At 33.8% G+C, this 65,672-nt stretch overlaps 2 protein-coding genes across 3 annotated transcripts; one reads left to right on the forward strand and one right to left on the reverse strand.

Annotated features, from left to right (window-relative positions):
* Window positions 1–9,260: 9,260 nt before the first annotated feature.
* Window positions 9,261–43,124, reverse strand: LOC110026900 (multiple RNA-binding domain-containing protein 1). 2 transcript variants are annotated; one of them, XM_020728102.1, is made up of 15 exons: window positions 42,643–43,124; window positions 42,467–42,574; window positions 42,251–42,365; window positions 40,449–41,236; window positions 40,202–40,333; window positions 39,869–39,961; window positions 39,630–39,753; window positions 35,433–35,756; window positions 34,796–34,860; window positions 33,771–33,939; window positions 27,315–27,419; window positions 27,115–27,216; window positions 26,594–26,767; window positions 9,673–9,804; window positions 9,261–9,573 (listed from the first exon to the last, which is right to left on the reverse strand). In XM_020728102.1, coding segments are annotated over exons 1-15 (2,598 nt in total). In that variant the 5' UTR covers window positions 42,645–43,124; the 3' UTR covers window positions 9,261–9,408. The 2 variants fall into 2 exon arrangements, with proteins under 2 accessions (XP_020583761.1, XP_020583762.1); XM_020728103.1 differs by lacking the exon at window positions 9,261–9,573 and adding an exon at window positions 19,926–20,016 and having other exon boundaries at window positions 9,727–9,804.
* A 13,376-nt stretch (window positions 43,125–56,500) lies between these two features.
* On the forward strand, window positions 56,501–57,185 carry LOC110026916 (dirigent protein 22-like). Its single transcript, XM_020728126.1, has one exon. The coding sequence runs from the start codon at window positions 56,588–56,590 to the stop codon at window positions 57,128–57,130; it is 543 nt and encodes a 180-aa protein (XP_020583785.1). The 5' UTR covers window positions 56,501–56,587; the 3' UTR covers window positions 57,131–57,185.
* The last annotated feature ends 8,487 nt before the right edge of the window (window positions 57,186–65,672 follow it).

Consider the following 65,672-nt stretch of genomic DNA (forward strand, 5'->3'; position numbering starts at 1 on the left):
TATATATATATATATGTGTTATATGTTAAAATTGATGTATTGAATTTCGAGCCAAAACGAGTCGAACACGAACGAACAAATCTTTGCTAGTGTTTAACTCGTTTATATATCAAGCACAAAAAAGTGTTCGTGTTCGGCTCGTTAACTTAGCGAGCGAAACAAATATGAACTTCTTAACGAGCCGAACACGAGCTATTCGTGAACAACGAGCCGTTTTGACAGTCCTATGTATGGGGGACGTACTGCTCCATTAGGTGCTTCCCTGTTCTACAAAGTAAGTTGGGATTACGTAAAGCAAATTGTGACTCTGTAAGAGATTTTGTTGATCCTGTCGATGGTGGTCAACAACGATCGACAAACGGTGGTCAGCAGTTGTAGGAGCAAGAGGTGTTGACAAGACCCTCGATGTAGAACATAAGAGTTTAAGTCCTCCTATAAGCTTTGATCTTTCTTTGGTTCAAGGTCTAAGTCCCCTTTCATGAAATGGGTGGGGCCCTATTTATAGCATCTGAAAGAGGCCTCCGAATTCAGAGCACTCCATCAGATGACCCTTGATTAGACAATATTCTATAGACATTTGAGTGTCTTAATAATGTTGGAATTGTGCATTTTAAGGCTGGTTGGTTTCATCATTTGTCATAGGCCCAAACAATGCTATCATACTACTAGTTTGACCTATATTTACAATTCACTTTAGAAATGGCCAAATCAAATTCCAGTGAAAGAGAGTTTTAAAGAATACCTTTCAATGACAAGCTATGACATCAATCTAAGTTATGAAAGCATGTCATTATAACATTTAAGTAAGAAAAACTCAAACAAATGCTAATTATTACATGTCTTACTCAAGAAATAATTAAACTTCATCTCAATTGAGAGGAACATATAAAGTTGCTTCTCAAAGTTCCTTATGATTGAGGTGGCATGAAACATGTCTCTTTGATGATTCACCTAATAACGAAATAAAGATAACACATGCTGCAAATTCACCTTCTTTACAATTTAATATATTAAATGTTGCTTCTCAAAATAATCCAAAAAAATAAAAATATTTTTCTTTTACGACAAGTAAGCCTTGAATATTGAGCTCTCAGATGTTGCTTTATTTTTTTATTTTTTTCAAAAATCTACAAAATCATTTGTTACTTAATGTTGTTTTAATAACTTTTTTTTATAAATTAAATAATTAGATATTGGGAAAGTATACTACTAAAATGAATACATGCACATGTATTGTATTATCCCCCTTTTATAGCCTTATAAGATAAATGTATGGATAGTGCTCCATAAAATAAAAAAAACTAGAGAGAAAATATTTGCTCAAGTTTGAATAATATCATTAGAGTACTCACCTCAAGATTTCTTAAAGCATCTACTTTCAAATATGTTGTTCATGGATTTGGTAAAACACTAAAAATTGTTGGTAGAAAACACTACAAAAGAATGTGATATTCATGATCTTTCATGCCATATATCTTTTATGCTCCCAAGTTAACACAATAGCTAAAGTTAGACACAGACCTACTAGAAAAATTTAGAGATAATTATCATTCACATATTAGTCTTCTGAGATCAAAGGTTAGACATTACTTGGCTTTAAGCTTTTGTCAGTTTACCTATAAGCATCTCTTGAATTTCCAACTCTCCCCTCTTGCCATGCTCCTTTAAACTCAATCTAGCTTTAACATTAACTTTATCTTGTCATTAAAATCCATCACAGTTTTCTTGATATTATCAAAAAAAAATTCAATGTGCTTGAAATTGATATTTTGTCAAACCAATTTGATCCACTAGTATGACAGACCCCAAAAAATACTTTACTTTGTCTAATTATGTATACCACTAAATCAAGAATATGATGTGAAGATAGTTTTGAAGAATTAATGATCTTTGGAATTACATTAAATTTTGGGCGTGTTCATGCCTAGGCTGGGCGTGACCACTGCAAGGAACTTTTGGGAGTGGTCATGACCAAACCAGGTGTGACCATGGCAGGCCAAAAAATTGTGCAGGTTGCTCTTTGACCAATCAGGCTGCACCGAACCAAGGGATGATGTCCACACAAGCCCTTTGCGACCAACAATGAGATCAACAAAAGGCCCTAAAACCTATGTCGTGAAATAGTTCCTCATTTCTTTTCTTCTTCCTTTGGCTTATTTGTTCTGGTGCATCTGCCAGTGATTTGCCCTACCCTGATTCTCCGACATTCCTAGGCATGTTCCACCGACGAATTTGAAGACGAATTTGAAGCTCCGGTGACCTCCTCTTTTTTCTGAACCTAAGGTACTATTTTTTTTTCTCGTGCACCTCTACTTCACGTGACAAATTCATTTTTTTTTCATTACAAAGTATGTAAAAACAGATATTTTTGTGTTAGGTTTAAAATGCATATGACCTATTTTATTTTGTATATGATACTTGAAGTTTAGGTGTTAAATATGTAATGCAAACTATTTGTGTTGTTCTATGGTGAAAATAATGTTTAGGTGTGGTAGATAAATACATAAAAGGGTTGGTGTTACGCTTATATTTAAAAATAGAAGTATAAAATTAAGTTATATTTTGTTGAGATGCAAATGCTAGGTGATGAGTGGCTTATCACTTAGGTGGCTGGGTAGTGTTGCTCCCATTTTTGACAAGATTAGGGACGGTCATCCTATATGATTTAGTCACATTAAACGTCAATCATGTGATGATCATGTTATGAATTAAAGTTTTTAAAATTTTGGTTCTACTGTTCAATGTAAATTTTTTTATCTGGCTAGGTAGGGATGTTATTAGTCGAATTCAAGTTGGATATTCAAACTCAAGAAAAGCAACGAACCTATTGTGTGATTGAAATGCCCCATCTAAACTCAAAGGAGCATTTGATAAGATGTAAGTAAGTTTTTTAAGCTTATGTGGATGAGTCATTCACACTTAAAGACAAAATGTTGAATGAATATATGGTTGGTGTAGCTCTAGTGGCAGACAATAATAGAGGTAGTCACCTTAATTAGTTTTGTCACCTTAAACGTTGACCATATGAGCACCCTTTTAGGACTATAGATGATTTACATTTGAATTATATTAAGAAAGCTAAGGATAAGCCTAAGAAGACTTGGTCATAATTTATTAGAATTACATAAAAATATGACACTCGATGGGAAAAAATGGAGAAAAAAGATTAATTCATATACTCGACCCCAATGGGTGTGAAAGAGATTTTGTTGTGTGTACTACATGAAAATTGTTTGGTTTGTATCCATAATCTAAAATTTAGTTGCAAGAATACATATTATTTTATTTTTTTGTTAAATCTGAAGTTTAGGTATTACATATATTGTATATAGGGTTTTTACTTAAATATTATACTCACCATGCCTTAAAATTGATGGTTCTTGGACTTTGACTGAGCATGAAGTATGACCTCAAATTATATTATACATATTAGAAGGTTTGGGGTATAGACTTTGAATTGGGAAGGCTTGGGAAGCTTAACTAAATGAGAGAAGAAGGGGGGATTTTCTTGCAGGTTTAGGTTTAAAATTTAGCTTTGTTCAAGGTTTATTCATGTTTGTTTAGGCTTATGTTTAAGTTTATTTTAAGTTTAATTTTAGCAATGGTTTTGTATTAAGTTGAGTTTCAGTTAGTGTTTACTTAAAACTATAATTAAATTTATTTTAAGATTAGTCAAGTATGAATTCAGATTTAGTCAAGGTTTGGTTTTTTTTTTAATTTTAATTCTTGATTGGTTAACTTTTAATTAATGTTTTAGTTGAATTTTTTTTTCGTAAATGTCTAGTTTTAGCTTTAATCTTTATGCTAAATTTGGATTTTATCTTTGGTTTTAGTTATGTTTGAGTTTACTTTTAGTTAATTTTAAATGAACATATAATTTAGTATAAATTTGGTCTTAAGATTAAGTGTTACGATAAGATTAAATTTTAATTGAGTTTGAATTTTACCTTAGTTTTATGTAAGTTTTTGTTTAAGTATTAGTTTTAGCTTAAGTTTGATTTATTCTTATTTTTCTTTAATTTAAGTTTTAGTCAAGTTTAAGCTTAAGTTTTAGTTTTTGTTTAAATAATAGAATGTGTTTAATTTAGGTTTATGCTTAATATTTTGTTCAATTTTTGGTTTATACTTATTTTGCGTCTATATTAAGTTTAGTTATGTTTCTACTTAGGCTTAATTATTAATTTCAAGTTTTTTTATGCTTATTTTATGTTAATGGTTTGGATTAGGTTTATTTTTTTTTAAGTTTAATTCGATTTTAATTTTGGAAATAAGCTAAGGGACTTTTGAGGTTCTTTACTAGGTCAAGTTAAGTAAACTAACCCAAGTTGAATCAAGTATGATTCTTAATGACCTTTTCACTTGTTGAGTTCATTACGAACCAAATCTTTGAGCAAAGAATATTAGGTTTGGTTACTTGTTTTCGTAGGGCCACTATGGGTTGACTAGATCAAGTGGGTTAACCAAAATAGTTTGGCTTAAAGTATGAGTCAAGGAGGATTGAAATCTTCCTAAGATGACCCTTATGGCTTTACGGTGAACTTTGGGATCTTAGTCTTAGGAACACTAAGGGTATTTTAGGTTATAGAAGGGTATTTGACTCTTGTCTCTTAATGACCTAAGAAATTTCAACTTAACTTCAATTGCATTAGTTATGGACCAATTGTAGTTCATAATGAACCAAGAAGGGAAGGGATTGGTTTGGTACTGAGTTTGGGTTTAGCCATTAATTAGTACTTCAAGGAAGTCAACTAAGAAAATTCTTAAGATTATATTATGGAGTGAAAGATGTGTCAACTTCATTAAAAAGGAAGTCAATTATGTGTTAAAGAAAAACATTTATTTTACTTAGGATTGCATATAAACTTAGCTTGCATAAATATAATGACTTCGAGTACAAAATTAAATAATTTAATTGAGTTAAAATAAAATAATAAAATTATTAAAATATAAATTTTGCAATAGTTAGATGCATTTGCACTCAAGCCGCTCTATCTTCAAAATCGAGTAGTAAGTCCCAAATCATCATTTAAAATTATAATATTCTCTCATAATGTGCATATGATTATCATAATGATTTTAAAGTGTATGAGATGTCAGATGGCAACCCTCTTCTGGTATGTTATAAGTATGAAAGAATCGAGTTGAATTTCATTTCTTAGTGGGAGTGAAGTTAATAAGTCATATTTTGTTAGACTAGGTTTGAGCTGCTTACTCTTATTAATAGAACCGACATGGTTTGAGATAATCTTATGTGCTTTGCAATAAAAAATTCCCTTTTTATGCATGTACATGACTCGTTTCATCGAGAGTTGTCTTAAAGGGTAGCCCCTCTTAGGAATGTAAGTATATTTAAGGGTTTACTTCTTTAGGGATGCCTGACCCTAAATAATACAAACACTCTCTTAAATATTAGAACAGAGAAAAAACATTTTGGTAATGCAAATCCCCAGAGTAGTGAAAGAAATATTTAGTGATTACATCCGTTGATGGATAATGTTTTCATCTCTCAACATCATATACTAATCATGATGTCACATTTAATCATAAGTGATAAATTTCAAAACTTCTATGCATAGTTCGCACATTCATCTTCCTGATAGTGTCTCTCCACAAACATAGATATGTTCATCTAAATTTGCATTTACTACTTTCTTTCACAAGTTTTTGCCTAACCAAAAACGGTTTTGTATTTTCTTTCATAGTGTTCTTCATAAGGAGCTATACTAATACTTACATGAAAATTATTATTATTATCAAATTCCATCAATAAAATATGAGATTTTTATCCTCAACTAAAATTAATGAAACATAATTTGAGTAAGTCTTCTAACCATTGAATTATTCTATCTGGCCATCAATTTGAAAGTGAAATATAGCACTGGAGGTCAATTTAGAGCTCAAAGCTTTTTGAACATTTCTACATTATTTGGAAATATCTATCATCTCAATTTGAAACTATAGAATTTAATATTCTATGTAAACACAGAGTTTTATCCATAAAAATTTGCTAGATATTTTTAGAGAATCAACATATTTTTTAAGTATAAAAATATACAACCTTTATAAAAATATAATGATAATCTATGGAGCATCATGACCCCATCCTGATGTTGGTAGCCCAACAATAAAATCCATAGCAATCATTTTCTACTTTCATTCTAGTATTATGATAAATAGGATACTTAGTAAAAATTTTTACTACACCTTCAGTTCTAGCCACTAAATTATTTCTGCAAGCTCTTGGCACATCTTATTACTTTTTGAATGAAGTTAGCAACCTGAGATATATACTTCACCTTGAATTTATTTTCTTAAGTTTCAATTTTGAGGTACAAATTCTATGTATCTTAATAATTACTCGCATTGATTGTATACTATTATATATGACATGCTTTACCAAACTTAAGATTTTTTTTTTTAATTTTTAGATTATTCATATCTTTAATCAACTCTTATTGAGAAATCAACTAGTTTACACTGCCAAAGATCTTTGTGAAAGAATTTACAATAGCATTTGCTTTGTGGTATTATATATCCAAATATTTTTAATGAATACTAGCCTTATTTTTTAAAAAAATTGTATTCTTTTGTGTAAAAATATATTTAAAATTTCAGTGAGAAGTAGATGATTCATATTAACTCCGTATAAATAATATATTCATATGTTTAATGTAAATACAATCACTGTTAAGTGCATATCATATGTAGGATTGTTTTTTTCTTTATTTTGTTGAAGTATAAGTAACTATTCTCTCGTGTGACATTAAAGCACACTTTTATCCTCTTCATGATGCATTACTATAAATTTGAAGTCATTAGGTGTTTGAGAGAACAATTATCAAGCAAATTTTTAATTCTTCAAAATGGTCGTTCTATTTAAATTTTTAGCTCTTGGCAGAAAGGCAATCGCAGCCCAGCATTTAAAGTGAACCCACTAGAAAATTAGATCCCTATCATAAGTATCAGTCGCTCAATCGCTACTTTTGACTGCCCTCAGTACAACCATTTTCCCATATATGTAGGATCCTTGAAGATCTTCACCCAGCTAGATCAATGTTTTCTCAAAGCTATTGGGAGTACTAGAAAGTTGAGAAGGAAAGAACCAACCGAAGAGTAGCCCTATTTATAGAGTGTGAGTGGAAGTCGAACCGTAGTAAGAAAATGACATCACTTGCCACCCCAAAATTGCAAAAAAGGAGTTAAATCAAACACACAAATCAAGATAGAAATAATTTTAACATTTGTAATCGCCATTCAGCAACTACTCAAGAAAGTACTTCATAACATTACTGGCAGCTGCTTCTGCCTGCCAATCCCCACTGAAGCTGTCGCTTGTACAAAAGTTCTCCCTTGGTCACAACATATTTATTCCATCTATTTCAACTTGAGCTCGAATGGTCGAAGACACCTCCTAGATAGCTAGAAGTTTCTCCTAGAGAGCTGTAATTTCTGCACATAGGGTGCCCTCTCGGGCACGAGTGGCGGTCATATTCCATCTATCTCAGGCAGTCGATACCCTTTCGAGCTGGAAGATTATGGCCCTGCAACTGCTTCCACTTGGACCTCTTTTGGAATACTTAGGTGACTGCCTCCATACTCGGCCTGAATCGAGGTGCCCTCAACAAACCATTGGTTCACTGTGGTCTTGGCAATCAAATCTACACCAACCATCGCCAAAGGAGAGTGGACGATCACAAACGTGATCAAATCATCTGCATTAAAAAATAATATAAAGCTAGGTTCATGAAAAGATAATTCATCCTAAAAGGTCCTCCGTTACCAAGATTTGTTCTCACTCTAAAGTAGTAAAAAAGAACCCTTCCTCGCCAATCGGTTGACTTTTGATTGGCGAAGGAAGGTCAGCGACACTCTACGCATCGGGAAGCATTAATGCATTAGTGGCCTCTCACACTGTTCCCCCAATAGTTCTTTGCCCTCCTCCAATCCTGGAGTCCGAACAAGAGCCAACGAATTGATTGATTATTCTTGCAGACAGACACTCACCTCCACCCGAGGAGTCTCTTTCGAGCAACTTTCCCCCTCATGGGCACTCTCTCATGCGCGGGGTGCAAGTTTGAGGATCGCACCTGATCCTCTGAATCAAGTTTTTTGTTGTTTCCTAGGCACGATCTTCTGCCTTTATTCCCCCTCCGATCGTGAGCCAGTCTCCCGCTTCAAACCTTTGAAAGCCATGTCAATCGGCTACACAAACCTAGAGGAGTCTGCCAAACAGGCAGTGCCGATCCAAGAAATTCTGGCCGCAACTGCTTAGTAATGGAAACAGCCGAGCTGAAGACTTATTTATTTATTTATTTACAAATTTCCTTAATTATTTATAACTAAATTACTATGCTACGCTCTACTGAAACAAGTGCAAACAGGTAATTATACTTCTTGTACCCCTGACCTATAAATATAAGTGTCATTTCTATAATAGAAGGCTAATCAATCAATAATAAAAACTCTAAAAGCTGCATCATAATCTCTCTCTCTCTCTCTCTCTTCATCTTTGCTCTCTGCCCATGCTTTTCCTTTATTCCTCAAGGTCGATTCACAAGACAATTTTACGTTCAAATTCAACATAATCATTACACATTTACGATACCCGCACGTTGCATAGATCTCAAAACAAATTTCTCATTCTGCCCTAAGATTCAATTTTATATTTTTTTTATCAAGAATCATCTCAAATTGTCCCTCCTAATTGATTATTAAACATTAAAAAAAAAAAACCGTTTCATAAGCCACCAACTTCCGCATCGGTTTAAAAGAGAACGCATGATATGTCCAAATTTTATCCGCTTAAATTTAATACAAGAAATTTTCAAGGAGACATTTTTTTATCACCCATACCATTCATACATAAAGCCATGTACCATCCTTTTAAATATACTTGTGATTTCCTTGCAGCTACCATAGCTTCATTACTCATATAAAGTAAGTGCCATATTACCTCTTCATTTATTTATCTATGTAATAACAAGGATCAAAACTATAATCAGAACATAATTATTCGAAGGTCGAAACTGACATTTCGTCTTCTAGCAAATATTCAAAACAAAAACTCTAATAAAATTTTATTGGGCCAACTCATACTTCCAAACCATGCTTTTACTTCCCTTCTATCTCCCTCAGAAAGCCAACGTTGCTTGAAAAACTCACCATCAAATGATTAATGATCAATTACTTCAATAGCATCACATAAAAAGAGGGGAAAATTTTTTTCACAGGCATATATATTGCAATTTATCAATGCTTATAAACAAAAAATAATATATTTTAAGAAGGCTGGATGTATTCAATGGGCTTTGTTACAATAGTTCACAAAACTACTCTAGGCAAAATTACAAAGCCTTTAAAAATAGCTCTATGCCTAACATAATTAAACACAAAACTGCAACACTTGGATCAATTTAACAATTTAGAAAATTTCACATTTCCTTCATCCAGAATGCTCAAGTTTTTCCTCTTCTTAGACAACTTTTCAAATCTGTTATGTTCATCCACAAACTGTGCGGCCGTTCTTGCTCTCAATTCTTCCAAGCTCTCTCCCTCCTTGGCTCGCTCCAGGACCTGTAGTCATGTTTTAATAAGATTTTGTTTTTTTTTGTATGCACATAAAAGTTGTTTATCAAACAAAGAAAAGTAGGAGGAGAATGAGAAAAATCTTGCCAGATGACGCCCATAAAGGTGTGTGCTTGAAAGAGACTGCAGAGCATTCTGTGCCTCTTGCTTCGTAAAGAACTCCACAAATGCAAATCCTCGATGGCTTCCGAGTTTCATGGGCAGCCTTAGGCTTTTAATCTGGATCCAATGGAAGAAGAAAAGGCTTTTTGATATTGAGAGTACACGTCATTGTTTTTAAATAAAGAAAATAAGGGCATTTACATACATAGCACAAAACTCTTATGTATTTATGTATCTCATACCTAAATCTTCCAAATTTACACACATTGTAATGGAATTTTTAATATCGCATCAAAAATAGCACTGTTACCACTTTTTAATGGTCAATTATATATTTTCAAGCATAGATTTAAAATTAAAAGTGCTGTATGTATGAAAATATGGAAGTTTTGATGTGGGATGTGTAAATACATGAGAATTATGTGCTAAGTGTGTAAATTTCCCAAAAGGTTAATTTTTATTGACATGAAAACAATATGTGAGACCATTTTAAATTAGAGTTATCACTACAGAGTTGCCTTCAATGGAAAATTGTGCCAAACAAAGTATGCATTTTGGATGTCATGAGCTATGCATTTACTTAAATTGTGCCAAACAATGTATGCATTTTGGATGTCAAGAGCTATCCATGAACCAGCCAAATAGTCTAGATTTCCGACTTTCCTACATAGCCCAATAAATATTTTATAAATCAGACCAGGGTGAAGTTGGTCCGAAGGAGAAAACTAGTTATTTGCATCTAGTATTAAGTGATCTCAGTTGTTAAAATTTCAAAATTTTCGCTCGCTTTACCATAAGAGATCAAACTACCCTTCCATAATTGCATTCCATACCCATACAAAGTTTGAGAATTTTGTAAACAGTGCCGGAGGAAAACATTAGATTAGGATTTACTAATGCAACTGAAATGATGCATCAGATTCATGCACAACAAATTGAGTATTTATAGTTCACAAATCACCAATTAACTCATCTTTCTTTAAATCTAAAAAATATATATTTGAATTCCAGCACAATTGGTTTCCAAAATATCCAAATAATTTAAAAAGTTCAACAACGATTTGGAAACACAAAATCAAAGTGCAATTGAATATAATTTCTACAAATTAGATTTCCTACATATCAATTTTTAACCAAAACATAAAGCACTTAAAAAATCAATATCAATTTATGTGGATGAAAAAAAATTAGACAGAACTGTTAAACATAATAAAAATCATGTCTCACAAGATGCAACGACAAGATTTGCCTGAGAATTTGATAGTCAAACTTATACCATACTCAATAAAATCACATATCCAATGTATGTTCGCAAGATTGAAATAAAATAGAAAATTTATGCAAGCTAAAGTTGAAATTTTTGCATGCCAAGAAATAATTATTCATGAACTCACCATCTGTTAAGCTAGTTTGGAAGATTTCTCAATCCATTTTTTTATATTTGCTCATTTTACTTTGTAAGCATATTCTTCGGATTGACACTCCTATCTATAATAGCCAAGGTTCCTTTGCTTCCATCCTTCATGGCTATTCCACCTTCTCATTCATTGTCATCTACATCATGACTTAATTCATTTTCTTCAGTATTCTCATAGACATTGTATGGATTACCTTTTAGTCCCTTCAGAACACTAGTTTAGCTCTTCCTGATTGTCCAGCTTGGAGATTTCACCATGTAGGCTCGACTCTTGATATGTAACTTGGTTTTAATAGATATCATACACTTTTACCTCTCCTTAGTGAGGGACGTTCTCTCATAGCTCTAGTTAACACTACATAGTTTTGGATTGTAAGCACCCTTTTCAACCCCCGAAATAGATAGCTATGTGGTCTTATATCTCTTGTCGTCTCTACCTATTATCCCATGAAGGCCTTCTTCGCAGTCATACAGTGAATGAAATTTTCTTATTGCATCCCACTACTTAATGATGTTTGTGATAGGCATGTTCAATTTTAGCCTGACTTTAGTCCCTACTTTGAGTAGTTCCTTCCATAGAAACCTAGATGGCTTATTCCTATTAAGCTCTAGTGGCCAATTGTAAATTATCTCCTAATTATAGCAATGCTACTACTTTAGGAGATTTTTCTTTAATAAGTTGCTTACACTTCATCATGATTGGTACCTATGTTGCCTTCAGATTATCCTTGTGAACAAGAGACTAAGGCTAGTCCATAGCTCTCCACTAGAGCTAGCCTACGAATATGACAATGTGCCCTCTACCATTGTTTGGAGCACCGCACTAGCGTGGGATGGATCCTCAAGGTCTGCCTTGAGGCCTTTATTTTCATAGAGCCTATATTCATATCCATATGAATGCTATAGGTTTTCTTCATTCTCAAAATAAATTGAATCTCTTCTGAGGTTGCTTGATCAGTCAAGCGCATTACCTCTAAACTAATCTCAATAATAACTAATTGAGCAAAATATCTGCTCCGCATATGGTAATGTTATAGAATATTTGAACCGTGAGTAGTTTCATTAGTTTCCTTTTGGCTTCTTTTATTCTGATACGCTTTTGAGTTTACTCATTAGTAGATATTTCTATTGTCCGTAATCCTATTTATATGACATTCTCATCACATCTGCCCTTTATAAGGTGGCATTTGTTAAAATGATCAAATATATTTTGATTAAACATTACAAGGTGCATGAAATCATTCTACCCAACCAGGCTCATCCTTCTTGAGTTGGTTCTAAGATTTCAAAACCCAAAATCCCTTTCTACCTTAGGTCAGCATCTATCATATATTACCATTCTCATCATAAAAGGAAATCGTTTGTTAGGCTTATTTCATCAAATTTATTTACTTTCTAATCAAAAATTTTATATCTTACTCTCTCTCATTTAATGATAGGGTCCATCAACCCATTGGCCTTATTCCACTCTAGTTGGGTTCCCTTTCATGTTTAATCTAGGTAGGATACCAAAACTCAAATCTAGTTAACTTCCTATCATCATTTTTATGACTTTGTTCTTCACTACAATAAGAGGACGAGATCCATTGACCGCATAACACTCTTGTAGGCCCTCTTTCATTTCAAGCATTTGAACCAAATTTAGTTATTCAAACAAGGGGCAGGATTCGTTGATTTCTCTTCCTATCCAATTGTGCTCCATCATCATATTTGAGCCAAATATGATATAATCAAACTCAAAATAAACAAATGAATCCATTGTGCTCTTTTGGGCTTGACACTTATCATATAGTGGTCTTTATTAAAAGCAATTCATAGATACAATAAATATTCCCACTATTATGCAGTTTCACCTTATAAACATTGGATCGATCATCTGATGATGACTTTCAATTAAAGATCATTTCTATCTGAACAATTTAATTTTAAATAAATATGAGTGAGATCTGAGATAAACAAAATCTAAAAAAAATCTTTTGATCTCAATATCAACATCACAATGCATTATTCTCCATCATTATAGAGATAATAGTGTCCATTGACCTTTCCACCCAATTTGAATTAAAGATCGTTTTAGATTCAACACACCAATTTAATTGTCCATAAATATGAGATATCTGAGATGCACAAAATCTAAAAAAAATCTTTTGATCTCAATATCAACATCACAATGCATTGTTCTTCATTATTATAGAGATAATAGGGTGTCCATTAACATTTTCACCCCAGTTAGTTTCTTTTACCCTTGGCCAGGTCCAGTATAACAAAATTCCAAATCTATATATAATATGTGCTACATTATAGTTTGATCGTTAGTGTTATCCATTAGGCTCCTTACTAGAAGTATCTCTTGAATACGGTGATGTGCCCTCTGTAGTTTAATCATCTCAATAATAATGGATGGATTCTTTGAGGTTAACACTACGATCAGATTAACAAAAAAAATAAAAATCATTTCCTTTGAATTCAAATTCCCACTCCCTGATGGTGGGTTGGGCAACTCTTACTTGAGTTTAGTCCAACCTATGTCACTACATTTTACGAAAAAAAAGGATGTGCATACAAAATACAAAAGAGATATATAAAAGAAAGTGAACATGAGAGTAGAGAAGTACCCCTTCTCATGTTACATTAAAGGAAGAAGTAAAGTCTGTTTGGTATCTTTGTGGTTATTCATCATGTAAATTTTCTTCTCATATGGAAACACTCATTACCCACAATATAATCCATACTGTGAAGATATCCTAGCTACTTAAGAGGGTTGTGACGGCTTTGCTTTTGAGCTTGGAAGATATTTGACAATTGGAAATATACTTTACGCTAAAAAAAAAAAAAAAGCTATCTAATGAAAGTAAATGATTTAAAAAAATCATGCAAATGGTTGCAAGAAAAAAGAAGAAAAGTCTACATAATTCATACATGACATATGAGGATTCAAGCTTTAACCACTAGAAGCTTCCTATCATTATCATGTGTATCATCTTCTCTGATAGTCACTCGTCTTAGTTTGGCTCATTTAGATATAACATGTTCCCCGACAAGGGTCGTTACTTTCTCACCTACCATCCCATTCGGTGGGTCCATGTCATATGTTAAAGTGATGATTTCTCAGATTAATAATAGAGACCCTACTTTTCTATATAGAAAGATTGACCACTGAGCCTTGTCCCTTGTTAATATTAATTCATTTTATCCTAAATATTGTTCACCACAAGCAAACTCATCGAGCAGAGTGAACGGTTTAATTTTTTTCCTTGATATCAAATTGGATAAACTCATCACAAACTCATTCAAATCTTTGTTCATGTTTATAATAATTTCGCTAATTGATAAATTCCACTCGAGCCATTTAAGAGTTTCATCTACTTTATACAATTCATGGCTACAATGATTTATCCTCTATCAGGCAATAAAATTGTCTTATGAGCTTAGATCAAGTTCTTAATGACTTTTGGCTTAAATGCACTCATACTGGATCGGCTCCTAGTCTTACATTAGTGATAATTGACGAGAATTATTCTCATCACACTTGTGTTGCTTTATTGGTAGACATCTCATTTCCCCATAGTAGAGCTTATCTTTGAGAGCATATATATTTCTACGTTACACTACTACATTTTGCATGCCCCTATTCCTAATTGCATACTAGATCTTCTAGCTTGTGCCAGTTCAAGGCTTGATAGAGGCTTCCTATCAGTTCATGGTGACGACTTTAGAAACATGAACTCCCATATGACACATTGGATTCACAATGAGAATTTGATTGTCTTAATTCCCATTTAGAGACATGATCCACCAAATGATACATTAGATTCGCAATGAGCATTTGATCGTCTTAAATCTCATTTATCATTACTAAGTGTTTGCTTCCTTTAATCATTAATTAGTAAAGAAATTCCTGGCTCTTAGCAAATTGTCATTTCACAATAGGGCTTACTACCCTAGAGAACTTCGAGTGTATATGATGAAATCACATTCTTTAGAAGATGTTTGACTATTGAGCCTTAGTCTTTGAAGTTGTTTCACATGGTGATCGTCTCATGACACTCAATTTTTCCATTGGATGAACTAATCCTCTCCCCTCTTCATCTTCAGAGGACGTCATATAAGTTCATTCAAACCCACCTTATATGTTTAGTGCAGTTTAACACATTCATTAGTTATTGCATCATTCGTCTCAACCCATCTCATGACTAGTTTTTACATTTTAAATAACCCATGAACACGTGAATTTGACCTCGACCATGCGGAATTAATTTTGCAAGCATGAGATCTTCTGAATGACTTAAAAATGAGCCTATATTTAACTGTTCTTGTGTCCTATCACATAGTATCACAGTTGATTATTTTCTTCCCACACTCTTGCTTGCTCCCTGGAATTTTGTCACCACCTAAGTGCCTGGCCCATGTAGTCCTCTCCTGTCTCACATGGGTTATTTGCTTTCAACAAAGCTCCTATCTCCCCTAAGAGAGATTCATTATTCCTTCGAATAGTTTTTGGCCCATTGTGAAGGCAACATTCATTCCTAAGTTGCATTACAATTTAGAAGTCACCAACCTTTTAGTGGGATGCAGTCTCTCAATGAAAATATGACATTTCCTGCTTCAATGAAGTCATGGCCATCTAATCATGATCTCACGTCATACAGCCTCTATTTATTCTGACAATGAACCATCTTTGGATAGATCCATTCATCACCCAAAGCAAATCTATCATCTTCTCCACACAATTATGAAAGACTGAAATATTTTCAGTCATTTTTCACTTGATTTTTCTTGTCTTGTATGGAACCAAATATGTATACTTACGTGTTAATACCTCAACAACTTCTATTTGCTTGATTAGTTTAGCTTTGTATTCATAAAATCCAAAACACAATGTATACATTCACATAATCATTAGCAATATGTTTTAAGTCATTTGCCAGCTTCTTACTAGAAGAAATCTATAGTATATGGTGAATCGTCCTCTACCATAAGATATATTACTTCATTAATATTGAATGGAAGTTTGGAAATGACTTTTGAGCAAAGAAGTTCACATCTTTAGCTATGGCCGCTACCTCACTAGCTAACTCGTTATTGCAAGTAGATTCCTCACTAGACATCCCAAGATAATTTTGTGCGTGCATGAGTTTTACACTTCATATCCTCAATGAAGCCCAATAAGCCCATGATTCCCTAAAATCATTTTGACTCGATTCCTTATGAGACACATTAAATTTACAAAGTCTTATTTGACTATTTAATTGGCTTCATGATCACATTATTTTTTATGGCTTCCCCACAGAAGCAACACATGGATACAGCAATTTAAGAAGCACTTTAGCTCGCCAAGATGAGATTGACCCATAGAGATGATGATGATTTAAGAAGCCCATCACCCTTAGATCATGAGCAGAATTTTTCCCGGATTCTTTTCTTGCTATCAGTTGATTCATCTTCAAGCAAAAATTTATGTTGTTTGAAGGTCTTCCTTTAACTAGATCGTCCTCTATTGACTATTCATATAACCGATAAATATTTACTTGATACATATGATTCCTCCTTCAAATTTATATTTGTCACTCTTTTCAACTCTCTTAATCCTTTGATAGTTCGAAAAGATCCCCTTTTATCCACATTTTGTTTTTTATCTCGTCATTGCAAATATGATTGGGAAAATATTAAAACAACCCTTTCCATTTTTTTCAATTTAGGTGAAGAGTGAACATTTTTTGTATTGTTGTTTCGGTTTGGTCGAACAAACATTGGTACTTTACACATTTTTGTTCAGCTCGTTGTAATGAACATGATCAAACGATTGAATCGTCCTTTTTTTATTATTTTGATATAATCCGATGGATATTGGACACATTTTGCCTTGCTAGTTCAATTTGGTTAGGCGGTTATTAATATACTACATACTTTTTTATTATTTCACCATTGCAAATATGATCAAGCAAGTGTTAAACCGTCCCTTTCCACTACCAAGGGGCTGTTAAAAAGTAATTAAATGCAATATGAAAGCAAAACAGAAGCAATGTATTGTATTTAAAATACTTCAAAGTTTTTTGATTTATTGTAAAATAAACGTACTTCATTTTTTTTTTTTTTTTGAAGTAGAATGAAAATAAAATATTTCAAAGAAGGTGAGAAATTGTATAAATTATTGGTCGCAAGAAGCGACGGCGGATGAAAATGGGATGGTCAGTAGCTGATGGTTTAGGGTGGAAGTAGGAGGGTGAGCAGCAGGGGCGGCATGTGGGCACTAGCGACTGTGAAGGCCCCGAGCAATTGGTTGTTTGGCAGCCGGCATCGACTGTTGGAGGTGGGTGGCGGTATCAACAACGTTCAGAACCACTTTACATATGATTGTGTATTTAGTGTTTGGCCAAATTCACTAAATTTCAATAACAAGGAAAATGAACTAAAAAATAATGTTAAAATTCAATCCTATTTTACAATGTATATGTAATTATTCTGACCAAACACCTAAATTCCTAAAACCACTGTAAAAGGAATACAACACACTCATTTTGCAAAAGACAAACCAAACCCTTAGGTGGAAATTGAACTCACTTTGTTATGTTGTTTCAATTTGGTATGTAGGCATTTGCACACTAAATATTTTGATCCTTCATCTCGTTGCAAATATAATCAAGTGAATGTTTAACCAGTTTTTTCTATTGTTTCAATCTAGTTAGGTAGAGATTTGACACCCTTTGTCTTCCTGATTCAATTTGGTGAGATAGGCATTGGTAAATTATTACACATTTTTATTTTTCATCTCATTACTGTAAATATTGTTAAGCGAACGTTGAACTATCCACTTCCACTGTTTGGACATATTTTGTCTTCTTATTTTAATTTTTCTAAGAAGACGTTGATACACTACATACTTTTATTCTTCAACTCGTTAACGCTATTTTGGTCAGACGAACATTGAACAACTCTTTTCCGCTATTTCAATCTGATCAAGTGAAAATTGGACACATTGTCTTACTGTTTCAATTTGGTTAGATATGCATTGTTATACTCCACAATTTGGTTCTTCATCAAGTTGGAATATGGTAAGACGAATATTGACAAGTCTTTTTTCACTACTTCAATAAGGACAATTAGAAATTAGACACTCTATCTTGCTAATTTGATTTGATCGGGCAAACATCGCTACATTACACACTTTTCTCTTCATCCTGTTGTTGCAAATATAATCATGTCAATGATCAACCATCTACTTTCACTATTTGATGCGGTCAAGTGAAGATCAAATATTCTTTTCTTACTATTTTGATTTGGGTGGGCAGACATTGGTGCACTACATACTTTTATTCTTCACTGCAATGGTCCAAATATGGTCAAGCGAATGTTAAAACATCCATCCATCCATCCTTGGCTCTGTCAATCTCCCTCCTTTAGCTCTTGTTATATCCCCACACACAGACTCCTATTTTGTTGTGTGTGTGATGTGTAAAAGCAGAAGCCGAATGAAGAGAATTGGATTTTGTTTGGTAAAAGTAGAAGTCGAACGGATATCTTTATACTATATCATATTAAAAATGGTAACTTCACTATTTCTTCAGTATCTTGATGCACGCCAAACAAAATCCAATTCGAACAAAAAACGGACTTATTCAACCTACTTCAACAATGTGAATGCACTCACAAAATTTGTTTCATGAGACCGTCTTGATCAAAAAATGTGTGGGTAAAAATATTTCAAGCAAATGAAATATCATATGCATAAAATCACATAAAAACTCTAATAAATCACCATTGCAATTGCTAAATGGGTCCCTAAACATAATCACAAACACGAGCAACTCATGGTGACCATGACTGACGAGATTTATCATCAAGTGATCACGTAAAAAACGCACAAATTGGTTGCAATTGATGGCCATGAGGCCAACGACAATCACGATCAATGGAAGACTATCCTACAAAGCATGTGCATAAATTTGAGCATCGCAACCGGCAAAAATTACGTCAACATGCACATCATAAGCTCATTTCAAGCTTAAATTAATTGTGACGATAAGAAATAAATCACATTTCATGTTTAAATCCAAAGTCATTATCCTGTCAATAGGGAACCGCCAATTTTAAAACCCCAATAATGAACACGAGGGGTTTGCAAATTTTTCCAATATGCATTATCGGATGAGGCATTGGCCTAACTAAGAATTGGAGTATGAATCTTGATCCATGACATCTTTCTGTCAGAATTTTTGAGCTAGCATGTACTCTTTCGGGGAACAAAAAATGTAATTGAGTCCAAACAATTCATGAGCAAGCTTGGGCTTAACTCATTCTTGGGGATCCCTCCTTCACTTCCTGCTCTAGCCTGAAGGTAAGGGTATGGGAGTTATTCATTGCCCACGCAACTGGTCCATGATTGCCCTTACCTAATGAGGATTGAGCAACAATGTCGATTTTATGAAACACGAGCACCTCTAAATGGTGTCAGTGTCCACGCCAACATAGCTTCGGCACACCCCGACAAGTGTCTAACAAACAACAAATTTTGTTAAATTTTTTTACCATAAAATTTGGCTTTGACATGGCAAGGTCACTGGGTCACATTGGAAATGTGTTGAGCCAAAAAGTTACTAAAAAAACTAAGCGAAAATAAAAGAGTGGTTATCATAACCAAATTTATTTTTTAATCGCCTTGCTCCAAGACAACAAATATAACAAAAATGTTGCATCATTTGAACATACACGTAGTCGTGATCAAGAAAGCTAGATTATTTTGAAGAGACGAAGCTCATTCATAGTTCACTTGAAGCAACGATCATTTACATTTTAGAATCTGAAAAAGCCTGCAAGACATTACCTCTCAGCAGTCAACACATCCAAGGCTGCGGTTGGTCAAGTAAACCAAATATATTCATTTTAGCCTTTTTTGGGTTTGTCCTACAAGTAAGCTGAAGACAAGCATATTGTTATTTGGATATCTTTTTTGCTCATTGGTAATCATCAAAACATACTTTTAATATTAATCGAACATAATTAAAAAGATAAAAAAATTCAAATACAAGTATCTATATATCAGAGAATTTTTTCAACCAAAAAATTATTGTTTACTTATAAAATAATGATTTTGTTTAATAAAACATAACTTCTACATATACTTTGATCTATATCATAAAATGGAAAAAAATAGCCTATAAATTAATAAGATTGATTAATGGTTTAATCAGCTTATAAAATTAATTTTTAATTTCTTTTATAATAGTTGATATCAATACATACATAATCTTAAATGAGAAAATAAGTCATCCCTCTAAAATCATTCAAAAAGGCTCTCTTTTTCCATTGATTAGAATCATTTCCAAATATTGTTAGATACTAATCAATCGTATTATATTTGATGCCCGTTTAGTAAAATTTTAAGAAGAATATCTCATTAAATCATTTGTTGAATTTTCCTTTAAAATGGATTGACTTCTTCGATTGCGATCAATTTGCATAAAATGCTAAATTCAAATAGATTAGATTATTTTCTAGCAAATGTTAGAAGCTTAGTATACTTTGTGATAGGATCATATAGAGGATAATTAATTTTTTTATTATTTTATCTAGCAAGATAATGACTTCCAAGATTTAGGTTGGTCCACAAGAAATGAGACAACTTCTATAAGTATAATCTATCAAATTGGATAGTATGAGCAATTAGGGCATAAAGAGATGCAAAATTTTCATGTCGATTGTGCCAAGGAAAGTTCAAGGGAACATCTACAACTATAGTTCACTCTCTCCGACATCTTGAAGCTTATATTTGATCATGTCCCAACATAATGTCCACAAAAATTCAGGTCAAAAACTAGATTATGAACCTAAGAAAAAAAAATAAAAATAAAAAATGAAAAATATCGCATATAAGAAGGTTACACTTCTTTCCTCCAGGCTAAGTGGCTCAAGCCTATATTATAGCTAAAAATATAGTGGATATTAATTGCCATGATCCAAAAAAAAAACACTTATTTCTATCATCGTAATAGTAAAATAGAAATTGAGAAAAATTTAAAGAAAACAAAATGTGAAAAAGCAGTAGACTGAAGACATTTCAATAAAAGTGTAGAAATGTTTAGAAGATATGCAAAATTTTTTTGTTTCATATATTTTTTAATATTATTTTAAAAACTCAAAAGATGTTTGATGATGGAGAAAGAATATATTGGTTCCTAGTTTTAAGAATAAAGGAGATGCCTAAGAGTATGCAAATTCTAGATGAATTAAGTAAATGTGCCACAGAGTAATTGAGCATAGGTTACGATGTGATACAAAAATTTTTCAAAATCAGTTTGGATTCATGTCAGAAAAGTCCATTATGAAAGATATATATTTATTGAGAGATTTTATGGAGATATATAGAGGGAGTAAGGAGGATATACATATGATTTTTGTTGATTTAGAAAAAAACTTAAGATAAGCTTTCAAGAAAAGTACTTTGAAGATTTCTAAAAAAGAAAGATATTAATATCGCTTATATTCAAGTCATTAAATATATATATACAAGTTGTTACGTTTATTCAAACATCAAGAATATTGACCAAGTATTTTCCTATTTCCATTGGATTATATTAAGGATAAGTTTTAAGCCCGTATCTGTTTACTTTAGTTATGGATGTTCTTAGTGGACATTTACATGAGGATGTACCCCATCCTTTTTATGGATAAGACTAGAGAGGGAGTACGGAAAAAACTTAAATTATTGAGGTCATCTTTAGAGTTTAAAGGCTTCCATTTCAGAAGATCTAAAACTAAATACAAAGAATGGAATTTTAGTATGATTCAAGTCATTAAAATACATGAACTTTTTAGATGTCTCGAGTATATTGTTTAAAATGATGGCGATATAGATGGGGATGTTATTAGTGGGATTCAAGTTGGACGGTTGAAGTGGAGGAATGGATTGGGCCTACTATATGACAAAAAAGAACCACTTAGACTAAAAAGGCAAAATTTTATAAAATGGAGGTGAGACTTGCAATGCCTTATGGCGTAGAATGTTGGCCTATAAAAAAGAAGCCTAAAATTAAGGTTAAATGTTGCTGAAATGAGAATGCTAAGGCGGATGAATGGCTTTACACTTATAGACAACGCAAAACGAATATATTTGTCCAAGGAATGTAATAGGTCCAATGGTAAACAACATTAGAGAGTCACCATGGATGGCTGGTCACATTAAGCATCCACCATCCAAATGACTAGGAGAGTAGATGTTTTAGATTTAAATTATGTAACCGAAGTTGGAAGAAGACCTAAAAGGACTTAGACATGGTGTATAAAAAATGATATTAACATATTAGAATTAAATGAAAATATGGCACACAATAAGACACAATAGAGAAAAAAAATTTATGTAGTCGACCCCAAATAGTAGGATAAAGGCTTATTGTAGTTGTGCCACAATCCAAAAAAAAAAATTTAGTGATGTTGTTCTAAGGCTTCTAAAAATTGTTGATAGAGTACAAGAAATGGCTAGGTAAGTTGTAAGAGGCATAAGGAAAGCAGGAGAAATAATAGCGGCTGAATTCCGGCTGAATTCCGGTATAGTCGGTGGTGGGACAGCGAACTAGAAATGGAAACCTGTTGTTTTCCACTGCCTAACATCAGCTTTCTGCTGTTAAATAACAGTAACAACAAGCAAACGACAAAAGCAAGAGGTATGGGCGGCAAGGAGGATTCAAGAAAAGGATACAACACTCCGAATAGTATAAAAAGATAACAAAGTCTCCAAAAACACACACACAAAAGTTAGCACCACTCAAAATAGTAAAAATACAACATATAAATAGTTCCCTGCTAACAAAAAACCCTAATGAGAATTAAATAGAAAAAAATCAGAGGAGAAAAGGGTCTACTAAAATTGAAAGTGTGATTGCATGTGGGCAGGAATGTCACCCTACAATCGCGGGATGTTGCGATTCTATGTCGTGAAATCCCACTCGGGACTATAGCAAATCCAGCGAAACCAAATCCCACGTCAATTAGGCTCTATTTCTATTGAAAGAATAGTCAATTTGCAAGCTAGAGATCATTTGCAAGAAACATTCACATGATTTATTCAACTCTACTATTTTATAATCTTCTCATTTGCAACCAACAACACAAGTAATGGTTATATTCATTATAATCTTCTATGAAAAACTTCGCTACGAAAAGAATGAGCAAAAATCAAAATAATGTTAGAGCTTATAAAGGTGACTTAGAATGAAAAGAAATGATTATTGGACAAATACACAAGGAGGGCCTACCATTAATTTTATGCACATGAAAAAATTTAGATCCTTATAAATGTCATCAATTATGAAAGAGCATATAAGATTAAGTTTTATTGCTAATCAAATCAAATAAGCAATTATTAGGCGTTCACACAAATAAATGGTTCAAGCAATTGTTAATAATATGTTTGTATATATAGCTGCAAGAAAATTGATTGAGGGTTTGTTTGAGGCAGCTGCAGATTATTGATAATCTGCTGATAAACAACTGATTCAGATAAGTTGCAGCTGCTGATCAAGAGCTGATCCAGATAAGTTGACTGTCTGTTTGATTTGTGTTTGAAAAATAATTGATTTGCAGTTGTTTCTAGACTGCTCATGTGCAATAATGTTATTTACAACAGAAATATCACACCTAAAATTTAGATACTTCAGAAACAAATAACCACTTCTTAACAGTGCCCAAAAAAAGACATACCTCACTTAAGAGATAAAAATTGAGTGTTGTGTATGCAAATCTTCCAAGAAAAATATTACAATAACTATGATAAAAATAAACAATGAACATATATATTTTTTTATTAAATGTAATATTTTTTTTAGCAAAAAATTTATTTTCCAATAATACTACCTCTAAACAACTCGAATAACACCAGCTCGGGCAAAAGACGCGAATAACACCGCGTAACTCACCAATAACACCAAAAAATTAGCTAATAACACCATAATAACACCTGAAAATTACTAAAAACCAACTTGAATAACACCGGTTCGGGCAAAAGGCGTGAATAACACCGCGTAACTCATCAATAACACCAAAAAATATACCTAATAACACCACAGTAACACATGAATACTACCGAAAAATAACTCGAATAACACCAGCTCAGGCAAAAGGTGCGCATAACACCGGGTAACTCACCAATAACACCAAAAATCTATCTAATAACACCACAATAACACTTGAATACTATCGCAAAATAACTTGAATAGCACCGACTCAGGAAAAATGCGTGAATAACACCTCATAACGCATCAATAACACCAAAAAACTTAGTTAATAATATCACAATAACACCTGAATACTACCGCAAAACAACTCAAATCACCGGCTTTGGCAAAAGACACGAATAACACCGCGGGATCTAACCAATAACACCACAATACTACCGCAAAACAACTCGAATCACCAGCTCTGGCAAAAGGCACAAATAACACCGCGGGATCTCACCAATAACACCAAAATAACCTAGCTAATAACACTGTAAATAACACCATTGGAGGGCACGGGAGGGCATAGCCGTAAACAATTTTCTGCGAAAGCGGGCGGCGTGTAATACAAAAGCAAAACCAACATCCAGCAACGTAGCGAAGACGGAGAAAACAAACACCCACGTCGAAATTTTGAAACGCCTCGCAGCTATTTTGATGCTCCAAACGGGCCCTGAGACTCAATATTCTCATAATCTTTTGTAATGTGTTATTGCTATACTAAATATTGCATTATGGGATTCAAAGAATCAAAAGGGTAATTAGATCACTTAAGAAATATGCATTTGCATCAACGATGTTACAAAATATATCAACTTTATAGAGAGCTTCATCATGAATCCCTCAAATAGAACTGCCAATTTTCATTTAAGTTCACGAAATTAAAATGTTGGCTATAGCATAAAGTTATTTTGCTTCAATAACAGTTATGATTAGACGGTTCAAAAACAATTAAAGAACAAACAATTTTAATTAATGACATAAAGCAAGTACCAAAAAAGATATCCAAATAAGTAGAGATTCATGAAGAAAAAATAGAGATAATTTATGATAAAATAAAATAGATTACATTATTGTTTACAAAACCAATATATAACATGTTATAAGTGGTTGATGCGTGTCTCCACTTTTGTATGACATATAGAAATTTATGATTGAGAATTTGAAAAGAACTATATATAGATATAAAGGGAAGAGAGACAATGAGAACTCCATTTTCTATGAAATTGTCCGAAATTTTCTTGGGCAAGAATGGAAAAAAAATAATACATCCCTTTGCTCCTTAACTCACTCACAAAATCCACAATAACGTTTAACATAATCATTATTCTTGGTTGTCCTCATTTCCTAATTAGAAATATCATTAATTAGTAGCATTCTTTAATCAGATATTACAACTTTGTTTTGCTAAATAAAGTTCCAAATCACGCTGCCCTATATAAAGATATGAAGATATCAAATAAAAAGAGCAAATACCTAAAGATTTTTTAAATATTGAAAATAGATTAATGGTTGATTTAAAATTTTCCAAGTACTTCGGATTCAATTAAGCCTTTTTTTCTCATAACTCCATAACTACTTGAGGCATGGAAAGATTTGATCGATGGTTTATGGAGCTGATTCCCCAAGACTGTAAAGTTAGCTTTTAAATTATTGGCTCAATTATGTTCATCTTCTTACCACAAAAGAAATTAGGAAATATACTTTTTTTTATCAATAAACTTATGAAGAACATAATTATTCCTCAACGGATGATCATTTAGTGTATGTGCATATCAATCTGAGTCCTTTATTTAGAAGCCTAGAATGCACTCAAAGGAAGACTAAATTGTAGAATATATTAACTACAAAAGCCGATTATTGAAATACCTCTTTTTCATTAGGTGATGGTATAAATAAACAGGTTATTGCCTCCCATTCAGAACTACCAAACTGGGAATAAGTCTTGTCTTTAGGTGAAATGAAAATATCTAATTAAAATGGTGCTGACGAATGCAAGAATTAACAAACATATCCCCTTCCAATAACCCTTCAACATAATACCGACATAAGTTTGACTAACACCTCGTGCAGAAACTAATTAGTCAATACCTTTAAAGCCTCCAAGGATATAGAAATCACAATCAGAGCACAAACAATGATTACGCAGCGTTAAAGCTACACACATATTATATGATTTCATCATGTAACCAAATTAGATGAAATACGTGATCGAGTATAATTTGATCATGGACCTGATGTGAACTTTAAAGTCACACAAGGATACATTGCAACCATGTAGTACCATTAAGATAGTCACACCATTGAGACATCCAACCATGAAAGATTGAATATTCATCAGACGGATAAACTTTAGCAAATGGGTAAGAAAATCTAGGCGCAATCTTAATATATTTTCGTTTAAGTATTTCTCAAAAGAAATTGAGAAGACGACCAAGATTCAATGATGTAACAAAATACTTATTCTAGCTATTGAACATGATGTGAAAAAAAAATGTATTACCTGTCCAAAGGGACTAAACAGCTGCCTTAGATCCCTTTCAGTTGCTTCAAATGCCACATTTCTCACGATCAGTTTGGTCAAACTCTTATCTTTGCCTTCTTTCTTCAGAGCCTGAGCATCAGTCTTGGCATGGCAAAGTTGCAAGATCAATGCATGCCCATCCAGGATGGTTCCCTGCAAATGAAATAGTATAATCACAATATTTATATTAGAGAATGTTAAGCTCAGCGTAATTTCCAATTTCATGTCTTAATTTGAACTTTATTTTTTATTTCTTTTAATTTTCTTTTGTTTTGCTGAGTTTACTTAAGAAATAAGCAAATTGTTTAAAAAGCCTGTTTACAGTTTCTATTAGTTCTATGGGGCGGAAAAACAGTAGGTTTTAGTGCTTGAAAACAGGTGAAACAAGTCATTGTAAGACATGTAAAAAACAGAAAGAAAAGTTAAATAAGGCCTAAAATATGTAAATATAGATGCAAAAAAATATATATGTTTGTGTATAGTGAGCACAAATAAATTACCTGTGCATCCCTGCATACGCTTATTGCTGTTTCCACTGTCTCAAACTCAATGAAACCAAAACCCATGGACAAGTACTTGCCATTTTTAACTTGCTTCTTCACCTAGAAAATGAGAAAAAGCAGAAGCAATGCGTGAGCTAAATATAATTTAATAGAAATTGTGACTTCTAATAAAATAAAAAAGATTCACTTTAGAAAACCTTGATACTCTTTATGCTACCGCATTTCATGATCTTTTCGAAATGATCTTTCAAGGAAGCATCCGAAGTTTTGAAATTCAAGTTTTTCACAAATACTGACCTTGACTGCAATAAAAATGGTAATTATCATTGATAATTATGAAAGATTAATGAAAAAAAATTGAAGGAAATACCTTATAAATTACAAAAAAGAAGAAATTGTAAAATTATCTAACTAATGCAGTATGCCAAAAAAAAAAAAAAAAAAGATGAATGCAGAAGCAGGGAGCTAAAATATATGGCAAGGTTGCTTTAAAATGTATCAAAAAACTAAAACGTTAATAGTGCATAAGCTGCACTCGGATAAAAAACTCTGGCACTAGTTCTAAACATCGAAAAGAACTGCTAATATGACATCATCTGCATAAAGTTTCTCCAATCCAAATCCTTATAACAGATTAAATTCGCAGGCAAGCTAGTTAAAAACATTAGAAAGTCCATCTTAACAATTCTTGACTCTTACAATACTAGTAAAACTACACGAGCACTAAGTTGTTCTTTAGACTTGTTAAATTAAAATTTGCTTGGTTACACTTTCAAAATTTAATGAAATGAAGAACCAAGAAATATAATTAAATGAATTAACGGTACTTTAAAATAGAATATCCAATTGAAAGAAAATAGTATCCTCTTAGCTCAAGAACTGCTTACCATATATCCATTTATTTTCAAAATTTAAACACTCTCATAATATTAATACATGGAGTTCTAGACTTGCAGAGCATCTCTTAATATTAACTTTGTTTTGTACAAAACATTAAAGCTACTTTTCTGGAGTAAAATTAGCTAAACAAATCATGACAAAAAATGACGAGGATTATCAGAGACTTTCTAATTTAGGAATCAATCTCATCAATCAACATATTATCTTCTGAGAGTTTAACTAACAGACAAAAAGAACAACTAAAATATGGATAGGTTAGATGTTTAGGAGTTGCTTAGCGTCAAACGGACATGACAAGTAGTTCATACTGAAATGCCGCAAAGGAGTACTTCAGTCTCATAAGTGCTAAACAAGTGTTAATTGACAAGCTGAGGTCCTTGAATGAAAGATTTTAGCAGAGTAAAATAAAATTTAAAAGATTCATTGTGCAATTTTGGTGTACAAGATTTGTGTGAAATAGGATATATATAATAATGAAATGCATCAAATAATAATAATAATAAATCAAATATATGATAATATGTAATGACCCAGATAAGTGATTTTGTATACAGTAAAAACTATAATGCCAGAGTTTGAAAGCCGCAATCCACAGACCCAAAATTAATAGGAAAATTTAATAGAATCTCGCGTAAGAAAAATAACAAACAAATGTATGGAGTGACATATTCAGGTATGATGCTTTCTTTGTACTATTTTAATTGAAATAATTAGATGAAAAAAGAAAAGGTTAAAAAAAAAACTGCAGTTGAAAAGTATGATGCATTCAAGGAAACGGGTGAAAGAACCATAAATCTCTTAACCATGTGAGCGTAAAAACTAGTCAACCAAAGAATGCCGAGCAAAAGAAAAGGTATTTCACATGCTGCACAAAACAATCAGCACATGACCGTGTAGGAAGATTGCAGGATTATATTTGGTAATGGAACGGCCCACAATAAATGTCAACATATGTTTTCTATAGAACCATAAGCTCATAAAAAGCCAAACGGTATACTAAAAATCTAATTTGTAGTGGCATTCCAAGGAAACTCGGATTCACAACTTGGAGGAAGAAAACTAAAGTGATAATAATATAATTAGTAATTGCTACCAAAGTATAAATCAACAAAAAATGGCAGAAACTAAAATTGAGTGGAGGGAGGCATAGATCTAATGAGTTTTTACTTGAATACTTGAAAAATACAAATAATAATCTGAGATTGTAACTTAAAAATAACCAAAAAAATTGAAAGCATAAATTTGTGATATTTAGAAGGATATAATATCAGTCTCTAAAGGCAAATACATAATGTAATATAAGCATTTAGCATATATATGTTCTCAGTATTTGTCAAATAAACAGGGTGTTGGGCAGCTTCACTACCATTATTTTGTAATTGCAACTAAAGAGCAAAGAGTCTTCAGATTTATTCGGGGGGTGACTACAGCTTTTCTGTAAAAGTGATTGTAAGGTTATGGTGGAAAAAAAAAATTCTTAGAAAGTTGTTGTGGAAATTATAAATATATATTTGTTTCCAAAATAACAAACAACGGCTTTCTTATAGCAATTGCACATTAACAAGTCGGGTTAATAAAAACTGATTTCCACAAAAGAAATTTTTAGAAAGTAGCAAGAAAAGAGTTTCCCAGCAGAATTGTGATGGTGGTTTGAAACACAAATCAAATAGATCCTTAGGCTCACAAATTAAAAAAAATGTAAAAAAAAGAAGAAATCAAAACAAATAAAAAATAGTATAAAATCCCAAGTGTACAAATCAGTGCAACCCAAACTGAAGTGTACCACTGTTATGTCGTCAATACGTCAGTATAGGTTAGGATCGGTCTGGAACCAGCTGACCAGCCAACTCCTCTCACCCATACGTCGATCGGTTCGACAGAGAGGGCAGAAACTCCTGGTGTAGCCACCGCAGAGGATCCCAGCTCCTAGGTAGAGCCCACCAAAGCTCTAATCACATACGCAAGGAGAAGAAATTAAGGGGATTTTTGGGGGGAAAGTTTGAAACAAGCCTTAGAGAATATTTAGGAGGGTCAATTGTCTAAGGTTTGTTTTATGTTATGTTTGTTACAGATTTTCTTTTCTCGTGGTGTTCCTAGAGGCGTCTAGGATTTTTGGAAAGATGATCTACCTCTAGAACAATAAATTAACATTGTATCTTGTTTGTTTTAGTTGGTATTAGTAAAATCAGCCCTCATTGGAGTTTTCCCGCCCCTCTTTTGCAATTTTTTTGTTGTTTGTTTGTTGGTTTTAATTATGGATCATCAAATTAGTATCAAAGCGAGATCTTGAAGGAATGGCAGCAAAGAAAGTGAATGTGTTGGAAGGAAAAAGTAGGGCAAATCCAATTGAAATTTGAGGAAAAGTTCGCCATAATTGAGGTAGATTTTCTGCCAAAGAGCACCGAATGGAGGTTCGATTTGAAAGCATAGAGGAAATGATAAAGAGGCTCCTAGAGATGCAATCTAAGACCGCACCGACGACTCAAATTGCAAATCCCAATCAAGGGCCAATCAGAAAATCCGTGGCCATATCAAAAGAGAAGGAGATCGAACTAGAGGTATGCGAGGAGGAAAGCATTTATCACCATGAGCTCCCCCTAGGACTCCGAGAGGAGGGGGTGGAAACTAGATGAGGATGAGCCAAAAATTGGAGGGTGTTGAAAATGGCACAAAAGAGCACGATGAAGGAAGGAGAAAAGCGGGAGAGGAGTATGGATATGACCAAAGGAAGGAGTTTTACCCTAGACATATGGGGGGAAATGTCAAAGGGAAAAGAAATTTGGATGGCGATGCGAGGGTAAGGAAATTGAAGAAGACGATCTTTGAAGGGAAATACGCACATGGGTGGGTGTATCAGAGGGAGTGAAATTTTGCAGTTAATGGGCTAACTGAGGAAGAGAATCTCATGGGAACGGGATTATGTTTGATGGGAAAGGCCCTATCATGATTTCAGTGGATGCAGGGGAAGTGCCCGGTACATTCGTGGGAAGAGTTTAAATATTGTTCGTTCGAACGTTTCCAAGCCATCCGGGAAGGAGACCTTTATGTTTTGACTTAGGAGGGAACGGTCACAGAATACAGAGAGAAGTTTGAGCTCATGCTAGTGCAGTTGAGGGGTATATCTACTTCAAGACTAAAGGAGAACTTAAGGTGCAGCCCTCCGATCTTTGAGACTGCGGGGATTGAGGAAGATGATGGAGCTCGCCCAAATGATGGAAAACTAAAAATGGTTGAAGAAGATAAGCAAAGGCAGCACCACGGGGGGATTTATAGGAGCCTCAATGACCATGACACAAAGGACCCATAAGGTTTCATTTCAGAAAGAGACGCCCAATAAGAAGAATATAGGGGGACCCATTTCGAAGGCACTTTCAAGCGCCTACTGATACAAAAGTGTAGGATAAAGAGCGAAAATGTTATGTTTCTAATGTGACGAGAAGTATGCCTCCGGTCATCATTGCAAGGAGCACGCACTTGCAGTCCTTATAGTTCATGAAAAGAAGACAGATTGTGCGGCGTCGGAGGAAGATACGGTGGAGGAAGAGGAACATTTTCACTTGGATGTAGCAAAGGTGTCCCTCACTTCAGTGATTGCATTTACTTTGAACCACTCTATTAAGGTGAGGGAGCAAATCGGGGAGCAGCAATTGTGGGGTTGATGGATAATGGAGCCACACAACATTATGTCAAATTAGGTTGTGTATCAGCTAGGATTGGTGCTAGAAGATATGAGGAGCTTTGGTGCCATGATGAGGACAGAAAAGGTGGAGAAAAGTCAGAAACTTTGCAATGGAGTAGCTTTGACATTACAAGGCCTACAGGTGATAGAGAACTTCCTTCTTGTGAACTTGGGCAGCACTAATGTGATTTTAGAGATGAAGTGGTTACAAACATTTGGGGAAACGACGATAGATTGGAAATACATAACGATGCAGTTCATGGTGGAGATGCATTACGTAAAAATTTGATTATTGCGCAAACTCCGTCTTAACTATTAGATAACAGTTTCATCATCACCATTCAATGAGCAAAAGTAAATACAATGTCAAGAACACAAACTTATCATCAACTTATGAAAGTGTGAAGAATATATATATGTATATATCAGTAAATGGAATCTATCATAAAAGCATAAACTTACCAATGTATTTCAGCTAACATTGAATGCACTTATCATCTAAGGGATACTGCTCAAACTTGACCAAAATAGTATTAAATAATTATACGCTACAATGAAATCTCGACATAACCACAATGGACTGACTTGTAACTTAAAGAGCAAAGACAGTTTATCATTATACTTTAAATGAATTAATATACTTCAGGGAATGGGTTATTTCTTATGGATTTTAGCCATTTATATAAAAAACTAACACAACGACACTCAAATGAAGGCTGTGGAAATGAGGGATGAGATGAAAGTGAATTTACCCGAAAGAGAGTTGTAGCAAAATATTTGTGATTCCAAAACATTCAATGTTGCGAATGAGGATAGAACCTCCTGATAGAATATATATATATTTGAGAAGTGGCAGCATGTTAGGATACAGAGAAGATATTACTGGGTAAAAATGTGAAAAGAGCACAATGGTTTGACATTCATTGAGTTTATAGGTTTCATTCTGTGATGAATGGACGGTCTAAATTTCGATTGGACAAATGATCAACTCATATTTGAATAGTCCTAGAATATGGTGGAGATGCATTACGTAAAAAGCCTGCTTTTAGTGTCAGGCATCAATTTTCTACAATCCGAAATATAGAAAATAATAAATTTTGAATAAGACAACCAATAAAAAGCTTTTAGAACTATATTTTAGAAAAAAAATATATATTAAAATATTAAAATTTCCTATTAGAAAATTCCTCCCTCCAATAACATATAATAAGCTTTTAGAACCACATGACATTGCACAAAAAGAAATCCTGATATCTTTACTCGTTTATTTTTGGCAATAAGCTCTGCTAGATAGGTCTAAACAGAATAGCAAGTATAGGAAGGGATACAAAATTTTATTGAAGTATGAAACGGGAAGGGTGGCAACCCAAGCATGAGTCAAGAACCAGCAAATGCCCCTTTATTAGATATAAGAACAGCCAAAAATCTTTAGAATGTCTCCAAATTCGCCAATGCAATTAAGTAAATGGCATTACAAAATATGAAAATAAACTGACACTCTAAAAATAACTTTTTATCAAAATAATATTCCTCAGCTGTATCAGAAAAAGGAAACCTTGTCGTTCAACAGAACAACAAAAGTACTTAGACAAAACTGCTCACATTAAAAATGAAATTCATTTCAGCTTTTATTCTGTTTACTTCAAAGCAATATCAACTCCATATTAACAAGAGTCAGTACTTCCAACCCTGACCTCTAAGCACGGCTAAGGGCTGATTCAATAGTTTAATCATTCATGTAGCAGATTTTCAAAAAAAAAATCTTATTACAATTTCGCATTTATGAGTAATGAACGAGGAATCCTACTCATCTTAAATACTCACCTAGTCACTGGTGACATTCAGATAATTGGTACAATTTAATGAAAACTAGAGTTTCTGGCACATAAATAAACAAGTAAATGACTGTCACGCAACAGACAGATATTGCCATCTTACAAGGTTTTAAATCCCTTCAAACAGATAAAGAAGCTAAAAAGTTTATCACTCATCAAAGGCCATTAATGCATGTAAGTGCAAGAAAATATAAGAAAAAGTAAAAAAGGACAATGTTTCAAAAAAAAAATTATATTACCTCAATTCTGTCAGGATCAATTTCGTCTTCTAGCACACCAACAGCTTCATTCACCACAACACCTCTCAAGTTCTGCTCACCAACTGTATCTTTTGGCTCACATCCATCAACCCCTGGGCCAGGACAAAGTATATGATCTGGAGCCCACTCCAAATATAACGGAACATCTCTGCAGTTTGCAAAAATCAAACTGCCTCAAGCCAAATCAATAATCGGCAAATGCAACCTATCTAAACTCCACCTAAAAACATGGATTAAAATTTCATCTTTCAACACAAATTAATTATTACAAAAAGTGAAAGTCAATGGAACTCCAATTAGAAGTTCAATTTTAATGATAAATTAAAATACAAACTACAACAATTTAGGTATGCCCGGCATTCATGATGCTACACACTAACAATAGAAGAACACTTCTTTAGGCATTTGGTACAAAAACACTAGGAAAACGGATGCAAAATGATTTTAGCACATAAGACTTTATTAGCATCAAAAGGCTCACTAGTTGCCCACAAGTTGATTAAAATTGTTTAAGACGGTTAAAAAAAATTACGGTTGCTCTCACTTCAACATTACATATTTCATGCATTTTATAGGTTCCTATTCACCAATTCAAATCGATGTGCCCCATCCATTTCAACTATTATGAAGTGTGATAAGATATTCTATAGCTGTTCAAAGCTGTTTTAGCACAACAAACAAAATTTATTGTGCGCGTGATAGCTCTACATGAGAACATGAATCATGAGAAATTTACCAAGAAAAGAGAGGTATGAAATTGTCGGAAGTAGACACAAAATCAAAGGTGAATAGTTAACTTAAACAAAAACTGCATTAGAAAAAAAAAAGGACAGCATGATATTTGATTCTATAAACAGGTTACTGAAAATCATGAGATTAAAAAGACACCAAATATGTGCAGAGAATAAAATAACTAACAACATCTCATTCTAAATACTCTAAAAGAATTGGCTTTATTTTTTTTACTTCAGAAAACAAAATTAGGTACTACCAAGGAAGCTTACTTGAATTTCTTATATGCCAAACCTTTAAATGCTGCTCGAGCTTCAGCTGCTTCAAGAAAAATAACCTGAATTACACAAGAAGGGCATAAATACAAAAGAAACGTGCCATAAAGCCAATAAGCACTCAGGGCGTTAAGCATCTACAAGAAACTAACATCATAATAATAAATATGTTCATAATACATGAATTCATATGCATAACCTGATTATATGTTTATTAATAGAATAAAAAAAATATCACTACCAAAGAAAAGTGAATCCATTCAGCTACAAAGAATAGCTACATGCAAAAGTGAGAGAGCTCGAAGGTATAATTCAAACAGAACTTAAAAGTTTATGTGATTTCTGCTTCAAACACAGAAGAAGCAGTAACAGAACAAGCTGCCAAGGCCGTATGAAACAATAAAATTTGATATGCCTATGGGATTTATGCAGCATCAGTCAACAACAATTAAAAGCTAATAAACTACAGCGAAAAACATGAGAAACAAGAATGCCAGCCATAACAAGAATAATCACTCCTAATTTAGACTTCCAAAACTAAACTTGATTTTCTACACTGTAAACAATATTGTACGAAACTTCAAAGCTGTAAGATGTGCAACAAAAATAGAGGAAGGCTTAAACAAATCCATACCACAGCCAACGTTTTAGTAGGTGGAAGTATGATCTTGTCCAAACTCCCAAATTTAACAAACATGTTTGCAAGTTCCCCTTCAGTAGAACCATAAGGTAAATTCTTGACCAGTATAACATGATTGCTTCTTCTCATATTACTGTTCTTTCTAGAAGCAAACTCTTCCAAAGCAGCAACATTAACACCAGCATTGGATAAGGCCTTTTTGGTTTCAGCAACCACTTGAGTTTCTCCAAGTGCAATACGCACAGCTAGATCATCTGCATCTCTTTCAAGAAATTCATTTCTACTAATGCCATGTTTCCTCACTATATTTTCAACAACCTGTGGCAGCAAAAGCCGAGACAAAAATTTCAGAAAGCTTAGTGAATGTCCTGTGGCAGACAAAATGATCAACAGTTAACAGGAAAATATACAAAAAAAGTCCAAATGAAGATACTCAAATGTATTTCCCTACCAGGTTAGTATTCTAATTCTGCTGCCCAACTACCTAATTAGTGTTTATTATGCAACATTAAGAACAATATGCTCTAAGAGATATTTGATCTTATTTCCAGTCTATAAGATGTTCATACAAGCCATTCTGATATTCTCTTGGGAGAATAAATTTTGATGCCAAAAGAATATCAAATGAAGTATAGTGTACATCTAAGGTAAAATGGATTAAAGTGGTTGAAAATGATTTGTAAAGAACAGATTTAATAAATCAGAAAGTACTCAATAGGAACAAATGAGAACTGAAGATTCATAAAACTGACCTCAATTAGTTGGGGTGAGGCTAGTGATAGATGACAAGAAGATGATAAGAAAGAATTGTGATAGCTCTCTCATCAGGTCTCACATAAATACTTTTCTTTCTATAGAACAAATGATGTGTTCTTTTTCCACCATACTTGCAGTTGAGGCTTGCTGCTTCCTTCCTATAGCAGGAGGGCAAGAGATTCTCTATGCACCTCTAACTTAGATCAGTTCCGGTAACAAACTTCTTGAACAATATTCCCATGTTGATCTGTAGTCTTTAGTCGTATATGCTCACCCTTTTAACACCATTTCCATGATATCTACCTATCTTTATCCAAGGGAACTATTGTGTAGACATCCACATAAACGAAATAGTGACTTTGAAGAGAATGATTGAAATTATGGGGGTAGCCGACTTTAAGGTTATTTTTGTGTTTTTAAATAAAATAATCTAAGAGGTGTAATAACTATTTTTTGTATGCATGAAGAAATTTCTAATTTATATTCAGTTTTGAGTACTTTGTTGGGATGTTTATGCTTAAAGTGTATTTGTGGCTACCAATTGTCGGATAAGTTATCTTCCCTATCATTGTGGGGCCTAAATTTTCTCCACTTGGTGAATTCCTTCCCTAATTTGTTTTCTTCTAAGCAATTTATTAAAAGGTTTTGCAAGTGTGATTGATTTTAGTCAAATCAATTGCAATTGGATTTCTATTTTTAGTGTGAATCTTTAACAACTTGTGGTTTTTAAAAGCTTTTTAAAAATCTATATGTTTCTTTGATTGGGAAATTATTAAATTAACATTTAGCATAAATTCTCTTAAATTTCAAATTTATATCAAAAGAAAACAAAATACTAATTAAATTAGCGGTCTTATTATCATAATTATTTCATACATTGTATCGTTCACACACACACACACACACACACACACAGGCTATTTTATTACATTATATGTTTAATTAAGGGTTTTAGGCAAAAGAACAGAGATGATTAAACTACAATTCACTAAAACGACTACATTAGCCTTTATTTATAAATAATTGGATACTAGGAAACATTACAATCGTTCTATTAGGTCTATCACGTGAGATAAATATGCCTTAACAAATTAATATCACCTCCCTGAGAATCTATTATGTGCACAGCAAAACAAGAAGCATACATTGTTGACTCTGACCTTCTTGACAATTATAGTTCGAGAAATATTCTTTTAAGAATGTATGAGAAGCAAAAAATGAATTGAAGTTGCGGCAAGAATGTATATCTAGTTTTGATGGATCTAGTTCTACAACAATGTAAGAACGTGTCCATGAATTTGAAACTGTGATGGAACAAAATATCATATTCGAACGTGACTTCTCATAATTCCATGGATGCTAACCTGTCAAACGAATCAAAATATACTGTGGATGTGAACAAATAATCATTATTCTATATGAAAAAATCAATTAAAGAAATTGATAACACAACTCATAATTAATTATTCGCTAATATTATTCTTAAAATAAATTATTGGTTTGAAACTGGTTGTCTTTGAATCTATATTTCAATATTTCAAGAAATTTATTAATGACAAATGCACTTAAAAAAATCTAATAAGACTATCAGATTAACTCTAAAAGTGCACAATTCATCGAAACAAATTTTCTATTTTGCATTGATACAAGTGCGGGGGCACACACATATTGGACACAAATAAGCATCGGACACGCCGTTATAATAAAAAAAATTAAAATAAATATACAAATTAAATAAATAAAGTAAGCAAAAAATGCAAAAGAGAAAAAAAAAATACTAACATTGACTTTCCTGTTTTAGTTAATATAATTTCTATTTTTTTATTTTTTATTCTTAAAAACAAATCAAATTGTATCTAAAAATAATCAAAACATTTAAAAGATGTTTTGAGGAATTTTAAGAATAACTGCCTCAATCAAACAGTTTTAAATTTATATAAAAATAAAAAAAATAAAAAACAAAAGTAACAAGCTAAGGCAAACAAAAGTAACAAGAGATGGATAATTGAAGAGTAGAGACTCGTGTGACAATCCTTGCATCTTAAAGTCTTGAAGTTCACCAATCATAAAGAACAAAGGGTAGCCATAGAACTTTCAAGTGTCAATATGATAGTGGAATAAAGAGTCACGAAGATCTAGGCCTGCAATTTCGTTGTGGGTAGCTATAGAAATAGACGTTGAGGAAGATGCCAAGAGTAAATTGTTTGATTGCTACCCTAGAGATATGAACTGAAGGATGTTGATAGGAATCAAAAAAATAAATTCTACAAACTGCAAAGGGAAGAGATCGAGCATCATGGACCCAGGACTTCCTATCTGGAGCATTTTACTATTTTGAGCTTTAGTCATTAAAATATTTAGGATTAAATAAATTATTTTCAGCCATCTAATTATAAATAAATGATGATCATATATACAGCAGTGACCATAAAAATTAACTTTGAAGAAGAGGTTATTCAATCAAACTGAATATTTCGGCAATATGATCACAAGCTATTTATAGTTCATTCACAAGACAATTTGGATGTGTATTAAACTAGCGGAAGAACCAGTTATTGATTTAGGTTGTTTGAAAAACCAATTCAATCTATTTTTTAAAACATTGGATCTACCTCATCAAACCACATAAATTTGGTTAGAAATGATTTAGGAATTTATTGGTTGCAGGAGGATCCACAAGGAAAAGTATTAGCATATGTTAGTTAATTTAGGAATTTATTGGTAAACTTACATATGTTTTTGGTTTATTCATGTTGGCGTGGTTATTAAATACGTCAACCATTCCTAGTGACCACCAATAATTGACAAGTAGGCTTCCTTAAAGCTACTGATTAATACAACTTATGAGGCTCTAGAGATGCTCATGAATTACCACTTACATGTAGCAAAAATGGTGGTTGTGAGCAAGGATATAACGGTTCGTGGTCATTCCAAACAAGCACTAAACAGACAAAAATTGATTTTAGTGAACATTAACAATCAAACAATGGCCAGTGAAAACTCAAAAGGTAGAGAGAAACGCTTTGGGGTCCAACATTAGTTGCAAATGAGACTTCAGTAGCCATAGCTATCATCTTCGAAAGGTTAACAAAAGGCAAAGATCAGCAGGAGGATAAAATTTTGTTAGACATTTGCCAAGTTTGGTTTCTCCGTTTCTTAGAGATTATTTAAAAAAAAATATCAATTTAATGGTTGAGTGCATGCCAAGTTCTCTCATATTATTTAACATTTCATGGTTAATTGAAAGTATGACTATTTTTAAATCATAGGATAGCATGGTGGAGCATATTTGGGTTGCATGCTTAAAATATGAGATTTGACTAGTTACAAATATTTTACTTCATTTTGTGGTATACCAGTGAATTTGTCAGTAAATTATTAAGTTGTAAATACATGTAAATAAATGAGAGCTTTAATGTTTAGAAAAAAGCATACAGTGTCTTGTCGCATAAACAAACTATTCCATGCCCGTGTATCACCACTAGCTTCAGATGCCTTCTTCTGTTCTTCCCTCTCTTGCTTCAGACTTTTCTTGTCCTGAGTAATAGCAGTTTCAGACCTATAATAACATACCATATCATTAACATGTATAAGTAATCGGTGGGAGGATAAAATTTTGTAAACAAGATAAATCTACACCTTGATGCAAGAAGAAAGATATTACATAAGCTCACCAGGATTTTCCATTGGTCGTACATTGAGGTTTAGCAGCCATAACATGTAATAGTCTTCCCTGAAATATGGAGTTGTCCAATGATTCTAGAGCCCTGCTCAAATCCATAACACCTGAACTTGTTAAAATAGCTTCTAAGCTCTAAATATTATGCAATAGCCCTCATCATAAAAAGAAATGAATGACAATTCATTTACAAAACAAACAAGCATAAAAAAAAATTTATCATAGATCTGATGGTTTTTTTTACTTATAAAACAAGATAATTTCTTTTTTCAAATGCTTAAACATATAGGTGGAGAATAAATAAGCAAATGATTTAAGTTTTTCATACCTAGCAGCAGACTCTGGAAGTGAGTAAAGCAAATAAGCAATGCCTTTGGAGCGTTTTGTATTCTTATCAACTACAATGTGAACCTCAGAAACATCACCAAATTGGCTAAAGAGACCATGCAATTCGTCCTCACTGTCTTCAACAAAAGCAAAATTGATCAGAAATGATAAAAACTCAGTTTCATTAGTGAGAATTTAGAATAAATAAGATTACTGCATTAAAATAGAGGAGAGGTTACTTTCCATACTTTGTTGAATATGGAAGATTGCGTACAAATAAGCGCCCAGTCTCAAGGGCCAGCTCTTTATCATCATCATATTTTGTTGTTGGACTTTCATTACTCAGATTGTCAATATCAGACTTTTCTTCAACAATATTTTCTTCATCAAAATAGACATCCTTGATGTGTTCCTGAGCATCTTCAGAATTAATAATTTGACTCTTTCCATCCATGCGTGAATTATCATCATTGTGGTCATCTTCATCACCACGATCACCATCTTCAAAACACTCAACATCTGTTTCTGAATCTGACCAGTTTTTCTTGATCCGGCTCTTCAGATAATCCATGTCTGATATAATATCATCATTTGCAACTCCATTTGATTTATTTTTCATTGATTTCATAGATCCTTGGATTAAAGTCCTTGGAAAACTTTTATCAGCTAAATCAAATTCATCAGACAATCGAGTTTGCAGTGGAAATGACTTCTTAATCTTGCCCTGATGCATTTCTTTCTCAGGGGATTTTCTATCTTGTTCTGACAAATCCATTGAATGTATTGTATCGTTAGCCCACAACTTCGCTTTAGAGCGTGGCTGCATTAGTTGAAGAAACTCGCTAAACTTAGGATCATCATCTTCACAACTTCCTGATTTTTTTACAAAGGCATTAGAGTGTTTTTGACCTTTAGAACAAGTAAGAGAAGAACTGTTAGGGCTCTCCTTATTATTTTCTTTCAAAAGATCATTTTTCTTAACAGAATAACGGCTCCATGGGCGAGGTGCATTTGGATCACCAACTCTACGAGCAATCTGCAATTTATAGAATGAGAAAAAGAAGTGTTAACACATTTTTTAGTAGTGTGATAACATTTGAAAGGTTTTTAGTCAGTAGCATATATTATTAATTTTAAATTTCTTGATGCATCAAAAAAATAAATAAAATCAAAACGGAAGTGCCCCCCAACTATCAAAATATATGCATCAAATATGTAAAACATAAAATAGCTTTTGTTCATGAAACAAAAAAGAGACCTAACAGAATGAAAAATGAAGCCTAAATTTCAAATGAACTGTCAAAAAAAAGTTCAATAAAAAATTATGGACATTTACATACATCACACAATTCTTATATAGTTATATATCTAACGATTATACTTTAATTTACAAATATAGCACTCAAATCTTTAACAATACATTAAAAATAACACTACTACCTACTTTTTAAAAGTGAAAACATACATTCAGGCATAGGTTTTTTGTTTGTATGTAATTTTCCCTAAATAACACTCGAAAGTGTTATGTATGTAAATATGAAAGTTTAGGTGTTAGATATGTAAAATAAATAAGAATTATGTTGTTTGTATGTAATTTTCCCTAAATATTACATGAAAAATAGTTCATAAAAGGCAACAAGTGTATCAGTTAACAACCACATATACAAATTTTAAAAAAGTGGAAGGAAGGGATTCGGACAAAATAGGAGAAACCAAAATAAATATTTGAGTTCATGAAAAATTATGTAAAATTTCGGAGCCTAAAAGGCTGCTAGACCAACAGATACCAATCCAAAAGTTGCAACCCATAACACTACATAAATTCTACACAGCATAGAACTTCAATACAAAACCCTGCCAAAAATACCATCATCAAACCATAATTCTGATCCATAACAGAACAAAATCCCTATGGGTTAATCACTAAACAATGCTCTAAATAATGGCCATATCTGCCCAAAATCACCTAAGGCAAAACCACAACTGCTGCTAATGCTAACTAAACAGTAATATAAGATGCAATCCTTGGCATCTTTTTATGCCACTATACCTCGCATGTTATTCTCGAGGTGTCCATATAGGTGCCGTCAAAAAACTTGAGGGCCTCCTCGGCTTCCCGCTCGGTACGGAACCCTATGAAACCAAACTGTCTGCTTTTGCCATCTCTGGCGCCAAGCGAACAAAAATACATGAAATTTTAAATCTTTAGAATTACCATGATGATGGTGAAAAAGTAGAAGAGAACACAAGAGAAACGGAGTCTCACATAGTTCGCATGAGTTTGGTGTCAGTGACCTCCCCCTTCTGAGAAAAGAATTCCCTCAATCGATCCTCTTTCACGTACCTTGGTAGATTCTTCACGCAGATTCGAGACCTTTGAAACCAAAATAAACCAGCTTTAGAGCCGGAGAGAGCGAGAGAAAGAGCGAGAGAAAGACTTACATCTTTAGCCACTGTTCGGTGACAGTATTTGAGCAGTATTTGACTTAAATCCTCCCAAACAGCAAAAATGATAACTTCAGGTGCCTGTCTGTTAACACATTTAGTGTAGGATTTGTCATTTCGTTGCACAAAATAAAGCCTCGGGTTTGATAAATCTGGATTTCAAAGATTTAGGCCTTAAATCCTGGATTTACTAAATCTAGTGAATCAGCGGATTTAGTAAATCCGGGACGAGCGCTTCGCAAAAAAGAAGTCGTGAAGTCGGCTTCCTCAATGGTTGCAGGTACGAGAGGAGCGGAAGGAGGAGAAAGATGGGAGGTTCGGGTTTCTGTAAGCCACGATCCCTTCGTTGCGTTCCCAGCTAGATCTTGCTACTGTATCTAGAGGGTTCGATCAGGAAGGCGATGGCTTTGCAGGAAACAGAGAAAGGGACAGGAAAATTCGAGGGTTTAGGGGAGAGGAGGGAAGCCTGGACGAGAACTGGAGAGAAGAGTAATTAAACATAAATAATAAATAAGTATTCCTTTATAAATATTAAACTTCTAATTAATTAAATAAAAGTTTTTTTAAAAAAACTAATTAATTTGTTAAATAACTATTAATTATCATAATTAGAAATTAATTTTTTATTAAATTTAACTAAATTTAATAATTAATTTTTATCATAATGAAAAAGAATAAAAGATTAATTTTTATTCAAACAGTCGTAACAAATTTTTAAATCCTTACAAAAGTTGTCAAAATACATAGCCAAGATTTAACTGATTTAATAAATTACAGCTTCCGATATTTAATATAAATCTATGGTCTGATAATTTTTAAAATTTAATCTAAATAATTTGCCAAATAGTTTTTGAGATTTAGGTGTTTAAGATCCGTTTGGGACAACTTATTTGTTACGGTGGCATTTTAAAAACGCACCTAGAATGTTTAGGTAAACTGCATTTTGGCAGCTTATACGTTTTGAAAATGCTGAAAGCAGTGTTTTCACACTACACCTATCTAGGTGCAGTGGTAGCTTTCTAGCAGTGGTCTGGTTTTTCTAAAACAATAAAAAATTATAATACTCAGTGCACCTAACTTATCAGCAGATTATTCAATAAGCTACAGTTGCTCCAAACAGACCCTTAATTGTTATTTATTAAATCTAAGTTTATACAATTTACTAAATCTTACTAACTTAAATCTTGTTTGTTCCGAGAATCAGAGGGCCCAACATTGAAAATAAAGATGGGGAGTTTATGTATTTTGTTACTTATTATATTGCATAAAAAGACTTAAAACATTGCTATTTAAAAATCAACCATCATATCTCATACACTTCTCAAATTCTCACTCTAATTTCAAAATTTATGATAAACTTTCAGTTAATATGTTTCATTTTTATTAAATTCTCAATGATTTAGTCATGGTATATTTAAATGCATCAATTCAGCAGTTCAAAAAATCACATTGGTGTTAGTTTTGTAAATATCAATATCCCAAGTGTTTCATATGTAATTATCTCTATATTTTAAATTAGGAAAATTTACATATATAACACTCAATCTCTATGTATTCATATATTTAACACCTATATTTTAATTTTTACATATCCACCCTTGTCTAAGTATTCATATATATAACACCTATATTTTAATTTTTACATATCCACCCTTGTCCATACATGAAAATATGTATTTTATTTTTTTTAAGGTAAAACAGTAATATTTTTTATGTGATTGGAAAGATTTAGGTGGTATATTGTAAAAAGCAAGGTAGTAGGTATGTTATGGGGTTTATTTATGCAAATGGCCCATTAAATTATTAATAACTATTGGTATTAATTAAATAAGATTTGTCATCTTAAAATTTTATATTAAGTGTTAAAATTAATTTTAATTGATTAAAAATATTTTAATACGAACGAATTAATATTTTTTTATTTATGCTTATCAAGTCTAAGTTAATAGATTTAGTTAATTTTTGTAAATTATTAATTAATGATTAATTAAAAGTATAATTCATGTTAATTATAATTAGATTAGCATGGTTAAACTTTATTAAATAAAAATTATTAATATATATTGGGGGATTCGAATATTCGAGTACCACATCTTATACACTGGGGGATTCGAATATATATATATATATATATATATCACTGGGGGATTCGAATATATCTTATACACTGGGGGATTCGAATATATATATATATATATATATATTGACCTTAATTAAATTTGTCCGAATATTTTATTGTTGGGAAAGAAAATATGATAGCACCTTAAGGATAAAAACCAAGAATTGTCATGAATCATATATATTTGTCTATGTTATATTTTCACGCTCAGACGGATTAATACATATTATAATTTGAGTTGGTTCGATTTAAAATTTAATAAATTTAAACTAATTTTCCATTTAATAATTTAGGTATCAATTTACCTATTTGCATTTAAATATGTTAAGACATTATTAATCAACATAAGATTTTGATCCTTCCTTAAATCTCCCATTCAACATTATTTACCAATTTGGAATATTTATAGCAATGATTCCACTACATTAACAAAGATACATGTTGATGATGGATAAAAATTTCTTCTATATTGATGATTGTATAAAAATCAGACATCCAGTTACTCGAGCTCTTAATAAAATATTTTATTTTATTAGATTATTTTGATAGTTGTTATTACATCATTATTAAGTGACAGAACCAAGAGAAATTGTTGAACTGATTTTAGTGGTTACTACTAAAATAAGTTGAGAAAGATCAAGTTATGAAAAATATCCTCTCCTTGCACTGAAAGAAGTAATTTGTGTATGAATAAAACACTTAGAATATAGATTATAACTAATAACAAATTGAAGCATTCCTCTTTTTTACCCTCTTTCGAGTGCATAAAGAATTTCAGTTTAACTAGGTAAGAATTTATGTCTGCCAACCTAGAAACCTCCTAATTACCCCCATCAAAACATATCTCCCTATCTATTTACACTGTCATATGGACTAATTTTCGTTCACCCAATAGTGCAATCTGGTTTCTAGTAGTTGTTAAAGTCATAGCCCTCTCAGATCAGTATGGATTCACGATAGGTTTTAACATACCAATGTGACAGATTTATAAGTAAATGAAGCGTGAAGTAAAAATTATCATAATAATTAATAAAAACTTATTTTAATTGTATCCACATATGATGCACATACTATTACTTCATTACAAGAGAAAAGTACAAAGGATCTACTCACGATGCATGAAGAAAACACAACAATCCATTATCTTACAATAAAGCAAAGTCATACACAATTAGTTTACAAATAAAACAAGATAATATAGAATGAAACAATTATCTTTCTTCCTCTTAAAAGATGTGAAAACTCCTCCCCCAAATGATCTCTAAGTGTTTCTTGGACTGCTTACAGCAATCCCTTACAATATTTTCTTAATTTTCTCTAAGAAAATGCAAAAAAATATAAAATTTATCTTTAAACTCTACTTTCCTCCACACTTTAGATTTTTTTCCTTGACATCACAAATGATCCTCCTTTATGTTAGAATTGTCTCTCTGCTCATAACCACCAAATTCATCCATAACTGCTGCAAAAACCACACAAGTTAGTTTTGGTGCCTAAGCGCCACCTTCTCCGGTAGGTAGGGAAAATAATTGGCATCTAGGCACCAGTATGTGGAGCCATGGCGCCATCTTCTCTATTTGTTGGATACGATATGGCGCTCAGGCGTCCATTTGCGGCACCATGGAGTAGCGTCAGGGTGCCAGAAGCTGGTGCCAACCTGTTGTTGCTCCATTGCTCCATTTGCCTCCTTTTCGCTTTGATTCCACTCCAATTTGCTTCAAATCTCCTGCCTATTATACATGCAACAAAAATGGGGAAATACATTCCTTTAAAGTATAACTTCAACAAAAAAGAGTGCTGAAATATAAGAAAAGTTTAACATGCTACAAGACATATCATTAGGTCATCCTGGTCATATAATCATATCTTTGTCTAGATTGCCTTGGTTGATTTTGTCTGGCACTTCAAGTAACATGCTGCATCGGTTTTACCACTGGTCCATGTTTTGTCAGAGTACTTCAATATCCGACTACATTTTTTATGCTTGATAGGGTTACCTTGATCAATAGAGATCGATGTCCTATAAGAGAAGTGTCTCTCCTCACCGGATCGTTTTTTGCATCCAACTTTTCTCAACTACATTAGTTGGTTCTATTTTCCAAGTTGAGTGACATGTTGCATCGATTTTATTGTTGATGCATGTTATGTCGAAATGCTTTGATGTCTGACTATAATTTGAGCATGTTGTCTCAGGTTGTTTTCTCCATATGGTTGTTCATTTGATGTATAGGCAAGATACATAACTCTTGCCCTTTTTGTTGTTCAACCAGGATACATACATCTTGTGTCATTTGATATGTTTAGTCAGGATACATACCTCCTATGACACTGATATACTCGAGCAGGATACATAGCTTCTGTCGTATTTGATGAGTAGTCATGATACATACACCGTAGACTATTTTGATCGGGATACTCAACTCCCTGATCATCTGATGGTTTGTTCAATGGAACTATTGTCTTTGCTTGGCCGCCCTTAATGATAAGACATCATTTTTAGGCATGTAAGTTTTCAATAGCCATTTGGCTTTAAAGTATCTCGAACCATACAACTTTTCAGTTGGTTCTTTCATGAGAGCATCATTAGCTCTTTAGCTATTATCTTTTGATATTTCTCAATCCATATGACACTTTTGTCAGCTTTGTTATGAGAATATCTCATCTTCGAACATCTTTTAGATTTATAGCCACATACTTCAATACTTCTCGAACCACATGACACTATGGTAAGCTCTTTTATGAGAACATCTCATCTCTTTATGGTTTTGGCATTTTAGCCACTTGTTATAACAACTCTCGAACTATATGACGCTCTAATCAGCTCTTTCATGAGAATATGTCATTGTGCTATCATGTCTTTTGACATTTTTGGCCTTTTAGCCATTTGATATGACATTTCTCGAGCTATATGACGTTCTAATCAGTTTTTATGAGAACATATTGTCGTGTCTGGCTCGTTAGCCTTTTGATACTTCTCAAACTATATACCCATTTAGGTCGATTCGTTTATGAGAGTATCTTATCTTTGGACATTCCTGAGTGCCTCTAGAACTGCATAACTTCATAGTCGGTTTTATGATGAGAGAGCCTCAACTAGTTGACCAAATGTCACCTTAATCAGGATATTTTCTTTGTTATTGCAACCAGATCACGATGATGAGTATTCTTCTCCATGGGAGTCAGTCCGACTCATAATTGGGTTCCTATCGAGATAATATAATAGGATACTTGAGGTCACAATAGATGATCGAATCACCTTCCACTTTTGTCGTTACGACCAAGGTTGGACAAATTTTAGGCCCCCACCTATATTGATTTGAATGAGGTCAGATAGAAGGTATTTACCTCTTGTGACTAGAGGCAGCCTCTAAGCTAAAGCCTACTTGTGGGGAGATGAAAGGCTGTATCGCACGAGATGATCGGGCCTTTTCAATTGTCCATACTATTGAGTCACTGGAATAGTTGCCACTTTTTACAGGACTTCTTGGTCTTCATGACCATTTGAATTGCCGTGATGGGTGTCACCCTCCGAGATAACCTTCTTGTCAGTTATTCATGTGAGAGCGCAACAGGAGACTTGGGTCACACAATCTGATCGGGTCTTCTCAGTCAGTTGTATTATTGAGTAACTAGTCCATTGCCACCTCTGATTAGGACCTTTTTATGCTTTACAACCATCTAATTAAAGCGATGGGAGCTTATTTTCAAGAGTATCAGTCATATTCGTAATCAGGGTCCCTTTTAGGAGATGCATAACACAAGACTTGGGATCATACAAGATGATTGAGTCTTCTCCCCCACTGTTACGAATGGTCAGGTGTGGGGTTTTCATCAATTCTGTCATTTCAAAGGATAGGTCAGCCAGATCAATCTGTCATATCGAATTTGGTTAGGCAAGGCTTTTTCTCAGTCATACCACGTCTAATTTAATTTCAATGACTAAGCTTTTTGGTGGACAATTACCTTCAGCTACTGACCACCTCCCTAACTATGTTCAGTAAATATGGAATGGTTGGGTTCCTTTGTGGTTAGCCAATTGTGGCAGGCTAGTCGCCCCACTCAACCATACTCTATACAATTTATATGGACTGGTTGAGGTTTCTTTTTAGTTTTCTCTTGGGATGTCATCTCAACTACCGGGGAAGACTTTCTTTTGAGGATGATGTCAATAAGTACACCGTGCTTTAGCGACGCAACACAGTTGTTGGGGTCCTTTGTTGGGATTAAGTTTTGATGTCATAAGTGTAGGGTGTCCACCTGCATGACTCGGGATGGTCAACGGTTTATCTGTAGCATCCGGTAGCTCAAGACACCCACCCGAAATCTTCAAGCACTTTTTTGGGGCAAGTAGCTAGGTTTGGTGGTGATTCAACCATCAAGGAAAATTCACTTTTAGAGGTCCATTTGGGAGGTGAGACATGATTGGTGTCTAATCTAATGATTAAAAGTCACCACACGTCCATCTAAAGCCTCCTATAGCCATAGGATGTCATATAGTCCACCTACGTACACTACCTAAAAATTAGGGTTCATGGCACTCTACATGCGTCGCGGCTTAGAACGATCGCTAATAGCAATTTTTCTAGCATATGACCGATTAAAATACTTCATTTCATAGCTATGGAACCATGCTTCACTCCTACCGAGCTTCCTATAACTTTTAGATTGAGAAAAACCCCTGTCGAGCGCTTTTGGAAAAAAATCAAGGTTTTGGGCTAGGCGAGCACCCTGGGACCCTGGGGGCCAACTCACCCAAAATACCTTTTGAGACCATCGAGCCTAAGCCTTTAGAGAGTTTTTGGAACTTGGGAAGTGGCACGTGGACACTACCTTTTGAGACCATCAGGACCTGGGACACTACCGGTGCCCAGATGCCGCTTCCTGAAACCTGGGAAGTGGCACCTGGGTACCGGAAGTGTCACAAGTTGTGACTTTTCATGATGTTTGCTTCTTTTTGGCTTTGTAAACCATCAAAATGTTAGGAGGCGCCTGAGAACTCTAAAGGGAGTTTTGAAAGGACCCTTTTGCCCTCCCTTTTGAAGCTTATTGGGTATTTATTTAGGGCCTTTTGATAATTTTGGAGGGGCTTAATTGGATTAACTTAACCTAGCAACCTCTCTCATTCAAAAAAATCGATGCCATTTCTACTTGGGTGAGCTGAAGGAGTGGAACGGAGCTTGGGAGAGCTTTTGGAGAGTGGTGAGGTCTTCTTCTTCTTTGTGAGCTAAGGATTTTCCTCATCCATCTCTTCTTCTTCTTCCTTATCCTCCTTTTTCTTCTCCATTCTCTCTTTTCTTGAGGGCTTGAACTTTTGGGGGGAGGGGGGGTATGAAAGTTTCTTATAAAGAGGAACTAAAGGTAGGTCTTCCTCCAACTTTTTTCTTCTTGCACCACCATCTTCTTCAACTCTGGTGAAGCTTTCAAGGAGTGCGACAAGGAAAGCATCATTCTAGCTCGGGGGAAGGCAACCCTGACGAACTTCGGCGAGGAGAGCTTTTTCATCTCTTTGGGAAGAACTCATGGGCTTCTCTCCTACCTTCAAGAAGAGCTTCTTCTTGAACTCCAGAGGACTTTGTACAAACTTCGTTGTAGTGAGGTTTTCTTCATCTTTCCATTCCTTTTTATAGCTAGCTTTAAGGTTTAATTATGGTAGGCGTGCAGGTTCGATCGCCCACATGGGGTGCGTGCGCCGGCCTGCGTGAGCTGTCGTTGTTGTGTGCCTATGTGAAGGATTGTTGGCCTTCCTAGAGCAAGCCTTTAGGTTAGGGTTTTCCATGCATGGCTGACACCCCGTAAAGCCGAGTGTCTTTCCCTTGTTGTGATTCCTATCGCAAAAATCCTAGCGGTTTAGATTCCTTTTCTCCCCTTGATTTAGCTTCCTCAATTTTTCCTTGGAGAAATTGGGTGGTTGGGTTTTTCAAAGTGAGAAAAGCTTTATAGTTAGCTCACTTTGCAAAGTCTTGAGTCATCATAAAATAAAATAAAAAAACTTCGTAGCTAGCCCATTTCATGACGGTATGGAGAGTTTCCCCCTCGGAAGTCTAGGAAGAAACTATCCACTTACCTCGCCAAAGCAAGAGGCGACTATGTCACCCATCCAGGTGTTAACCCTAGGTTTCCCTAATGAGGTGTTAGTACGAGCGTGGCTCACTATTGCATGTTATCATTTGCACCTTGTTGTTTGCACGTACGTGTCATGGACCAATCAAAATTACTTGTGCCTCAATCAGTCATCATGGACCGATCAACATTACGTGTGCCTCGATTGATCATGCATAACACATTAGTTCAACAGAATACCAGACCCGGGTGGCCAACCACTTGCACCATTACATGTCATGTATGTGCATGTGTATTTTGTCTGCTTGCATGATCATTATCATCTGCTTGAGCGACACTTTCCCGGGTCACTGCCTCACTGACATACCCTTATTAGACCGCTATCGTCACAACATGCTCATCTCTTTGGGACAATACAACCTTGGCATGCCCTTTTTAGGTCGTTTTCGTCATGACATGTTTATCCTTTTAGGTCACTACCGCCTTGGCATACCCTTTTCGGGCGCCACGACATGCATATTCCTTTAAGTCATTGTCTCTTTGACCTACCCTTTTCGGGTTGCTGCCGCCACGACATGCCCATTCCTTTTGGTCATTGCCTCACCTGCATACCCCCTCGTTAGCCCCTGCCGCCACAGCATGCACATCCCTTTGGGTCACTTCCTTATCAACATACTCTTTTCCGGGTCACTGTCGTCATAGCATGCCCGTACCTTTGAGTCACTGCCACATCAACATACCCATTTCGGGCTATTGTTTTCACGACATGCCAGTTCCTTTTGGTCACTACCGCCTCAGCATACCCTTTTCGGGATGCTGCAGTCACGACATGCCCATCCCATTGGGCCGCTACCGCCTCGGCATACCCTTTTTGGGCCACCGCCGTCACGGTATGCCCATCTTTTTCTGAGTCACTGCCACCTCAACATACTCTCTGTCACCACTTATGTCATTTGGTTATTTGCATTTGCATTTGCATGCTTGTATGGATAGCGAGCTAGGCTTGATAAGAGAGTGACTTCTATGTCGATAGCGATGCCTTAACGAGCATTGGTTGTCGGGTTGACCCCGGTGAGCAATGCGAGTTAAGTCAACAAAATTGACACGAGTATGACTGTGCTAAGGATCCAAGGGATCTAACTCATGTCACCCTTGCATGTTATGAGTCCGCATTTAATGACTCTTATTTAAATAAAGACAACATATATTTTATAAAATTTTTACTACATTTGCCATATTTTAAAATTATGCATGTAACAAAGTAAGCCTTTTGTGAGACAAACCCTTTTAAAATTCATCATTTGTAACATCCTTTAAATCCTTTAAATCTTTAGGACGGGGTCGGTGCGACGACCTCGTCAAAGTCATACATACTCGGAGACTCACCCTACACGTAGATGCTGGTTATGACACTTTCTCGTTAGATGGTGTGCTAGGCTAGGGTTTAGAATGTTAGGTAGTATTTTTGGACACCTCTGGCTATTGTTCTATGTTGTGTTGTCTTGTGCTAGCCATGTGTCACATTTTTCTTTTTGGTGTGCTTGCATTCTTGATGTGTATGATAGTATAATAGGGTGTTCTTTTGTAGGGAGTCATGCCCATACTTGCACACACACAGACACTGCTATGAGGGAACTTGTAATGATTTATAACCCTTTGATTTGCAGGTGTCATTAGCTCCCCCAACTATAATGCGCGACTCATTACACTTTGCACGACTTTCCTCGCTAACGTGTGATTTCCTGCTTGTTGAGTTTTTATTTTTGTTTCAAATGTATTCGATAGAGTCTTATGAAATTTTGTATCAGAAATAAAGTACGATCACGAGTTTTGAGGCAGATGATATATCAAACGATGTGACAGGGACCACGAGCAACAACTTGTATTTAGTACCATAAATCAAAAGTTTCTATATTTTTCTATAGACTTAAGACCGAGTATGTATATACAGAGTCCAATTGCTTTTCCTACTTTCCCGGGGGGTGTAAAAAGGGGGTTTAGTTTTTTTTGCCTAATCTCTCAATTTACCTCTTTTAACATCTCTCTCGAACCATGAAAACCCTTATTTGCAAGTCCTCTATCTTGGTCATCTCCTCTCACACCTTCAGGGATTCTGCAGCAATAACAAATCATTTATTTTACAGCGTAGCTTGCACTTCTCTTTTACCCTTTATTTTATTTACAAGTTTGCCATTTATGTTATCTTTTCATATACCATTGTATTCTCTGTTGATGTAAGCTGCATAAATGAAATAAAGAAAAGAATACTCATCTTTCCTCAACCTCTTGTCTATGCCATTCCCTTTTTTCCTTTATCGCTTTCTGTACTGGTTTCTCTTCTTGATACATTTTCTCACACCACACTAACCCTCAACCACTATCTATAATAATCATGCTAATTGCAAGTGAGTAATTGAAGCCTAATCTTGAAATAAAATATAGGATGATATACATCCAGATCACTCAATTCCTGATTATTTAGAAGCATATCTAACACCTAAACTTATACAAAACTCAATTTGCAAGACAGTGCCATTGTCCTATAAAAGATTTGAGTGGTAATATTGTAATATATATATATATATATAGAAAACATACAATACATTTCAAGGCAAAAAGGTTTGCCAACTTTGTTCAACCCCGATGTAATGGGGCAAAAAGCAACAAGGCATTTATTTGTGTTAATTAATTTAATTAATAAATTTTATTCCCCTTTGAACCCTATTGGTGTTGTCAATTCATACCCAACCAACGATGTTGCCCCCATCAGGACCAGCCATAGACTATTATCACGAATCTCACACGGCAACAAATGACCCACTTCAAATTTTGAATCAATGCGACACGTTTGGACCCTATTCAAATTCAAATTGGTTTTAAGTTAATTTAAGAGTCCAACAATAAAATAATTTTATTTCTAAAATAAAATTTTAAAATATTTTCTTAAGAAATTAAATGTGAGAGGTTTTTCATGTATCATGGGGAACTAAGAATATCAATTTTTCTCTATTTTCATAATTTTTAGAAGGAGCGTTTACATGCATTCCACACAATTCTTATATATTCATATAAAAAAAAAATCACTATTATTAATTATTATTATTTTCTTAAATGTAAAATATAAATTTTCATATATTTGTATATGACATGTTATAAATTATAACAATAAAATTTTAAGTGTTATATATGGAGACGTAAGAATGGTGTAATATAAATGTAAATTTGCCTTTTTAAAAAATACAATATTTTAAAAAAATTTCGGGCAACATTTTTGTGGGCCATGAGGCCCATACTTTTGGGAAAAAATATTACATCAGGACTCCGCACGTAGAGTTACGTGCGGAGTCCAATGAAATCACACCACACGTGAAGGTGAGAAAAAAAAAATCGGTCCGATAACACAAGAGAATATTTCCCCCGTGTTATTCAGGTGTTATTGCATGTTATTAATGCGTTATTGTGTTTTGGGAATATTTCTGATGTTATAAGAACACAATAATATATCAATAACACTTGAATAACGCATAATAACACGTGAATAACATGAGAGAAATATTCTCCTGTGTTATCAGATCGATTTTTTTTCTCATGTGACGTGATTTTATTGGACTCGTACATAACTCTACTTGCAAAGTCCTGATATAATATTTTTTCTACTTCTAGACCGATGAGGTCAAATTTGGGGACAAACCAAAAAAAAGTCGGTTCCCGTTAACTTAAAGCAACCCCTCACTGGCAGTTGGGCTATTTAGATATGGCATATCGGACCACGATGCAAATTCCATTAAATTGCATTTCCATGCTTCTTTTCTACAAAAATGTCTCCTGGGACCAAGAAAAAAAAATCAATAACTTCAAAATTTTAAAAAATAAGAATTAAATCAATTACATACCACAGTTTTTTATGTAGTTGTGCATCTAACATGTAAAATTTAATATTTATATTTAAAATACTTTGCTGTATTTAGGGCTGTAAACGAGCCGAGCTTGAGCGAGCTCAGGCTTAGCTCGTGTTCGGCTTGTTCGAAACTGCTCATGCTCGAAATCAGCTCGTGTTCGAAATTGGCTTGTGAATAGAGCGTTCGTGTTCGGCTCGATTTAAATATTTGTGTTCGTGTTCGGCTCGAAATTAGGTCGTTAAAATTAAATTGAAAAAAATATATGTAAATTGTTGGATTTGAACCAGGACCAAATGTATGCAAAAGAAGACACTAACCACATTATCATATAAGTTGTTATGATTTAATTTTAAATATAAAAATATATGTAATATATTATTATATAAATAATTATATATATATGCTCGTTTACTTAACGAACAACCCGAACACCAGATTTTCACGAACAACGAGCTTTTTTGACAGCGCTAGCTATATTAAGAATATTTAGGCATTAGATATGTAAATACATAAAATTTTTGTATTATGAACAATTACAATAATTTTCGAAGCCAACTACCAGCTGTTATAGCTACCAAAATCATCTCGTAATCTTATATTCCCTAATATTAGTGAAGAGTGAATGTACTTTCAATTTTATAGTAGATTATTTTGATTACGATAAACCCTCTGATTTTTTTTCATTTTCAGAATTTTTTCACGTAAAAAAATTAGTTATTTTTAATATATTTATTTATGTGTTGAAAAATTATACTAAGATAAGCTATAAGATGTCTCAGAAAGATGGATGAATTTAGATATTTTCCTTAAGAAATCTATTTCATTAAAATTTGATGATGGGTTAGGGTTATTCCTATAAAAGTTTATTTTTCATATTTTAAAAATCTATCATTTGCAGGAAATAAAGTTTGAAAACAATTCTCCAACAACAAATTTTAATAAAAAATCTTCAAATAAATTTAATTTAATTTTACATATGTAAAATATAAACTTTAATTGACTATTTATAAATTTGAAGTTAAAATTTTTTTAAAAAAGCTGATTCGTGCCTTTTTTTGAGTAATTTATGATTCTTCCATTTAATTTAAAATCTATAATTTTTTTATAATACTAAATATCTATTTATTTTTTCAAAATTCTTGAATGATTAATATTGCCTTCTTCATTAATTTTAGAAAACATAGCACCTAATTTTTATGCATTTATTTATCTCACATCCAAACTTTAATTATTACAATTTAGTCCCTATCTATAGGGAAAAAAAAAATATAACCCTCCTTCCATAAACCTTTCAAATATAGGAAAATGTGGCCCCACCCTAAATTTATTCTTATATATATATATATACCTCTAGGAGTGTAAATGAGCCGAACACGAGCCTTTCACGAACAAAGAGTCGTTTTGACAACCCTAATCATTTAGCCATAAGATGTTAAGGATTGGGGCAAGATTTAAAGCATCATTTGAGTCTAATTTAACAAATTTTATTTTATTTTCTTACTTATTACTTTTAATTGATTATAAATATTTATAGCCTTGTAGTCAATTAATTTTTTTAAAAATATTAATTATCAAAATATATATATATATATATATATATACTATTAGATTTTAATATATATATATATAGTATTTCGAGCTAAAAAAAAGTCAAACACTAATGAACAAATATTTGTCTGTGTTGTTAATATTCGACTCGTTAACTTAGCGCACGAGTCGAGCACGAACTTATTAAAGAGCTGAACACGAGGTTTTCTCGAACAACCAGCTCTTTTTACAGCACTATATAATACCTCACACAACTTTCGACCTAGCTATCATAAAACTCTCGACCATCAAAACCCTCCAACTTCCCTCCACATCCATGGCTCCTAATCTCCTTCTCCTCCCCTTCTTGCTCCTCATTCTCCTTTCCTCCGCCACCACCACCTCATCTTCTCCCAAAAAAACCCTAAAGGAAAAGCTCAGCCACCTCCACTTCTACTTCCACGACGTCGTCAGCGGCCGGAACGCCACCGCCGTACCAGTCACCAAACCGGCGGCCTCCTCCCAGCCCTTCTCCGCCTTCGGTGTCATAACCATCATGGACGACCTTCTAACCGAACGTCCCGACCCAAACTCTCAGCCCGTGGGCCGAGCCCAAGGAATTTACGCCGGAGCTGCCCAAGATGAGCTGGGCTTTCTCATGGCCATGAATCTAGCCTTCACCGCCGGCAAGTACAACGGCAGCGTCCTCTCCGTACTGGGCCGCAACCCGCCGTTACACCCGGTAAGGGAGATGCCCATCGTCGGCGGCAGCGGGCTCTTCCGGTTCGCGAGGGGGGATGCCCTGGCACGGACTCATTGGCTTGATTTCACCACCGGTGACGCCATCGTGGAGTATAATGTCCATGTTCTTCATTATTGAGGGTAAAGTTATAAAATTTATGTCCTTTAATATATTTTTGGATGACTTTATTTGTTTCTTAATTCAAGATTTTCAATCTTAGTCATTCAAAATAAATTAAATGATAGTATTGAATGATTTTAGTTTTTGTGTTTCATTACGTTTTAATGGAGTTTGAACATGGTAATGGGTTGTAATTGCAATTAATCAAATAAAATGGTGTGTTCCATTAATATTTGATATTAAAAAAATCAATAAAGTCCTATGCCTTAATTTGATAGTGGTAAAGATTTCATTTTTTTATTTATTATTGTGAAATAAATTATTATATTTAGGGTCCGTGTGGGGCAGCTTATAAGTGCGGCGCTAACCGTTTGGTTTACACATTTTTGAAAACGTTGCCTCAGGCCTCAGGTTGACCAGTGGGCCATATTTCAGGATAAACGACTTATCCTGAAATGCACAAGCTGCCTCAAACAGATCCTTAAATTGATTTTATATAGTTTAAAAATGAGATTTTGGTGTTACATGCAACAAATAGTGAAGTAATTTTTTTTTTAAATTAAAAGCAATTTTATGGGCCTTTTGGAAATGGTTCACTTTAGCCTTTAACTTATATGTTTTTTGATGAATGGATGTGGTCCACAATTTTGGGTTGGTTGTTGGCTTTATGCTTTTGTAGCATAAGATGCCGTTTTTTTTGCTTTGAAAGCAACTCACCTTGCTTCCTTCAGCAGTCTGCTTTCTTGCTTTTATTGGAATACGCATGGCTTCTATTTTACTCTATGTACTCGTTTAAAAATATTAATTTAAAATATACTTAAAATATTTTGCATATAAAATTGTAAAAAAAAATTAAAATTATCTCTCTTTTATATATCAAATGATTTCTTTTAAATTCTCATTTAATTTCTTGTTATATTTACTATTTTAGTATATAAATTATTTGAATAATATTCATTTTCTTTTTCAAAATAATTAAGATTTAATGTAGTGGGTTCTGTGGTACACGTTTGAGATTCTCATATAGTCTCCCATGTCACGAAAAAATTATTTCATATGAACACCGCATTTAGAGATGCATGCGGTGTCTGATCTATACTGTCGATCACCGTTAAGATGTATTTTAGTGGGCCCCACTTTCATATTTTTTTTTATTTTTATTACTGACATCTCAGCATGCAGTGATCGTATGGAATAATTTCTCCATGTCAGGCTAAACTTCTGATTGATTATTCGGCTCACCAAAAATTGGAAGTTATCATGCTAAATGCTAACATGTGATGCCCTACACTAAGAAACAGAGAGGCTAATCCGGCCAAAAATTTTGGCCAACGGTTAAATGCGACGGTAGGCATTGAAGATATTGTTGGCTCGAGTGATTGTGATTTAACTCTTTTGTTTTTTTAATTTCTATTTATTATTATGAATTGAATATTAAGCATAGAAAGTAAATTGAATGATTAAGATTCTTCAATTATTGTGCTTTAATTTTCTTGATTTTTTTAAGGAAATATATAATTGAGCCTAAAAAAAGTTGCAAAGAGGCATATAAATTTACACCAAAAATTAAAATTTTGGTTTTATAAGTGATATAGTGATATTTTAACGTCATAGCGTTCTGCACAAATTCATCATACAAACAAATAATATAAAAATAGTATAAGAAGACACCAAAATTTTAAGCGGATAATCTCTTTGAAAGGAAAAAAAAAAAATCTAAGGGGCTTAATTAAATAAAAGTAATTCGCTATGTGTTTGTAAGTCTAGGTTCACTCGTCTCATCAACTAGAGAACATAAAATTACAATATTAATTTAGATTTAGCAGGTATAATTGGGCTATAATGAACGTGATTCTTGGCTGTGATAGCAATAGTTAGCTACAAAGATTATAGTTTGTTCATATAAAGGTGGTAATTGGCCACAAATATCGTGGTTGGATGTTTTAATATTGGTAGTTAGTCACAGAGGCGGTAGTTTGTGACTAAAATAGTATCAGTTGACCATAGAGGTCGTTGGTGATGGTTGTAATAATGATAGTTTGACACAAAAAAAATTAGTTGGAAGCTGTAATAGCATCAATCAGCTCACAAAGGGATTGTAGTCGGTGTCTGTAATAGTGTCAGTTGACCACATAAAATATAATTGAAAGCTATAATTGTGTTAGTTAGCCATAAATGTTGTAGTTGGTGACTTTAACAACGTCAGCTGGCAACATAAGCAGTAGTTGGAAATTGTTAAAACTTTGAACAACCATTGAGCCATAATTGGTGATCACAATAGCGTTATTTGGCCACAAAGACTGTACTTGGAATCTATGATAGTGTCAGTTAGTCACAAATGTTGTAGTTAGTTAGTGCAATAGCTTTAGTTGGTCATAAAAGTCGTAGTTAGAAGTTGTAATAATGTCGGTTTGTCATAGAGACTTAAGTTAGTGACTATGATAGCGTCAGTTAGCCTCATAAGCTATAGTTGGTAACTGCAATTACATCAGTTGGCCATAAAGGCTATAGACAATGACTATAATAGTGGTAGTTGACTATAAAATCTATAGTTGGAAGCGAGAATGACATCATTCGGCCATATATACCATAGTTGGTGATTGCAATAACAATAGTTAGCCACAGACACTACGGTTGGAAGTTGTAATAATAGTAGTCGACTGTAAAGGTCGTAGTTGGTTGCTGCATAGGCAATAATTGGCCATAAATGATATAATTAGAAGCTGCAATATCATCAGTGAGCCACAGAGGGTGTACTCAGTGACTCCAATAATGTCAGTTGGCGACAGAGTTTGTATTTGGAAGTTATAATTGCCTTACCTGGTCACAGAGGTTGTAGTTAGTGACTGTAATAGAGTTAGTTGGCCACATAGACCATACTTGGTGAATGCAATAGTGCTAGTTGGCCACAAAAGTTATACTTGGTGACTCTAATAGTGTCAGTTGGATATAGAAACCATAGTTGAAAGGTGCAATATTGTCAATTGAGCATAAATGTCATAGTTAGTGATTAGAACAATGTTAATTGGCCATAGAATCTGTAATTGGTGACTGTAATAGCATCTATTGGAGATAGAGGTTGTAGTTGTGTCTGCTAGCCACATATGTTGTAATTGGTGACTACAATAATGTTAGTTGGTCAGATAGGTTGTGGTTAAAAATTGTAATAGTGTCAGTTGACCACAAAGGCTGTAGTTGGTGACAGCAATAGCTTTAGTTAGCCATAAAGAATTACTTTGAAGCTGTAGTAGCGTCAATTGGTCACAGAGTCTAGAAGTTATGAATAAGTATTAAATATGACGTTATGTGTTTTAATCATATTTGAGATATGATATTAGTAGGCAAGAGTGGCCTACGGGTAGTGGTTGATGGTGGTCGGCGACTACGAAAGTTAAAATTTATCACCGAGTTTTCAATATGAAAGTATACATTACAACAATGATTGAGATACCAAATTAACAAGAAGAGGTCACCAACGATGATGAGCAAGGGTGGCTGATTTTGGTCGAAGACAATAAATGGGTGGTGGAAAATGGTGGTCAGTGGTTACAGAGGCAAAAAGTTATTGCCCAATTTTTGGTCTAGAAGATGCTATAGAATTTCTTCTCTTCTTCTCCCCCTCTTATGTGAAAAAAAGGTTCCATTTATAGCCTCTGAGTAGGGACATATTAGTCTTTTGGCGAATAACTTTCCCAACTACTTGATAATACAACCCACATTGATCTCCATTGATTATAAACATTTTATTTTAAGGATTTAAGGGATTTAATGACCTAAAAATTAAGAGCTTAGGCTTGTTGGATTTCTTTTGATGAGACACTCGATTTGAATATAAATTTATTAAATTTGGAGTACATTTTACTAATCAACGGATGATCCAAGGCCCCCAAAAGTGTTTTAATTGCTTAAGACTTGCTTGGATTCAGATAAAACCAATTTTGGTATCATTTAGTTCATCTTGTTGAGAAGGTCAAATTGGCTATAAACTTGTTGAAATTGGGTCTTTGATGATCTTTAGTTTGAATGTCAAACATTTCTTACCAAAAAATTTCCTTAAGATTCATGTCAAATGGTAAAATTTCTTGACGATGCATCAATTGCTCTTATTTTTTGATGATGTTTTTTTATTCAGTTATAAAATAAATAATTTAGAAATTTGTACTTTGAAGTGTTATAAGTTGTCATGTATGCTTTGATCATGTTATCGTTGTCATTGCTGGTTGTGGCATTGGTTGGGCAATAGTGGCTCGGCTTTTTGGGATCCATAAGTGAGCATGAATGCAAGCTGGGACACAATAGTATGGATAAGAATGAGAGGATGCGGCGGCTGGGGTATGCATACAATTGAGGTGTAGGCTCACAAAGGGATGTAAGTGTGCGCCAGTGGCAGTGGGCATACATGAACACATGCGGGGCATCAAGTGCACAATAGCGGGCCATATGGAAGTGAACGAGACAACGAGCAAGCGTGTGTGGTAGAAGACATTTTTACAACATGGGTGGACTAGTTGGGCCAAAGTGCAAATCAGCTGAATGTTGTGTAGTCTGTCAGGCTGGGACCGGGTTGTATGATTCCTCAAACCATTCACACATCAGTGTTTGGTATGTGATTGCGTGCACATGTCCACAACAAGGAGAACATGTTGGCACACACATGCCCATGAGCATTTTTCACAGTAATATTTTGATTTTTTTTTGGTTTTTAGTGCCATAATCTAAAAAAAATTTCTATAAATAGGCCCATTGCGAAGGAGATAAATCACACATCTCCTCCAAGGGTTGGAGTCCCTTTCAGGTTGCTATTGCCTCACCTTTTAGGATGTCAATGGAGTCCCTGTCAGAATGTTGTTGTCTCACTTTCTGGTATAATGTTTCCCAACACCAAATTCACTTTCAATATGCTATCTTTGGGTTGTTGTTTCCCAACATTCAAGTCCCTTTTCATATTGTTATTACCTCACTTTCTGACTTAGGTTATTGTTGCCTCTCTCAATGTAAGTTGTTATTATTTCGCTGATGTAGAATGTTGTCGCTCACCCAAAGTAAGTTGATATTACCTTTTCAGCTGTAGACTGTTATTGCTTTTTTGATCAGGTGGTGGATGTTTGCCCTCTTCATGCGGTGATTTGGGAATGTTAATAGCAATTTCATATGTCACAATGCATATTTCCTATAATATTTGAAGCTCATATATCAAAAGTCATAAATACCATCAAATTTTTCCTTAGGTTATGTGGAATTGGTATGATCAATGTCAGAAATTTTAAAAGTGTAGTCATGCCCATATCAGGTGGAAAGTTATATGATATAACAAACACAAGCTAACATGAGTAAAGTGAAGCAACTTAATTGTATAGCGTAAAAATTTTTCCACATAAGCTAATTCTAACATTGTGTAAATTGACAAAAAACTATAGATAAGTATGATTAAAACTTTTTCAGGATTTTCAATCCATTTCATGACTCAATGAGGAGATTTTACTTGATCTGTTTTGATGTCATGTCATATGTAGAGTTGTAAGTATAAAGGCAAATAATCTTTGAATATGTGGAATTAGTGGTAAGTAGAAAAGATGCTTGAAAGAAATATTTTCTATTTTACTTTTTTGATATCTAGTTTGAATCACACACACTGCAAAACTTGTAGTGCATCTCAGCGCATCAACCATTAATGTAATATGCAACCATTAACACAATAATCCATGTTGTTTGATGTTGCCCTAACTTTGATACCAATTTATTCATTCTATATAGGTCCTCTAATACTGAATTTTTCTTTGGGTTTATCTACTTTAGTGATGTTGAGAACTAATTAAAATATTATTCAGACATCATAATATGATTTAATGCTTAACATCCTAGGAGTTGTTGAGAACTCTGAATGTGTGGTGCAACCTTCTCATAATGACCGTTTTGAGGTATTCAATAAATCATTGAATCTCTGTAGTTCATTATTTTATTGCTCATTTTCAGGAACATTCTCAACAAATTGAACTCGAGTTGCATCAAATATATTTTCTTGAAATATGGTAGGACCATATTCACGAGGAAAGACAGAACTTGATGAAATGCCAATCTGATCTTATTCAACTTGAGATTAATAATCTCCATGTACAATCCAATACCAATAACTAGGTTAAAATCTCTTCAAGTACAAATATAACCCAACTTTGTCTAGTATTAGAAATGTTTGATTCTTGTGCTTTACACTTTGGAATCTAAACTTATTCTTTGAAAGGTAAGTGAGAATTTTCAAGAACTCATTAGTGAATCTTTTTCTTCATGAAAATAATCTATTATTCATCCATGATCTTAAATTTCACAAATCTATCAATGCCATATAAGTTTAACGAAAAACACATAAGATAGCATGTATATGAAATAATTGAAGTTTATGTATAAACAGAGAAGATTGACTCATGAGTCAACCCATAAGATTATGCTCAAGTTGAAACTCAAACTCTATTAATTAACTAAGCATGAGCTTGAGTTGTGGGTGTCTAGAGCTCACCTCCATCAATTAAAGTTTAATTTAAACCTAAAATTAAACTAAATTGAACCCAATTTATTTTGAAATGAGCTTAAAGCCTATTGTAAACTAGCTTAAACTTATTGGGTATTTATAGCCAACAAAGTTAAGAAAAAATCATGAAATTTTTTCCTCCCTTAGGCAAATAGAATGGAAGTGATTGTAATCCATCATATCAAGCTATGATCTAGAGCTGAAAACTATGCATATATACACATCATTTGAAATACTTCCCCTTGTAGGGGGAGCACTAATCAGTTAGACATTTAACTCTATGTAGAGGGATGAATGCTACCTAAATAGAAATAATAACAAGAAATGCCCACACGAGGCCTAACTTGTGCAACAAGATCAGGAAGAAAATATAAGGAACTATCATTTTTCTCTCTATCCATATATCTAAAAAAGCAGGAGGAAGCTTCTACCATTCGACGTCAACACAATCCTCATTGTTGTAGCCATCACCTTCATCATTATTTGTAGCCCCACTGTGGCCAGCCTCCAAAAAATAGGTGCATTGAGGTGGCGGGACACAATTATCTCTAATGCCGCCCACGACCTAGCTCATCGACCAGGTCAACTAGCCAAACTTATTGCCATTTTAGTGCTCCATGTGGATGAACAATCATGAGAGGAGGCTCATGTTTTGATCCACTAAAGCCATGTTGCCCTTATGCTCCTATATCTGCTCCTAGATAAAGCAGATATAAGGGGGAGAAACGAGTGCTCCAACGACTTCTACACCTCCCAGATCAAGTGCACAATAGTCCTGGATGCTATGGTTCCAGTGATGGGCTTCATGAGGCCCACCTTATCCTCTTGGGGTCAAACATTACTCTGGCTTTGATGCACAAAGCAAAGATAAGGGAAGGATGACCGATGCCAACTATAGTGCTCCCATGAAATATATGGAGTATGGATTTGTGGATGATGTAGCGAATGTTGATCATGTAGTCAGTGTTCGCAATACCTATTAATTAGTCACATAGACCCTAACTGAAAGCTATAGTTGTGTTAGTTAGCCATAGAGGTTGTAGATAGTGACTCTAATAGCGTCAGTTGACCATATATGTCGTAGTTGAAAATTGTAAAAACATTAGTCACCCATTAAGGCTATAATTGGTGACTACAACAGTGTTAGATGGTCATAGAAGCCATAGTTGGAAATTGTAATAGCATAAGTTGACCACAAATGTTGTAGTTAGTTACTGTAGTAGCATTAGTTGGCCATAGAGGCTGTAGTTGGAAGCAGTAATAATGTTATTTTTATCATAGAGGCTGTAGTTAGTGACTATAACATCATCAGTTAGCCTCATAGGCCATAATTGGTGACTATAATAACATCAGTTGGCCATAAAGGCTATAGGTGATGACTGTAATAGTGGTCATTGACCATAAAAGCTATAGTTAAAAGTCATAATAGCGTTACTGACCGTGACTTTATATATGCTTTAAAATATAAGTATTTAATACTGCTGCTAAAAGATTTTAATTCCTCAACAACTGTACCAAAACTTAATAACAGTTATAAATTTGATAAATATGGATGTAATAAATATTCAAAAATTGTAAAGACACACTTATCAACGCAAGTATACATATCGCTCAGGTAATATAGGGCTCTAATGGAGTCCTAGATATCGATCCCACAGGGAGTAATATTAGAATTACGAACTAAGATTTTAGAAAAGAAATACTTTAATCGCAACAACGAAATTCAATTTGCTTATCTGTTACTAATAGACAATTGAAATAAATATGTAATTTTAATGACTATTAAGTAACTAATTATACTAATGAATGCTCTAATGTGATATTCAATATATAAGAAAGCATCATTCTTCTTGTCAAGAAATTATAGTAAATGAATAAAGTGAATCAGTTTAATTTGTATTGTGCCAAATATAAGCATAACTATTTTTTACTCTTTGGTACAGGAATAAAGAACATTGACTAATCCTACACTTGTTTACTGAATCTGCGACTAGGATGGGAGGATACCGACTCTGATACCGACTCTCACTTTGGAGC

Source organism: Phalaenopsis equestris, unplaced genomic scaffold, assembly GCF_001263595.1.
Source record: "Phalaenopsis equestris unplaced genomic scaffold, ASM126359v1 Scaffold000403, whole genome shotgun sequence".
Classification (NCBI taxonomy): Eukaryota; Viridiplantae; Streptophyta; class Magnoliopsida; order Asparagales; family Orchidaceae; genus Phalaenopsis; species Phalaenopsis equestris.

Bases quoted from the DNA above. Each gene is read 5' to 3' on its own strand.
- LOC110026900 (XM_020728102.1), bottom strand. The intron at 33,940-34,795 runs GTAAGCTTCCTT...TGCAAACTGCAG, and splicing joins TTGGCATATAAGAAATTCAA to AGATGTTCCGTTATATTTGG. The intron at 27,217-27,314 runs GTTTTCTAAAGT...CTCATTTTCTAG, and splicing joins GTAGCATAAAGAGTATCAAG to GTGAAGAAGCAAGTTAAAAA.
- LOC110026916 (XM_020728126.1), top strand. From the start codon at position 56,588: ATGGCTCCTAATCTCCTTCTCCTCCCCTTCTTGCTCCTCATTCTCCTT.